General features: G+C 34.8%; 2 protein-coding genes across 2 annotated transcripts; both read right to left on the bottom strand.

The window, feature by feature from the left end:
• Nucleotides 1-18,576: 18,576 nt before the first annotated feature.
• On the bottom strand, nucleotides 18,577-42,145 carry LOC311185421 (NKG2-F type II integral membrane protein-like; the record flags this gene model as incomplete). The annotated part of the gene is made up of 7 exons (XM_084256047.1): nucleotides 18,577-18,681; nucleotides 19,760-19,911; nucleotides 20,406-20,462; nucleotides 20,946-21,044; nucleotides 40,910-40,987; nucleotides 41,480-41,575; nucleotides 41,959-42,145. 7 exons carry the CDS (start codon nucleotides 42,143-42,145, stop codon nucleotides 18,577-18,579), a joined length of 774 nt encoding a protein of 257 aa, XP_084112173.1.
• Nucleotides 42,146-61,529: 19,384 nt separating this feature from the next.
• LOC311185420 (NKG2-A/NKG2-B type II integral membrane protein-like) lies at nucleotides 61,530-65,292 on the bottom strand (the record flags this gene model as incomplete). The annotated part of the gene is made up of 5 exons (XM_084256046.1): nucleotides 61,530-61,553; nucleotides 63,071-63,222; nucleotides 63,945-64,000; nucleotides 64,622-64,721; nucleotides 65,106-65,292. The coding sequence occupies 5 exons, from the start codon at nucleotides 65,290-65,292 to the stop codon at nucleotides 61,530-61,532; spliced, it is 519 nt and encodes a 172-aa protein (XP_084112172.1).
• Between the last annotated feature and the right edge of the window lie 1,979 nt (nucleotides 65,293-67,271).

The following is a 67,271-nucleotide window of genomic DNA, read 5'->3' as shown; positions in this document are numbered from 1 at the left end:
TTATTTGTTAGAAGTAGATGAAGTGTTAGCATTCATTTTATCTGCAATTACTGTGAAGTTCTAAGAAATTATTAAACATTTAAGGAAATATTTTGTACTTTGGAAAACATTGCATAAAGCACTGCCTTTACTCAAACTGCGAATAATTTGAGAACAAGGCACTAAAAGTCTTATTTAATTTAAAGTCTTGTTTAAATTGACAATTGTTTTAATACCTAAGATAGAAAAGCACACAATGATAGGGATAACTTATAGGATAACAGTATTGGTTCAACCTTCCAGAAAGATCCTAAAACTGTCAGACAGTGATGGTCTCCTCTGTGGTGTAAACAATCGTATCAAATCACATAGTTTAATTTAGTAAATATTCTCTCTATCCAGTGGAATCTAGAATTGATCCTGGTTTTGAAATTTACAAAGTGTAAGCTTTAAAAGTTGCTCCATTATCAGCAATTTAAGTTCCTGTTCTACAATGGGAATAAAAATATGTAAGGTTTAAAACCTGCAGAACACCAAATGTTCAATCTGGCTTTTGTAAGCTCTCAATAATATGTCAGTTTTACCACCTTTTTATCATTTGTTTATACTATTTAGAGGATGTGACATAATTTATTAGATAAAAGTCAGTGCATAAAAGTCTCACTGCAATTTTTTTTCAATATATTTGAAATCTTTATGTCTATAATTATTTTTAAATTGGCATTTTATGGAATCTACCTCAGCTTGATTTTTTACAACTATCAAACTGTTTTTATTATATCTAAGATTATGAGGAATATGTTTACCTTGATAATTAGATTAATTATCAAAACTGAACAAAATATAAAATAATGTAGAATTATACTTATATTAAGATTTCCAAAATAAATTGCTCCTTATCAGACTTTAATTCACCCAACACACTTTAAATTCTATTGATTTGTCAACCCAAATATGCATGTGTGCTTTTACTTCTCCACTAGCAGGAATTGAATATTTTAAGAAATCATTTCACATACTTCACATTTATTCTTGTTTCTCACCCTGAATTATTAAAATGAAGTTTCCAACATTGTCTGTTATTTGATTGTATCTTAATTGCACTTCTGTTGTAGAACATCAGACTTTTGCAATCTTCCACTAAATATGATGGGTTAGGGGAGGCACAGGAGAGTAGCCAAACAGAGCTTCTGTTGCCAGAAAGCAGTGCATCCTCCAGTGGGATCCAGGTCACTCTTTTAAGCAAATAATGTCTCTGGTCTTCTCACACTGACCTGTCAAGGTGCAAAGTGAAGCAAGACAGAAAAAAAGAGACTTTCTGTCACAGTGTCACAGTGGAGGATTGGGTGATTTGGTGGTGGGGGTGGTGTGGTCTCATACATCTAAAGAGGTGTCAACCAGTACCCCTATGTCATATGCAGTGTTGAAAACTAAAGTTACTTCAAAAAAATGATATATATATATGTATTTTTTAAGTAAAGTGTGAATGGGAAATATTTACCCTGGGGCTTATTTGAAGGCAACCTATCTCATCAAAAGCCTTCAGAGGAGACTTTGATCTAATAGTGTGTCAATTAGATTGTCTATTTTCAAAAGCCTCAAACAAATTGTTGTTGTTGTTGTTGTTTTGTTTTGTTTTGTTTTTCTAAAAGATACTGTAGGACAAAAGGCTTGATTATCCATGCTGTTAACTAAGTCCTTTTCAATCACAAACACTGAAAATGTAGGTCCAAAAAGTATCTTAGATTTTTTTTAAAATTCTACTTTTAGGCAAGTTTGATAAGTCTTACATGGCACCTTCTTTCCCTTATGTCCTTTTGTCATGATTATGATTCTGAAAATTTTTTGTCATAATCCCATTAACAATAAACATTTAATGATATCTGTCACTATTTTAAAAAAAAGCTGAAATTTCAAGTATATTGTAATCGTCAAAAAGACCACCAATTCCCAAGCTTTTCAATTTTGCTACCCTACATATCCATTTTTCTGCCTTCAGTTTTAAAAAAAAATAATTGCAGTGAACAGTCATAATTTTTACTTGATTTAAAAGGAAAATATAGCAGCACAAACCTAGAGTATGAAATACCAATTGTCATAAGTACAATATTACCCCAAATATAAGGGCACTTAGGTTGTTTCCATAGTTTGACTATTGTGGCTAGTCCAGAAATGGATATGGGAGTGCAAATTTCTCTTCAAGTTAGTGTTTTTGTGTTTGTCAGGTAGGAGTGGAATTGTTGGATCATATGGTAGATACATTTTTAATCATTTTGCAACTTCCATACTGTTCTTTATGGGGGATTGATCCATCTACATTCCCACCAACCATCGACAAATGTCCTTTATCTCCACACCCTCTCCAACACTTGTTATTTCTAGTTTTGTTTTTTTTTTTTTTTTTGTATGGGCCATTCTTACAGGTATGAGGTGATTTCTCATTGTGGTTTTGATTTGCATTTCTTTAATTTTTATATTCCATCAGTAACTAACATAGGTGAATGTAAATAAATGTTTCTTTTGAAATCAATGAAATCCTGGGCTGCTTATAATACAAATTTACTTACAATTTATATATTACATGAAATTATTTACAAATATTCATGTATTTTCCTTTATGTATATAAGTACTATATTTAGAGAATATAAGGAGGTCAATATTCAAAGAGAAAACTGTATATGAATAATTCATTTTGAAAATAATCCAGTATAAGATTTCTCCCTCTTATCATTAGATTATGGTAGAAATATCACTGAATCAGTATCAATTACTAAAGTCTTGCTAACATTTCAATAACTATTTTACACATGCAAATATTTATCATTTTATTTTTTCATTACTTTACATTTTATGTCTTCATCAATGTATTTTTTCAGCAGTAGTAATAAGCACTGACAATGTCAATACAGCATGTAATAAAAGATGATCTCTTCCAAAATATCTGAATTCTGATAGAGGGGAAAAATAGACATGTAAAAAAATTAGTAAAAGACACTGATTATTATCCATGAAAATACCAATTTTTAGCAAATATTAACATAACCCTTGAAAATGTGTCTGTATAACAATTTCTAGATATATATGTATATATATATAGAGAGAGAGAAGAAGAGAGACAGCGAGATTGATAAACAGATAGATGGATAGATAGAAAGATAGACAGACAGACAGATTGATAGATAGATAGATAGATAGATAGATAGATAGATAGATAGATAGATAGATAGATAGATAGATAGATAGATCTCCGTTCTATTCTCCGGGGATGTGGGATAAATCCAAAGGGTAAGTGACTTTGTGATTGTTGCATAGAAACTTTGAATCATTTAGCAATATATTGCTCTCCAAATCCAGACTTCTCTGGTTTGTTTTGCCATAATGGAGCTAGATCCTATGAACTTTCCCCCCCATGTCAGCACACATGATGTTAACTTTCGCTGTGAAAGGCATGGGGAGATGCTGCAGGGAAGGGGCCCTTCTTACTTGTGCCCTGGTGTTTCCTCTCCATGGGCTGACAAGGAGCAGTTGTCAGGGGCCCATGCAGGAATCCCTCGGTGTTCCCCTGCCAGCAAGCTTGTGTCCTCTGTCCCAATCACAGTCTTGCCCTGCAGCCTCTGCCTGCTGACTCTCTCTCAGGGAGTCTCCTTCTCGCTAGTTCCAGGGGAGGTCCAAGCTCAGTAATGTGCACCCGCGACTGCAGAACTGCTCTTTTCAGGATCATCCAGTGAACACTCCATGAAGTCATCTGCAGCCACATCTTCTTCAGGGAAGCCTAAAAGTCTTCCTCAAAGAGAGCTGGGACCCAAGTTGTTCCTCTTTCGGGTACTCTCCCTTAGCTCTAAGGTGCACTTTGTAATTTTCTTTTATCCCCTGTCCGGAAGCTAGTCCCTACTTGTAGCTATATTTTTTATATCAGATTTTCCCTGTTTTCTGTCTTCTCACTCACCAGGACACATCCTTCTCCCTCCCTTGGGTTGTTGGATCCTGATTATTAACAACTTCAAAAGCTGGAACAAATCAATTAACTTGAAAATAAGAGTGGGAACACCATATTGAACACTTACAATAAGTTATTGATCATGCTTTATGATTTACAGATGATTTATTTTAATAAACAGCAGCTGATTTAGAGACATGTAATATATTGTATATGAGAAATTATTTAAAAATAATACTGCAACACCAAGGTTGACATTTCAGGACATCAGTGATTATTGTAAACCCATGCAGATCCATCCTCTGTAACAGATGCACCATTTTTATTAGTGATGTTCTTAATGGGGGAGGATATGCCCCTAGAGGCACAAGGAGATATGGGTTATCTTGAATATTGAAATATGCACAATTCTTTTCTTGCAATGATAATATTGTCAATCTGAAATATAGAATACAATACATAACTAATCTTGGCCACATATAACAATTTTTTGAAGAATTAGCAATATTATTGACTACTCATTACATACTTAAATCTGAATCTCCAGTTATATCTCATGGAAACAAATATTTGTTTGCTTATTGCTTTCTCTTGCTCAGATGAATTCCTTCAAGTCGTAAAATAGAAGAGTTCTTAAGAAAGTTATAGTTTGGAAGAGAAAACTGAGGCATTTGTCCACACCCATTTAGCCCCACTGGTTCTGCAGGAGACTCCAATCCATAGAAAGATATAAAAGATTTTTGAAAAATTCTATGAGAAAGCAAATGTTATAAGAAGTCAAATGAAAGCTTTTATACAAATGAAAGATTTTACATTTTGTAATAACAAATAGCTATTTCATTCACACCTAATAGAGTGTTTATTTTTTAACTTTTATTTTTTTATTAATTTATGCTTTCAATTGTGGTAACATTCCATTACAATATTACACACTGTACATATGAGAAAATATAATTGCTATGACTTAAGTGAGGAGGACACATTGACAAAAATAACAATTTCAGGGCTCTGAAAATTTATCAAAACCCAATAATAATTTGTGAAGTGTTTATCATTGGTAAAGTTGCCAGCTTTAAGAGATGGCGTGAATGTATAATTTTCTTGCCTCTGACAGTGCCCATGCCTTCCCATTCCCAGCTCAATGTACAAGGAGAAGTGTAATTTTCAAAATTTGGAGAAGACTGCAAAAATCAGTGGTGTTATTATCACAGGGACAGACTTGAATAGCAGTGGGAAAGGTTGTGAAATAGTCCACTGCTTTTATGCTCTAAGTGCTGGATTTGCTAGATAACCACTAGGGAAAACTTACACTCTTTTAAATCCATGGTTATGATCTCCTTTGTGTGAAGCACAGGGGTATATGCAAAACCAGAAATAAGGTTAATTGAAGAGATGACATTAACTTTATGAACATTCTTGCCTGAATGAAAATTGTTATTGGTTTGTGGGAGAGACTAATGCATGCAAAAGTTTTGAAGAAAAAAAAAATTCTATGTAAAAGCAAACATTGTGAGAAGTCAAATGAATGTTTTTATGATAATGTGAATTTTTAAATAAAGTTTTTTCATGCTCTTTAAAGAGTAAATATTCATTATAATGTTACCTACTGGACACATGAAGAAAATGTATTGACCACATGGACAGGATACACTGACAGTTTCAATTTCACAGCTCTGAAAATTGATCTAAATGTAGTAATGATTCCTTAAGTATTTATTAATGGAAAAAACTGCTAGATATTCAAGTGAAAAATAGAGCAAATCTTGCTCACAAATCTCCCATGTGTCCCCCACTCCCTACCCAAGCTCAGTGAGCAAGAAGATTTTAGATTTTTACCATTTGAGAAAATGGTGTCATTGTACTTGGTTAGCAGTGTGTGTATGTGGCAGGGTTGTGGCAGGGTACGGATGGGTAACCTGACACTAGTCCAACTCAAACTAATGAATTTGCTATGCAATGGCTAAGGAAAAATACGTGTGTTTTAAAATTTGATGTTGAGATCTCCTTTGTGTCAAGCATAGTGCAGACATATACACACTGGAAAGGTACTAAAATGGGGGTACAATAGAAGAGATGACAAGATCTATCTAAAGATTCTAGTATAAAGGAGAACAGGATGTGGAGGGGCCTAATGCGATCTAGTGCCTTGATGGTTGGTGTGGTGTGGTGACATATATTTGAACCTGTACCTCTGAATCCTATGCATGTAACCCTACAACCTCAATAAAAGAAAATGCTTTAAGTAAAAGTCAAAGGAGACTTGAGAGCTGATTGTAGTTATGAGCCTTTCCCTAGATACAACACATGCATACATCAAATAGAAACCAAGTAACTCAAAGGATTTGAATTGGGTCTTTAAAAAAAAAAAATGTCAGCTGACAGAGAGGTAAAACAAGGGCAATTCCTGGAAAGCAGCTAAAAAGTAAAAACAAGATTTAAAAAAAAATGAGCAAAATATTAGCAAAAAAAAATGAGCAAAAATATCAGCAATACAATTTAGAGGAAAAGATTCCACAGTATAAGTCTACAAAAGACAAAAAATTAAATCAAGAAAAAATGAAACAGAACCCAGGTCAGTAGACTGTATTATAAAAAATGTCTACATAAAAGAATTAGAAAACGTGTCTAAAAATTGGACAATGTCTTCCACTGTTCGGGGAAAATTATTCAATAATCCAATTTTTTAGGACAAATATATTAGATTTACTAGAAAATTGTTTTACAGTAATTGTTATAAATGCATGCATGTTATTGAGAATATTACATTCAGATACTTAAATGAAAATATGATAGTTAAGATAAAACAAGAAAGATATAGCAATAGAAAAGTTGAAAACAAATGAACCAGATGGAAACTCTGCATCGAAAAATATATTAACCTACATGAAAACTTTTCTAAATTGACTAAAGAAAAAATTGAGTTGTAGGAGAAAGAATCAATGGCATTGAGAATGGAGAAATAGAAACTTCATTCTAAATGAATGTGTTATAAAAGAGAGGGAAATTAATAGTGTCTCAGAGATCTTTGACACAATGTGAAAAAAACTAACATAGGTGTAAATATAACCTGAGAAAACATGAAGGTCAGAGAGAGGAGTCATCATTCAATGGGTGTAGAGTTTCAGTTTTGCAAAGTGAAAAAGTGCTAGAGATTTGTTGCTCAATAATGCAAACTTAGTTAACACTACTACACTGTGCACTTAAAAAGGCTTAAGATATATAGCTAAAATATTATAGGAAAGATAGAAGATACTGTGATTCCATCTATATGATGTTCTGGAAAAGGAAAAACTATGAAAACAACAAAAAGTCAGTAGTTGGCTGAGTTTATCAGGGAGGGAAGTATTTATATATAAAGCACAGAGAATTTTGGTTTTTTAAAAATTTTATTTATTTTTTTATATAAGCACTGGGTACAGTCAGAAGCGCTGGAGGGTGAGAGAATTCACCAGAGCCAGAGTGGAGAGCAGAACAGGCAGACTGAGGAAGTACACTGCTGAGGGGAGCAGCGGGTGGCAGGAGAGCTCTGTGTGCCATGTGGGACCCTCACCTGGTGGCCAGGGATGGAACTGGCGCTGCAGACGTTGTGGGCAGCTTTGTAACCCAGTGCTCAACCGCTGCCCCACTGGGGAGGCCCTAAAGCACAGAGAATTTAATTAATTAATTTATTTTATTTATTTATGCATATAAGAACTGGGAGCTAGACAGAGGTGGGCGGGGTAAGAGAATTCTTCAGACATAGAATGGGGAGGAGAATAGGTGCATCTACTGAAGGGAGCATCAGGTAAGACAAGAGAGATCTGCTGAGACATGTGGGTAACTCCCTGGCCTCGCATGGAATTCATGTCACAGTGGCTAGTGACAGCTTGATCATGAAGAAATCTTAACTCCTGTCCACCAAGGAAGCCCAAAATTTTAGTTTCACTATTCTGTAAAATTCTATAATGGCAAATACATGTCATTATACATTTACTCAAATTTATAAAATACACGACTCCAAGAATACATTTTAACTATGGATCTTATGTAAAAGGGGATACCATGGCTAAAAATTCTGCACCCAAGAAGGCTCTTTATCCCTGAGGGCATGAGGTGTCCCTCCCTGTGGGCATCTCTCCACCAGAGATATCTGATAGAATGGCTATTAAAATATTGCATTCACATATTTCAGCAGTGAAAATTAACAAACTATAGGGAAGCATGATTATGAGGATAAATGACAACATGTCACAAGAGAGCAAAAAGAGACAAGAACAAAAATGCATATTTTATGATTCCATAGAAAGATAAAAGTATATAAAGGATAAAATGTATATATTTAAAAGTAAGCAAAAAGAGCTATAATATAAAAGGTCAGGAGATTAGCAAAAAAAAAAAAAAGGCAGCAGTGAGGAGAGAGGACGCCGGAGCAGGGCTGCTGGGGACTGGAAACGTCTGACCATCATGTAACTTGGAGACACAGGTTCTACTGACACATGGTCAGTCTGTATGATGCTTGCATATTTTGTTGCCTGATGCACAGTGATATTAATAGCAAAAAATATTTTAGAAAAAAGTCTTTATAGAAACATGTTTTTCTATGAAAAGCAAGAACTGAAAATTATTGTAGATACTTATGTAAAATATTGTACAAAAATATGAATGGATTCTATAAATATAATATAGATTGACATATGAATTAAGTCTTTAAACATTCAAATTCTTACCATTTCTTCCTGATTGTCGATGTAGAGCAGGTGAGAGCTCTTAGAAGCCAGGCTCGTGTAACAGCAGCTGTTGAAGTAGCTAAGCCACCCCTTTGGACAAGGAGCACAGTGATAGGCTGAAGAAAGATTATGAATTATTGACCAAAAAGTGATTTGAATTTTTGAAAATTATAATTCACTTACTTATATGCATTGGTATAAACATACTTAAGTAGATAACATGCACCTCACAGGCTGGGGCCATGAACATAACACACTCAAATACACACTCACATGGCAGGGCCAACTTCTTATTTCCCATTTGTTAGCCCATATACACAGCAAACACACACAAACATCCACTCTACATGCCCTGAAAGTCGGAGAAGGAGACTCCTTATGTAGAATAATAATGTCATTGGTGATTTCAGCCAATTGAAATACGTATAGTAATTCTAATATTTCTTTACACTGTTGCATAAGAAGTTATAATCTCCTATAATTATTATTTATAGACATGTATGACCTGGTTTCAAAATTTATGTTACCCCCCAAAAAATCTATTATATTTTTCTCTAGCCTAAGACATACATAAGTGTATGTATGTGTGTGTGTATATATATATATATATATATATAAATTATACACACATAAATATATAAATTTATAAAATGTAATAATATCAAAATTTTGAAAATTGTTATGTACCTATCTGGTTTGTTGTTATTGGGGATAAATTATTCCGTTCCAGTATTTCAGCATCTAGAATGAAGAACTAAAGAAAATTTTATGAAAATTATTATTGATCAAAAAAGATCAAATAGATTCCATTTCTTAATTTAAAATTAGGGGTATTGTTTAGTACTAGAATCCAAAATAAATTGATTTTATCAAAAAAATAATTAAGTATTGAAGATTTAAAGAAAAACAATCTCAAAAACCTAAAGGAACAAATAACATAATATCCTAAAATATTTGATTCATCACATTTCAATGATTAATTTGTATTTCTCAGTTAGGAATTTTAATCTTCTATATGATGCCTTTGAAATATGAAAACAAGATATATATATATATGTAAAGTACACTATGATCATTCTGTTAATGTGACTTTTTTTTTTTTAAGATTTATTTCGTTATTTATTTATACAAGCACTGGGTACAGTCAGAAGCGTGGGAGGGTGAGAGAATTCACCAGAGCCAGAGCGGGGAGCAGAGCAGGCAGAAGGACCGAAGTACACTGCTGAGGGGAGCAGCGGGCGGCAGGAGAGGTCTGCGTGCCATGTGGGACCCTCACCCAGTGGCCTGGGATCGAACCGGTGCTGCAGAGGCTGCGGGCAGCTTCGCCACCAGCACTCAATCGCTGCACCACCGGGGAGGCCCTGGAATGTGAACTTTTTATAAAAGTATAAATATACTTGTAATGAAATTGTTACTTTCATATAATAATTTTCATTTGTTATTTGAAAAAAATATAAATATAAATATGCATCTTGTGTATTTAATATTAATGATAATTTTTGAAAATGCAGTCAAATATAGTCTAAAGGCATGTATTAAACGCCATTATTTTACATAATATTAAGACTCTTTAGAGAGCCTCCCCTGGTGGCACAGCGGTTGAGCGCTGGCCTGCGAAGCTGCCCGCAGCCTCTGCAGCACCAGTTTGATCCCCGGCTGCCAGTGAGGGTCCCACATGGCGAACAGACCTCTCCAGCTGCTCCCCTCAGCAGTGTACTTCGGTCCTTCTGCCTGCTCTGCTCTCCCCTCTGGCTCTGGTGAATTTTCTCACCCTCCCGCGCTTCTGACTGTACCCAGTGCTTGTATAAATAAATAAATAAATCTTAAAAAAAAAAAAAAAAAAAAAAAACCTCTTTAGAGGCAATAACAATCTTCATAGCAAAAATTTTCCTTTTAATCTGTCAAAATTTTTCTTACAGTGCGTAAGAAGCAAGAATTTTACTATAATGTACACCAAGATCAGGCCGATGATCCACAGGAACAGAGCAACAATCTGCCATGGAGGTAATAGTCTGCAGGGAGAGAAATGGAAACGGAGAAAAGGTGGAGACAAATGTTGACAGTTTACAGACACGAGAACCCGCCTGAACAAGGAGTCACACATAGAAACCTGGATCCCGACCCACGTCTCGCGTTGAAATCCTGCCCCTGAAAATCCCCTCGTGTTTCTGGTGACATAACGCTGCGTGGGTTTTTGGTCAAAGACTGCAACTTCCAACAATGCGGGAATAAAATTACTCCTCACATCATATTACGATGACAGAGCAATATGGACAAGACAAGGTAAAACTATGTGAGGTTATTCCCTAATTTTTTCCCCAGGCTGCACCCAGACTGTACATCCCAGAGCAGCCACACCGCTGTCTACCGAATGTCTTCCCTTTGCACGGGGAGTGCCTGTCATTCCCTCCAAGAGCCTGACAAGCATTTTGCTTTAATCCTACAGAGGTTACTCGCTATTCTGTTACTGAAAAGTAGGTTTCAGTGGCCTTACCTTTCATTTGCTGTCCTCTTGGGTCCGGGTTCAGCTCTGGGGAGTTCTCTCTCTGGCTGTTCATCTCTGCAGCTGAGGAGCACCATGGACGTGACTCTGATACCTGCAGGTGAGTCATTAATACATGGTGCCTGTGCTGACCAGCTCCACAGGGTAGTCCGTGTGGGTGGAGCGTGAGTTGATTGATGTATTCAAGTGCATTTGAACAATGGAGAGTGATGATAATTTCCTTAGAAGTTAAAAAATGTGTTGCCTGATAGAATAGCTTTAAAATGTTCTCAAAGTTTTCCTTTTTCCTTCTTTATTATTGACACTAGTTTGTTGGGGGGGAAAAGAGTATTTGTTCCATAGAATTTCCTTCCGTTTTATATCGCTGTAGTATTCCATTTCATATGTGTTCCATAGTGACTCAACTAGTCTTTTATTTATTGAAATTTGCATTATTCACATTTGCACTTAAAGTTTAGTGTTTTACTGTTAAAAGAAATAGAAGTAGACACAAAGAAATGGAAAGACATCCTCAAAAAATAATAAAAATAAAAAAATAAAATGATCTTCTGTTTTACACAGTATTACTGGTTAGAGAAATGAAGAAAAAATACTAATGGAGTAAGTTTCATGAATAATATTTTCCTTACTAATTTAAAGTCAACATGCTTGGACATGTTTTGAACTACTAAAATAATTGTGTTAAAGTGCTATATTACATAGAAAAAAAATGATGCACCATTTTTTGTAATAATTTAAAAATCCTCTAATGGTTAAAGATTGAATGTTCTACAGTGGAGCATAGTTATTTTAGCATATCTTTTAATTTTCTGCAGTAAATAACTTTCATTTGGTCTCTTACATTTATTATTAAAGGGAGAATAAATGATTACTAAATGATATTTTCCCCAAATCATTGAATTTTAATGAATGCTTTATATATGAAAATTGATAGATGATACATAAATTTATTAAACTCCTAAGGAATATTGACAACAAAGATTTTAAATGACACTTATTTTTTATAAGAATTGGCAAATATCTAAATGGCTAAGATAAAAAAGCATAAAGTAATCAAATAAATCTCATTTAGGGGACAATACAGTTGATTCAAACATTTAAAAGAACCCTAGGAGTGCCCAAATCAGTAAAAGTTGCTTTAGTGGCAACTTACAATATATTGTAATATATTAAATAATATAATTTAATATCTTAGTCAATCATTCTTCAGTGAGTGAATTCTGGAATTAATTCTGACTTTGAAAGTTATAAAATGTGATCATAAAAAAAAAGTTAGCTAGTTTTAGAAGCTTAGTTTATTTATGTAAATGGGAATATAAATTTGTATTTATATACAGAGTGCATAAAAAACATTCACCAGGCTGTTGTAAGCTCAATATTTCAAATATTTAGCCTACTATTTTACACATTTGCCATTATTATTTCTGTCATATAACAGTTAAGTAATATAACATGATTCATTAAACAGGACTGTGTAGATGTTTTTTGGCAATGTTTAATTCTATTTTGTTTAACTTTTTATGGCTAAGAACTAAGAATTTATGAATACTTCTTAATTCTGATTTCTATAAAAATTAAAATTCTTTTACTGAATCTAAGTGTATAAGGAATTTCATTAGACCTTTCTGATTAGATGAATTCACTTGAGAATCTGTTTAAAAACTGAGCTAAATATTAAATAATATATAGATTTATAGCTAAACTGATCACAAAATCCAATATAAACTGTTCCTGTCATGATGCTTATGGGATTTCAGGTAAACTTTTATTGATTTAAAAAAAAAACAAATTATGCTTGTACTTATGTGCTAAACTAATTCTTCACAGTCTGAATTTAAATTTTTAAGAAACCCTACCACATATTTCATATGAATTATTCAATAGAGATAACAATGTTCTCTATAATTTGATTGCATATGAGTTGTTGCATCATATATGACATTTGTAATCAATGAGATGGACTGGTAGAGAGGAGAATAGGAACATATACCTTCTGTTGGCCAAAGAGTGGAGTATCCTATAGTGGGAGATCTGGTCACTGTTGGGAAAAAACAACCAATATCTGTGGTTTACACAGACTCTCCTGTGAAGCTTTAGAATGAAGAAGAGTGGCAAAAGTAGATTTCTATCACTGTCAAATTTTGAACAGGAAATTCTAGCACTTGTCTAAACTGTGAAGACAGTTTATCTCATCACACCTCCAGAGTAGGGGAGACTTTTGAGTTTGTAATGTGTCTTTAGTTTGTTCATTGAAAAATGCCTTTGATAAATTGTTTTCCCACTTTTTTAATTATTATTTTAACTTAAGTATCATTGAGGTATCCCTATCACACAATACCACCAGAGTGCATTCACCACCATCCAGCCCATAGTCCACCACCACAGAACTTGTGCCTCTCTCTCTCCCGCCCCAATGGCCCTCCTTTGGGGTCTCAGTTTTGTAGTCAGAAATCACAGGTTAGTTTCTCAACTTGTCTTTATCTGACTATGAATTTAGTTACTTCATATTCAACTTATGCCATTTACGACAACATGGATGGAGCTGGAAAAGATAATGTTAATCAAAATGTTTTCCTATTTAAAAAAAAATTCAGGGAACCAGACTGACTGCACTGCTGTTCAATTGCTTCCATCTCAAACACAAAACACTGAAAACTTAGGTCTTGCATCTTATATGTTCTACTTGAAGAGAAGTTTGCTGAAACTTGGGATTATGTAACTTCCTTATGTTCTCATTTTCATTTCTAATTTAATGAAATATTTCTAAAATTATAGAGTGGGGAGCAGAACAGGCAGATCTGCTGAAATACACTGCTGAAGGGAGCAGGAAAGGTCTGCTCACCATCTGGGTTACAAGGGAGAGACAGGAGAGGTCTGCTCACCATGTGGATTAACTCCCTTGCAAGGGGTCGAACTCATGCCACAGTGGCTGGCTATTGCTTGATAGTGCTGAGACTTTTACTCTGTGCCATCAGGAAGGGCCTCCCAAAAAAATCCTTAAAAAACAAATACCCTTTATATATGATGACAAAAAAAATTCATTCTCTGGAAAAAAAAAATTTAATGAAGAGTTCTAATTTCTAGATGACTCTAACTAAAAGATATGTTTAAAGATCTTCTACTAAAGTACCTCCCTGCTGGGTTAGGGTTAACTGTCTAACTTATTGCTGCATATTTTATTTTATTTTATTTTATTTTATTTTATTTTATTTTTTAAAGATTTATTTATTTATACAAACATTGTGGTACAGACAGAGGTGTGGGAGGGCAAAAGAATTCACCAGAGACAGAGCAGGGAGCAGAATAGGCAGAAGGCCTGAAGTACACTGCTGAGGGGAGCAGCGGGGGGGCAGGAGAGGTCTGTGCGCCATGTGGGAATCTCCCTGGCCCTCTGGGAATTGAACCAGCACTGCAGAGGCTGTGGATAGCTTCACAGTATGGCACTCAGCATGTTGTACCACCGGGGAGGCCCTGCATATTTTATTTTAATATAAGTAATTAAAGAGTAGCAAAATTGGCAGACCAAAAACTTACAACACATGGCAACCAAGATCTCAATGGAATAAAATATCATAAAGGAAGAACAAGTTTCCAGAATAAAACTACAGATACAGAATTGAAATATGCTATAATAAAGATATTCCAGCAGGGACCTCCTTGGCAATTAAGTCTCAGCACTATCACCACTACAGCCTGAGTTCAATCCCTGCCAGGAAACTAACTCAAATGAATGGCAGACCTCTCCTGCCTCACCCGCTGCTCCCCTTAGTGTATTTCAGTAAATCCACTGTTTACCACTCTGTCTGGTGAATCTTCTCACCACCCCCCACACCTCTGGCCTACACTCCAGTTTTTCTACACAAAAGGAAGGAAGGAAGGAAGGAAGAAAGGAAGGAAGGAAGGAAGGAAGGAAGGAAGGAAGGAAGGAAGGAAGGAAGGAAGGAAGGAAGGAAGGAAGGAAGGAAGGAAGGAAGGAAGGAAGGAAAGGACTCACAGCGAAAGAAGAATACTTAAGGCTGTCAAATGATAAAAAATAAAATAAAATAAAAGCCCTCAGAAAATCTAATGAAGGAAATGCAAAAAAAAAAAAAAAACCTCATGAAAACAAATGAATGAGTAAAGAAATAAAATTAATGATAAGAATGTAAAATTGTTTTTTTATTTAATTAGAAAGAGATCTTTAATTGTTTACCTTGGCACCTTACCCCTCCACATGCTTATTCAAAAATCAAGTGCTTTTTTTTTTTATTGCTAGCATTTTTCATTTTTGTGTATTTATGTATTTTTTTATTGTAGTAAGTTTATGTGAACTGTTTATGGGGAAACTGTTGCAGGAAATATTGGCTAATATTGACACATATAGATTATTGTATTTTTCTCTAAAGATTTATTTATTTATACAAGAGCTGGGGCACAGGCCAGAGGCATAGGAAGGTGAGAGGATTCACCGAGACAGAGCGGGGAACAGAACAGGCAGACTGATGAAATACACTGCTGAGGGGAGGAGGGGGTGAGATAGGAGAGGTCCGCCATGCCATGTGGGTATCTCCCTGGCCAGCTGGTAATTGAACCTGTGCTGCAGAGGCTGTAGACAGCTTCAAAGCACCGAGTTCAACAAGCAGCGCCAACAGGGAAGCCTGACACATATAGTTTAGAACAAAAGTGAGGAAGAAAAGGAAAACATAAACCTTAGATACTGAGGTCATTAAATTAGTGTATGATAGCCAATTCAGAGTATGTGAGAAACAAAAGTTATTTTTTTCCATGTTGTCTTACAGTCACACACACACACATACACAAACAGAGAGAGTGACACACAACAATGGCAGTCTGTAAGGGAGAGGCCTCATAAAATGAAGGGCAAAATGACATATTAAATGTGAATATCTTACCTTATGCACAAGATTACACTCATGAATTACAAATAAATACAACTTTCAGGTTAGTACTTTTAGAACAGAAGATTGGACATGCACAAATGTGTTCTCTGTGGAGCTGACTGCCTTAGAGTCACACACATTCTTCTACAGTGATTTTAAAAACATATTGACTGATATAGAAATTTTAGAAAGACACCATCTTCCATCCCAAAGAGGTACTGAAATAAATACTGTTAATTCTCAAGTCTGGAATAAGAACACAAAGAAAGCTGCCATTTTGGCCTTTTATCACTGACTTCTCCGTGACTCTTTATATTCTAAAACCCCCATTTTTTGGCATCCTCTTAACATCATTCTTTATAATTATATGGTTGAGTTGAAGAACATGTGATTTGACTGAACCTCGCTGTACAAGACATCACACCATGCCCACCAATAGTACCCACACTCCTCAAGCATAGTTCATTGAGTTCCTCTTGCCCCCCTGAAATTCCCACCACCAATTCGCCTGTGAACCTCACCATAGTCCCTTGTGCTCTTCCCATCCATTTAGATCCTACTCCCTTCTCTGCCCCTGCAGAATGTCTCTGGTTTACAATTGCTTGTTGATTTTGATTTTCACCTTATACAATAACATTTTTTTTTCTCCTGATCCCTCATTTGGATCTTCTACATTCCTTCTATAAGTGAAACCAACCTGAGTTTTTCATTTTCTTTTTGGTTTATTTCACTGAGCATGATCCCTTCTAGCTCCATTCATTCATGCAAATGGCATGAGTTTATTTTTTTGATTGCTGAGTAATAATATCCCATTGTGTATATATACATCTTCTTGATCCAGTCATGTATTTTTCTCCAAATTATTTTAAAGATTAAAAGTTCTCAAATATCATCACAGGAATTTTTCAAAGCAGTTTTATTGTGAAAATTTTTTCAAAGTATAAAATTCAGCCATTTAAAGTGAATAAATTGAAGATATTTAGCATATTCAGATTTTGCAAACATCAGTACTCTTAGCTCTGAAAAAAAGTTCCATCATTTCAAAAAGAAACAGAGAAAAAATCTGTAGCCAGTTCCTCATCCCACCTCCTCTCAGTCCCTGGCAACCCCCATTCAACTTTCTGTATGAAAGTGTATTTGCCATTATGAATAAATAGTCTCACACAACAAATGATCTTCATGAAGGTTGAACACCACACATGAAATGTTGAACAAAAAATGTTGAACAAAAAATGTTGAACAAAAGTAATGTTATTTGTATTTTTCCTGAACATAGCGCATTTCAAATATTATGCTGAGAAAATGACATTAGATAATATATATATATATATATAAGAATTATTTCTTGAAATGGAAAGTTACACAAATAAAACCAAACTTTGTTTGTTTTAATTTATTTATATATATATATATATTTTAAGATTTATTTATTTACTTATACAAGCACTGGGTACAGTTAGAAGCACTGGAGGGTGAGCAAATTCACCAGAGCCAGAGCGGGGAGCAGAACAGGCAGAAGGACTGAAGCACACTGCTGAGAGGAGCAGCAGGAGGCAGGAGAGGTCTGCGCGCCATGTGGGACCCGCCTCTGGTGGCCAGGGAGCAGCAGGGTTTCAAACTGGCGCTGCAGAGGCTGTGGGCAGCTTCGCAACCCAGCGCTCAACCGCTGCGCCACCGGGGAGGCCCCTGTTTGTTTTAATTTAAAGCTTATGCTTGCAATAATACATATATGGATCTTCACAATTATCTGCATAATATTTAGATTGTACCATAACACAGTGATTGTTAGCAGATAATGATTCCCTTATCCTGTAATAAAGAAAAAATGCATAATTCTGTTGTTATATAATGTTGGGGCAAACCAAGAAACCATGGCATTTCTTTTGATTGCAATACAAACATATTGTGAAAATGGATGAAGACGATTTTCATAGAATATTTGTAAGAGTTATCAGTTAGACAAACTGAGATGTCCTTTCTTCAATATTTATCAAGATTCCACTCACATTCAACACCATTCTTCATGTCTATTATTTAAATCAAATGCACTAGATCCAGTCATCTATTTTTGGGCATGATGTGGTACATATATACCATGGAATATTACTCAGCATTCAAAAAAGATAAACACATGCAATTTGCAGCAACATGGATGGCACTGGAAGGGATCATGCTCAGCGAAATAAGCCAAAAAGAAAAAGAAAAATACTGGATGGTCTCACTCATAGCAGGAATCTAGAAAACTTAAATAAGGGACCAGGAAATCGAATAACTATAAGAAAGTGAAAATCAAAATCAACAAAAAACTACGAACCAGAGACACTTTTAGGGGGGCGGAGGTGGTAGAAGAGGGATTGGGGTCAGAATAGGGGGGCTGCAATTGTATGGGGAATATAAAAATAAAATTTATTATTAAAAAAAATCTTGTAAAAAAATAAATAAATCAAATGCACTAATATCATTCTTCTTATATTCCTTTTCATACCTTTCTTCTCAAAGTTCATAAGGGTGGGGAAAAATGACAAACAATGGCATTTTTAAATTGTATTATCATATTATTTAAATAAAACTTACTCTAGGTGTGAAGTTGACCCATTTACAAATGTCCATGGCTGATCGCTGTCATTACGGTAGACTCCAATCCATGACGAAACTGACATGGAGTTCATAAATTTCTATTCAAACATAAAGAATTTTCACTTACAAAGGAATGATGAAAGGCTTCGTTTTAATTAAAAACATAAATAATGTGTTCTTTAACAAGATCCTACTTTTTCAGAATGAAGGGCAGATTCCAATCTCATACCACATACACGTAGTGTGCTGAAAACTATTGTACATAGTGCCACAAACTCTTACGAGAACATCATCATTCTATAACATGTGCTCCTAATGTTTTATACTTAGTAACTTCACTCTTCTTGTCATGTGAACAAGGACAATTCTGACCTATGCCTGAGGACTGTAGCACCAACCTGCAACAGGAGGAGGCTCAGGCCAGCCTTTTCCCATAACTAAGGAGACCCTATCACTAAGGATACTGAACCCAAGAATTTCTTTATCTCTCAGCAGGTGACACGCACACCTCATCCCTGACACAGAAAACAGACTGGGTTTAACATGTTATATCATAAAACTCTGCAGTGAAAATTGGCAAACAGCAGATAAATGCAACATACAGATGAATTACCGACAAATTATAGGGGTGTGATGAGACAGGAACTAAGTATATACCATGTGATTGCATTTCAGTTCATAAACAAGAAAAGAGAACTATGAAATTAAAAGTCAAGTCAGTGGTTAATAATCAGACAGCAGGAGCGAGGAGAAAGAGACATTATGTCTGGGGTGCTCTGGGGGCTGGGACTTCTATTCAGGATCTGCTCTGCAGGCACAATTTTCATTCACTTGGTGATTAATCTTCCCAATCACAATATGCTTGCCTTTCTTGATGTGTATTAAACTGCAATATTTATTTAATATACACACCCACATATCTATAATATATACACACATACACATATATAAAATATATATATTAGAAATATTGTTCTATAAGAAGGTCAAGATCAGGATTTTTCAAGTGTACATTAATGGGTCAAAGATTTTTTGTAAAATCCACAATAGACAATGGAACATTATACAAACTTAAAAATAAACTACAAATTTGGACAAAAATATGCGTGAAATTTATAAATATAAATTTGACAGGAATAAGTCTTCAATAAAGTGGTTGGACACTGAAAGTCTTACCATTTCTTCCTCAGTGTCTATGTAGAGCAGCTGAGACTTGTTACTCTGACAGACCTTCACGCTCTCCTTCCAGGTTTTTTGTTCAGCACTAAAGTAATGGCAGTTGTTGGAGTACGTAAACCACCCCTTTGGACAAGGGCCACGATGACATGCTGAAGAGAGATTATGAATTATTCCCTAAAATTATTTGTGTTTAATAAAATAAGGCATATCATATGCATGTCGAAATGAACAATCATGTGCATAACACAGGCACACACTTCACAGCTGGTGCATACAACACACACTCACAGAGAAAGGGGAAGCTTTTCATGCTATAATTTATGTGCCCATATGAACAAAACTCACACAATAAATATCCATGTAAATGTCCTGACATAGTAAATAAAGTCATTTTTTAATAGTAAAATTGCTTATACATATAATAGCAGCAGGATATGAGCCAATTGGCCACATGGGTGTGGGGGTTCTAAGTAAATTTTCTTCCTGTTGTTGGATATGATGAACCCCTCCTATTATCATCATTCATGAACATTTATTATTTGACTTTATAATGTATGTTCTAACAGAAAATTTGTTACAATTATTACAAGTCTAACATATATATAAACTGTACTAAAATCAGAATTTGGAAATCTTTGTGTACCTTTCTGGCTGTTTATTACTGCGGAGGAATCACTCCTCTCTGGATCTTCAGTAGTAGCTAGAAAAAACAATTAATCCTTATAAAAATGAATAGCGTTCTCAATAAATACTAATCAGTATACTATTTCTAAGTTAGAGATGCTGTATGCTGGTATGGTTATAGAAATACTCTATAATACAGTACTTTCTCTGAAAATTAATAAAAGAATAAATCTTTGGGGGAAAATACTGCAGAAATTTAGAGTCAATTTTCACCATCTCCTACAGTGTTACCAATTATCAAAAATAAATTCATAGTTCTCAATTGGGTCTCTCAGTTTCCTAAAGTGTGTGTCATTGAATCATGATATATGAATCTATAAACTAATCTTCATAATCATTCTGCGTATTTACACTTTGACAAATTCAGAACAACAATTCAACACTTAATTAAAACCATACATTAAAAATGAATGTTCTCCTTAATGTCTGAACATTTTTATAGCACTAGTAACCATCAAGTGTAAACTATGTCACTAATAATCTTTCAAAATTGTCTTACCAGGAATAAGGCATATGGTTTTTACTACAGTGGACACCAAGACCAGGCAGACGATCCCCAGGACCTCAGCAGCAATCTGCCCTGGAGGTAATGGTGTGTCTGCAGGGAGAGAAATGGAAGCACAGGTTAAAAATGGAGACAAATGTTGACAGTTTACAGATGCGAGAACCCGCCTGCACAAGGAGTCAAGTATGGAAGGTTGGATCCCAAGCCCACATCTCCCATTGTAATCGTGTCGCCAGAATATTCTGTGTTTCAGGGCCTCCCCGGTGGCGCACCGGTTGAGCGCTGGGCTGCGAAGCTGCCCGCAGCCTCTGCAGCACGGGGTTCGATCCCGGCCACGGGGCGAGGGCGAGGGTCCCACATGGCGCGCAGACCTCTCCTGCCGCCCGCTGCTCCCCTCAGCAGTGTATTTCGGCACTTCTGCCTGCTTTGCTCCCTGCTCTGGCTCTGGTGAATTATCTCACCCTCCCACGCTTCTGACTGTTCCCAGTGCATGCATGCATGCATGCATAAATAAATAAATCTTAAAAAAAATATTCTGCGTTTCAACAACTGGAATAAATTTGTCCTTACAATTCATATTAGAATGACATAGTCATATTTCAAGCTTAAACTCTCACATGGGAAAACTCTGTGAGCTTATCCCCTACTCTTTCCGCACACCAGCGTCCCAATCACACAGCCCAGAGCAGTTACATGTGTGTCTATTAAATGTTTTATTTTTGCATGCGTAGTACTTGTCATTCCCTTGAAGGTCCTGAATAGTATTTTGAAGATGTCCTTCCACAGAGGTTATTTACTATTCTGTTGATGAAGTGGAGCTTCATGTGCCCTTACCTTTCATTTGCTGTCCTCTTGGGTGCAGATTCACCTCTGGGTAGCTCTCTGTTTGGTCATTCATCCTTGCAGCTGAGTAGTGTCAGCGACTGTGCTCTCCGATAGCTGCAGGCAAGTCTTAACTAAACGCTGTGCATGATGACCAGATCCCTAGTGTAGTCAGGTGGGCGGAGCATGTAGGTAATAAACTCATACTGCAGTTGAATGATGGACAAGTAAGACTAAAATTTCCTTAGACTTAAAAAATGTGTTGCATAATAAGAAATAATTTTAAAAATGCTATTTTATTTTTCACATCATTGTAATGTTTTGGGGAAATAGAAGAACAAATATTAATGGCGTAAAGTTCACAAATAATAACATCCACATTTATTAAAGTCATCATCCATAAAATATTTTGAAACTATCAGAATAATGTCTTAACATGCTGTATGAGAAAATGATGTGCTAATCTGTACTATTTTTAATGTATTGATAATTATATGGACATTCTATAGTGTGCAATAGTTGTGTTAGAATATGTATTAATTCCCTGCTCTAAATTACCTTTATATCGTGAATAAAATTTATTATTAAAAGGAACTAGAGGTTAAAATAAAATATTTTCTCAAAATATTATAGAGTTCTAAGAAATCATTAAAATTTTGAGGAATAGTTACTATATAGAATATGTGACATTAACTTCTTGAAATCCTAAACAATATTGACAAGGCAAAGATTTTGAAATGACATTTATTTTATACAAGAAGTTGATAAATGAGTGATTGGAAAAGAGAAAAAAGAAAAAAATCTTTCAGGGGGCAATGCTGTTGGCTCAAACTTCCAGACGGATTTTAATTGTAATAAAACAGAGAATGCAATTTAGTAATGGAATCAATGAGCTCCACAGAGAGTGAAATCTGAAATTAATTCTGGCTTTGAAACCTACAAAAGTTATGTAGAGTATACTAATTTTGTTTTGCTTACAAATCTAAAACTGGAATAAAAACATATAAGATATACATGTAAATCACTAATTTTTAACCTGCCCTTTCTAAGCTCAGTTATTTTATTTTGTGTTCTGACAAACTGACAAAGTTATTTCTGATTCATATCAGTTAGACCATATAGCATAGTTCCTTAGACAGGAGTCTCTATCAGCGTTGTTGTATTTTGGTAATGTTTAGTTCAATTTAATTAAAAAAAAAGACTTTTGATATTTTATAAGTAAGTTAGAATTTTGTGGACTATTAATTCTCATTTGTATAAACAATTAAATTAGTTTTATTAAGATGAAGAAAGTGTATGAGGAATTACATTTGACCTTCCTGATTAAAGGAATTAATTTTAAGAATCTATGTTTAAAGGCTAGACTAAATAAATGATACATGTTATTTTATCTGTACTGATTGCAAATTCCAGAATAAACAGTTGCCTGTCACAATGCTTATGGGATTTCAGCCAGGACTGTATTGATTGAAAAAACAAATTATCCTTGAATATATGCACTTGAGGAAATCTGTACAGTAAATAACTTGCATATTTAAGATAACCCATAATATTTTTCATATTTATGCTTATTTTCCTACCCTGAATTATACAATAAAGATATCGATGTTCTTTATAATTTGATTGCACAGCAATGTTGTATCATATACAGCATTTGTGATCAATGAGATGAGCTTTTAGAGAGAGAGGAGAGTAGGAACACATACCTTCTCTAGTCCAAAGAGTGGCGTATCCGCTTGTGGGATAACTGGTTACTCATGGAAACAAACAAAATCTGTGGTTTACACTGTGTGATGGTGCAGAGTGAAACAATACTGGAAAAAAGTACATTTCTTGTCAAAGTGTTTCTTAAAACTTGAACAGGAAATCGTAGCTATTGTGAGGGCAGTTTCTCATCACACACCTCCAGAGCAGAGGAGAATGAACTTGTAATGTGTCATTTAGTTTGTCCATTGAAGGCCTCTAAGAAATTGTCTTCCTATTCTAAAAGATATAAGGGAGCAAAAGGTCTTAACCATACTTGGCTGTTAAATTGCTTCCATCTCAACCATGAACACATGAAAACTTTAGTTAACTGTCTAGGAGATATTTCACTGCTAGACAAGGTTGCTGAGTCTTGCCATTACATTTAATTTTCTTATACTCTCATGTGTCAGTTCTATTTTAATGGAAACATTGTAAAACCATAATCCCCTAAGTAATATGTATTTGCAAAATAGTAAGTAATATGTATTTACAAAAAGTCTGTACTTTCAAGGAATATGTGTTGTAAATATGACAAAAGTCTGACTCCAACTGTTCAGGGGAAAAAGACTCGATTTTTTTATAAAATATCACTTAACCATATATTGGAGGACAGAAAAAGTAAGTTTTTTTTTAAAGATTTATTTATTCATGCATACAAGAACTGGGGGGGGGGTAAGTCAGAGGTGTAGTAGATGCGGGAGGATGAGAAGATTCACACCAGAGATAGAGTAGGAGCACAACAGGTAAACTGACTGAAATATGCTGTTGAGGGGTGCAGAGGGAGAGACAGGAGAGGTCTGCACCACATGGGTAGCTCCCGGAAGGCCGGGGATCAAAACGTGCTCCAGAAACTAAGGATAGCGTCACAATTCTGTGCTTAACCCCTTGTGCCACCAAGGATCCTCAGAAAAAGTAGGTTTTTAAATCACAAATTCACGCTAGCCATTATTAAAAGAAATGTAAAATATTCTAGTTTCAAAGAAAATTCTGAGTCAAATAAAATAGTAACCATAAAAATGAAATTCCTACATGATTTTGAATACAGCGATATGTCTATTTTATGAGTCAAAGAGATGATAATAATGTATGTTCACAACATATTAATCAGAAGGAAAATATGAAAGTAATATTCTATCTTTTGAACTCAAATGCCTTAAGTGCATATATCGCTCAAAATTGAAAGGGCATAAATCTGAGCATGCATCCAAGAAACTGAAAATGGCAAAGCAAAAAATAAGTAAAATTTGTCTAAAACACAATAGAAGAAAAATAAATAGCCCAAACACATGACAAAAACAAAATTGTTAAGGAGTATGAACAAAGCAAACGTATTCTCATTGTAAAAACTTAATAACAGCAATTACACTATTGAAGAAAATAATTGAGAAACTAAGTCTCTAGTACTTAGATTATGTATGAGAAAACCATTATGGTTTTTGTTTTGCTTAAAATATTGGCTAGAGGTGTGGGACGTGAGAGGATTCACCGGAGACTGCGTTGGGAGCAGAACCGGCAGATCTACTGAAATACACACCTACGGGTGGAGCAGGTGAGTCAGGAGAGGTCTGCTGTGCAAAGTGGGTTAGCTCCCTGGCCTGCAATTGAACTCCTGGTGTAGCTCCTGCCCATTGCTTGACAGCACTGAGACTAACCCCTTTGACACCAGGGAGGCCCCCCCCCCATTACGATTTTTAATAGGTACACCAGACAAAAAGCCAGTATTACAAATAGATTTTAATGTCTATATGAAATAGAAAATTTGTAGAAAATGTAATCACCAAAAAACTGTACAGCAAATAGTTCTACCTGAAGAAACTTCTCATGAGATAGAGCTACTGAATTTTTACATAAAACTCCCCTAAAACAGGTTTACATGCTCAGATGAAATCATCAGTGAAATGACACTTACATACCACAGTGCTTTTACACAAAGGCCTCGAGCTAGTAGAAAAACAGGAATCCTTTTTACAGTAGCCTTGGTACATACATGTCAAACATGTCGCTGTAAATTGAAATGTAGTATAATTTTGTTTTGTGAATAAGAAAGAAAAATGATGATCTAAATAAAATATATACATGGATGAAAAAACACACAGAATGATTGCTATAGTTTTATTTCAAAAATGCAAGATGATCTTATATTTCAAAGAAATAAAGATAATATAATTCATAAACATTTCATAAACATATCACATTCCCATTCATGCAAAATGAATAGAAACATAACATCAAACTTAAAAAAACTTTACAAAAAATAATATGATGGAATTACATTAATTTGAGAGTGATGATGACAAAGCTACAATAAACTTCATCTCTAAGAATAAATATTGAAATGTATCTCCCTAAAATGGGAATACACAGAGATCAATCATGGTAACTTCTATTCAGTATTGGATGTAAAATTCTGATCTGTAAAAAGCCAGTTAAAAAAAAGGAATTGTACTTGGAAAGAAGAAACAAAGTGTGATTATTTACAATAAGTACTTATTTACATCAAAATTAATGATTTTTATATTCATATACTAGATTCCTATTTTAGATTTATAGATAAATACATAAAGAGAACAAACACATTGCATATAAATCAATGAGCCAACTTCAGTTGTATTGCTTTTTACAGCACTAAAGATTGCTAACAGACATTCTAGACATTTTAAAATAAGATGCCATTACAAAAGCATAACATCATTTCCCTATGACATCTGTAAAAAATGCAAAGCATAATAGAGAAAAAAATGAAATTTAAGGAAGGATTAAGGTTGATGTAGATTGAAAGAATAAATATGGTAAAGATGACTAAGCTCCAAATTACTTTAAAGATTAAATGTTTTCAAACATCACAGAATTCTAAAAAAAACTTTATTGAGATATAATTTATAAAGCATAAATTTCAACCATTCAAAATGCATAAATCAAAGATATTTAGCATATTCAGAGTTTGCAAATGCCACTACTCAGCACTGAAAAATGCTCATTACTTCATAAAGAAACAGGGAACCAATATGTGGTCAGTTCCTCATCCCATCTACCCTCAGTCCCTGGAAACCCCCAGTCCAGTTTCTGTATCTAAGAGTTTGCCATAAAATATAAATGGACTCACACAAAATATGGTCTTTTGAAGGTAGGATGCCACAAATGAAATGCTGAACAAAAAATGTAATGCTATCTGTACTTTTTTTGTGCACTGTATATTTGAACAATTATTTTTAAAAAAATGTCATGAAAACAAAACCAATTTTAATATTCATTTCTTGAAATAGAATGTTATCCAGGAAAGGCACATATTAGATAACACTAGCTGCAATAAATATTGGCAAGGATGTGGTGAAACATGAAGTCACCTATGTGCTGGTGGGAGTGCAAATTGGTTAACAGCCAGAGTCCAGCTCCAGTGAACAGGGATGAGAGAGGAATCTGATTGAATGGAGGAAATAATAAAGAAATGACAGGCACAAATAGAGTTTAAGAGAAGCAGGACCCAGGGACCCAAGGCCTCTCATTTGTGCTTAAGTGTCCTGAGTGCCTGGTGCAATTCGTTTTTATTGATACAAGCAGCCCCCCTCTATCCTCAGGTGAGGTACTAGACAATGAAGGATTCTCTTATCATTTGGCCTTGTCTGGGCACACATTCACCACCCAGGTTCTGCACCATCAGGTGATTCTCTTTCTTTTTCTAATCTAGTTTGTCCCCCAGAGATAGCTTCGCAGACAAGAAAAACTTCCTGATCTGTACATGGGCCAGTCTTCCGACCAAGTTGATCAGTTTTTTGACCATGAACAGTTTTCTTGCCATGACCTTGATGTTTTCCTTGTCTCAGCACTGCATGCCTTAGGGATCTCCAACAGTTAACAGCTATGGAAAGCTGTATGGAGTTTCCTCAGTCTACTAAAAATGGAGCTGCCATATAACCCAGCAATTCTACTCCTAGGGATCTACCCAAAAGACACAAAAACATTAATTCAAAAGAATACCTCCACCCCTATGTTTATCGCAGCACTATTTATAATAGGTAAGAAATGGAAACAAACCCAAATGCCCAAAAATGCCCAGATGACTGGATCAAGAAGATGTGACCCAATGGAATATTATTCAACAATCAAAAAAAGATAAACTAATGCCACTCACAGCAACATGGATAGAGCTAGAAGGGATTATGCTCAGTGAAGTAAGTCAGAAGGAAAAAGAAAAATATCGGATGGTTTCACTATATAGAAATATAGGAGAACTAAATAAGACATCAGGGGAAAGAAATCACAAAAATAAAAAAAAAACACAGCACAACAAAACAAAAATAAACTGACAACTATACATCAGAGACATTCTGCAGGGAAGGGATAGAGAGAGGAATAAAAAAGAAGGTGGGAAGAACAGAAGGAACTATGGTGATGGTGCAAGTGTGAATTGGTGGCGGAAATTCTATGGGGACTACACGTGAGAAAAGAAAGCAAACATTATAAAAAAGAACAATGATGTAAAATTTATATAAATAAATAAATTATTTTTTAAAAATTTACCCAAATAAATACAAACTTAGTTTTTTTTTTTAATATAAACTTATGCTTGCAATAATACATATTTGGAACTTCACAGTCCTCTGCATAATGTTCATTTTGTAGCATCACACGGTGAGAATTACCAGATGATGAGTCTCTTATTCTGAAATAAAGACAAATGTATAATTCTGTTGTTATATAACATTGGGATAAATCAAGAACAATAGCTTATTCTCTTGATTGCAATAGAAGTATAATTTGAAAATAGATAAAGACAATTTTCATAGAATTTTTGTAAGAGTTGGGAGTTAGACACACTGAGCTGTCCTTTCTTCAATATTTTTCAAGATTCCATTAACATTCAACAACATTCTTCATGTCTATAATTGAAATCAAATGCACTAATATGATTCTTCTTATGTCCTTTTCATACCTTTCTTTTCTTAGGTAACATTATTTAAATAAACTTACTGTAGTTGAGAAGTTGACCCATTTAATAGCATCCATGACTGATGACTGCCATTACGGTAGACTCCAATCCATGACAAAACTGATATGGAGTTCATAAATAGCTATTCAAACATAAAGAATTTTCACTGACATAGGAATGATGAAAGGATTCCTTTAAAAAAAAAACTAAAAAAAACAAAAAACAAAAACACAAGCAATATGTGATTTCCCAATACCCTACACTTTCAGAATGAAGTGCAGATTCCAACCTCACACCACATATACACAGTGTGCTGAAAACTATCGTGCATGATGCCACAAACTCTCACCAGTACATCATCATTACATAACAGGAGCTCCTAAACATTTATACTTAGGAACTTCACTCTTCTTGTATGTAAACAAGGAAAATCTGAGCCAGGCCGGTAGCCTGTCAGCACCAACCTGCACCAGGAGGAGGCTCAGGGCAGCCATTCCCCACTGATGTGAGGGGTCCTGTCCAGCAACCGTAGGGCAACCTGACAAGGGCGATGCCTCAGGACAGTGACAACAGTCAGCAGCCAGGACTCACTTCACCTCCCACCACCAGGGACTCATGAGCAGGGCTGGTAGGGTGGCACTGGGAAAACTAAGGGGACCCTCTGACTGAAAATAAAGAACCCAGAAAGTTTCTTTATCTCTGAGAACTGACATACCCCACACTTGACACATCAAAAAGAATGGATTGTAAAATGGTATATCATAAAAGCTGCAGTGAAAATTAGCAAACAACACATAAATGCAATATGCCAATGAATTAATGAGGAATTATAGGGGAGTGACAGGACAAGAACAAAATTATATACTGTATGATTGCCTTTCAGTTCATAAGCAAGAAAAAGATCTCTGAAATTAAAAGTCAAGTCAGTGGCTAAATAACCAGACATCAGGAGTGAAGAAAGAGAGACAGGGTGTCTCAGGTGTGCTAGGAGCTGGGACTTCTACTCTGAAGATACAATTTTATTGCCTTGGTGATTAATCTGCGGGATCACAACATGCTCGCCTTTCTTGATGTGAATTAAATAGTAATCTTTATTTTACACACACACACACACATATATATATATATATATACACACACACATATAGAAAATATGGTGCTCTGTGAAAGCCAAGAACAGGGTTTTTCAAGTGTGCATTAATGGGTCAAAGAGTTTAATAAAATACCTCAAAGACAGACAAAGAAATGTTATACAAAATTTAAATAAACTACAAATTTTGAACAAAAATATGTATGGATTCTATAAATATAAATTTAACCAGAATAAGTCTTCATCAAAGTGGTTGGGACACTGAAATTCTTACCATTTCTTCTTCAGTGTCTATGTAGAGCAGCTGAGAGTTCATACACTGACAGGCTGTCACGCTCTCCTTCCAGGTTTTTTTTTCAACACTAAAGTAATAGCAGTTGTTGGAGTACATAATCCACTCCTTTGGACAAGGCCAGCAATGGTATTCTGAAGGGAAATCATGAATTATTACCTAAAATTACTTGGATTAATAATATGACATATCATATACACGCTGAGATTTGAACACACATGTCCATAACACATGCACACACCTAACAGCTGGTGCATACAACACACACTCAAGAGAAAAGGTAGCATCTCATGCTATAAATTATGTGCCCATATGTTCCAAACTCACACTAATAATAGCCACTGTATATGTCCTGACAAAGAGCAAATAAAGTCATTTTTAATAATAACATTATTTATACATATAATAGCAGCAGGAGATGAGCCAATTGGCCACATGGGTGTTTAAGTTCGAAGTGAATTTTCTTCCTTTTGTTGGATATGATGAGCCCCTCATATTATCATTATTCAAGAACATTTATTATTTGATTGTGTAATGTATGCTTTACCAAAATATTTGTTACCATTTTGACCTTGGAATAACAAATATACATAATATAAACTGTGTTAACATCAGAATTTTGGAAATCATTGTATACCTTTTTGGCTATTAGAGACTTTTGGGCAATCATTCTGCTCTGAGGAGAAATCATTCTGCTCTGGCTTTTGAGTAGTAGCTAGAAAAATAAGAGAATCCTTATAAAAATTAAAGTTCTCAGTAGTTAATAATCAATTTAATATTCCAAAATTAAAATGAATGTTGGTAATGTTATAATCATAATAATAGAGTTATAATGATAAAGTTGAGTTTCTGAAAAAAATAATAAAAGAATAAAGCTTTGGGGAAAATATCACAAAAATTTAGAGTCAAATTTCACCATCTCCTACAGTGTGTGGTTACTAATTATCAAAAATAAATTCATAATTCTCAATTGTATCCTAAAGCATGTCATTGAATCATGATATGTGAATCTATAAAATAATCTTCATAATCATTATCCATATTTACACTTTGACAAATCCGAACAACAATTCAACACTTAATTAAAATCATACATTAAAAATGAATGTTCTGGGCCTCCCCTGGTGGCGCAGTGGTTGAGCGCTGGGTTGCGAAACTGCCCGCAGCTTCTTCAGCACTGGTTCAATCCCCGGCCACCCACGAGTGTCCCACATGGCACGCAGACCTCTCCTGCCGCCCGCTGCTCCCCTCAGCTGTGTACTTCGTCAGTCTGATTGTTCTGTTCCCCGCTCTGTCTCTGGTGAATTCTCTCACCCTCCTGCTCTTCTGACTGTACCCAGTGCTTGTATAAATAAATAAATAAATCTTTAAAAAAAAAAAAAAGAATGTTCTCCTTAACGTCTGAATATTTTTTAGCACTGGTAACCATCAAGTATAAACCATGTCATTAATAATCTTTCAAAATTGTCTTACTAGGAATAAGGAATATGGTCTTCACTATAGTGGACACCAAGACCAAGCAGACAATCCCCAGGACCTCAGCAGCAATCTGCCCTGGAGGTAATGGTGGGTCTGCAGGGAGAGAAATGGAAACACAGAGAAAAAATGGAGACAAATGATGACAGTTTACAGACATGAAACCCGCCTGCACAAGGAGTCACATCTACAAGGTTGGATCCCAAGTCCACATCTCCCATTGTAATCTTGCCGCCAGAACATGCTGCGTTTCAGTAAACTTAATGCTCTATGAGATGTTGTCAAAGACTCCAGCTCCAACAATGCAGGAGCTAAATTAGTCCTCACATTTCAGATTAAAATGACATAGTCATCTTTCAAGCTCAATCTCTCGCACTTGAAAACTCTGTGAGCTTATCCCCTACTCATTCTGCACACCAGCACCCCAACCATACAGCCTAGAGCAGTTACATGTGTGTTTATTAAATGTTTTATCTTTGCACGCAAAGTACTTGTCATTCCCTTGAAGGTCCTGAGAAATATTTTGAAGATGTCATTGCACAGAGGTTATTTGCTATTCTGTTGATGAAGTGGAGCTTTCAGTGGCCTTACCTTTCCTTTGCTGTCCTCTTGGGTCCGGATTCACTTCTGGGTAGTTCTGTGTTTGCTCATACATCCTTGCAGCTGAGTAGTGTCAGGGACGGAGCTCTCAAATAGCTACAGGCAAGTCTTACTAAACGCTGTGCATGATGACCAGATCCCTAGTGTAGTCACGTGGGCGGAGCATGTAGAGTAATAAACTCATACTGCAGCTGAATAATGGACAAGTTAAGACTAAAATTTCCTTAGAGCTTAAAAAAATGTGTTGCATAATAAGAAATAATTTTTAAAATGTGATTTTATTTTTCACACAATTCTAATGTTTGGGGGAATAGAAGAACAAATATTAATGGCATAAAGTTCACAAATTATAACATCCACACATATTAAAGTCATAATCCATAAAACATTTTGAAACTATCAGAATAATGCTGTATTAGAAAATAGTGTGCTAACCTGTACAATTTTTAGTGTATTGATAATTATATGGAAATTCTACAGTGTGCAATAGTTAGAATATGTAGAATTAATATAATAGAATATGTATTAATTTCCTGCTCTAAATTATCTTTATATTGTGAATAAAATTTATTATTAAAAGGATTTAAAGGTTAAAATAAAATATTTTCTCAAAATATTGTAGAGTTCTAAGAAACCATTAAAATTTTGAGGAATAGATACTATATAGAATATGTGACACTAACTTCTTGAAATTCTAAACAATATTGACAAGGCAAAGATTTTGAAATGACATTTATTTTATACAATAAGTTGGTAAATGAGTGAATGGAAAAGATAAAAAGAAAAAAAATCTTTCAGGGGGCAATGTTGTTGGCTCAAACTTCCAGAAGGATTTTAATTGTAATAAAACAGAGAATGCAATTTAGTAATGGAATCAAAGAGCTCCACAGAGAGTGGAATCTGAAATGAATTCTGGCTTTGAAACTTACAAAAGTTATGTAGAGTATACTAATTTTGCTTACAAATCTAAAACTGGAATAAAATCATATAAGATATACATGTAATTCACAATTTTTAACCTGCCCTTTCTAAGCTCAGTTATTTTATTTAATGTTCTGACAAACTGACAAAGTTATTTCTGATTCATATCAGTTAGACCATATAGCATAGTTCCTTAGACAGGAGTCTCTTTATCAGTGTTGTGTATATTTTGGCTATGTTTAGTTCACTTTAATTAAAAAAAATGATTTTTTTATAAGCAAGTTAGAATTTTATGGACTACTTCATTCTCATTTGTATAAACAATTTTAAATTGGTTTTATTAAGATGAAGAAAGTGTATGAGGCATTACATTTGACCTTCCTGATTAAATGGATTTATTTTAAGAATCTATGTTTAAAGGCTGGACTAAACAATAAATGATATATGTTATTTTGTCTGTACTCATTGCAAATTCTAAAATAAACAGTTGCCTGTCATGATGCTTATGGGATTTCAGACAGAACTGTATTGATTTAAAAGCCAAATTATCCTTGAATATATGCACTTGAGGAAATCTCTACAGTAAATAACTTGCATATTTAAGATAACCTATAATATGCTTCATATTTATGCTTATTTTCCCACCCTGAATTATACAATAAGATATCAATGTTCTCTATAATTTGATTGTACAACAATGTTGTATCATATACAGCATTTGTGATCAATGAGATGAGTTTAGAGAGACAGGAGAGTAGGAACACATACCTTCTCTTGTCCAAAGAGTGGAGTATCCGCTTGTGGGAGACCTGGTTACTCATGGAAGCAAACAAACAAAATTTGTGGCTTACACAGACTCTCTGTGATGGTGCAGAGTGAAACAACACTGGAAAAAAAGTAGATTTCTTGTCAAAGTATTTCTTAAAGCTTGAACAGGAAATCCTAGCTATTGTGAAGGCAGTTTCTCATCACACACCTTCAGAGTAGAGGAGACTGAACTTGTAATGTGTCATTTAGTTTGTCCATTGAAGACCTCTAAGAAATTGTCTTCCTATTCTAAAAGATATCAGGGAGCAAAGGGCTTAAGCATACTTGGCTGTTAAATTGCTTCCATCTCAACCACAATCACACAAAATCTTTAGTTAAGTGTCTAGTAGATGTTTCACTGTTAGACAAGGTTGCTGAGTCTTGCCATTACATATCCTTTTCTTATACTCTCATATGACATTTCTATTTTAATGGAAACATTCTAAAACCGTAATCCCCTAAGTAATATGTATTAAATAAATTGTCACTAATTTTCTGAAGAATTACATTTTCAACTTTATTACAATAGTCCGTTGATCACCAGTTCCCAAGTTTTTCTTCTCTATTTCTCTGTAGTTTTTTAATTTGTAAACAGTTGTTTAGATTTCCACCGATAAAATTTATCTCTTGGTATGGCAAAGGTTTAAAAACAATTAAATTATATCAGCATTTCATGACTGAAATATTTAATATTTGTCAATATGTTTTTCCTTTGTTCATCCTCAAATCATAACATAATCAAAGACAGTGATTATTTACAGAAAGTCTGTACTTTCAAGGAATATGTGTTGTAAATATGACAAAAGTCCAACCCTAACTGTTCAGGGGGAAAAGAGTTGATTTTTTTATAAAATATCACTTAACTAAATATTGGAGGACAGAAAAAGTAAGTTTTTTTTTTTTAAGATTTATTTATTCATGCATACAAGAACTGGGAGGTAAGCCAGAGGTGTAGTACATGCGGGAGGATGAGAAGATTCACACCAGAGATAGAGTGGGGAGCACAACAGGTAGACTGACTGAAATATGCTGTTGAGGGGTTCAGAGGGAGAGACAGAAGAAGTCTGCTGCACCATGTGGGTAGCTCCCTGGAAGGCCAGGGATCAAAACGTGCTCTAGAGGCTAAGGATAGCTTCACAATTCTGTGCTTAACCCCTTGCACCACCAAGGATCCCCTAAAAAAAGTATTTTTTTTAAATCACAAAGTCACACTACTCATTATTAAGAGAAATGTAAAATATTCTAATTTCAAAGAAAATTCTCTAACAGATTCAAATAAAATAGTAACTATAAAAATGAAACCCCACATGACTTTGAATACAGTGATATGTCTGTTTTATGAGTCAAAGAGATGATAATAATGTGTGTTCACAACATATTAATCAGAAGGAAAATATGAAAGTAATATTCTATCTTTTGAATTCAAATGCCTTAAATGCATATATCGCTCAAAATTGAAAGCGCATAAATCTGAGCATGCATCCAAGAAACTGAAAATGGCAAAGCAAAAAATAAGTAAAATTTGTCTAAAACAATAGAAAAAAAAAAATAGCCCAAACACATGACAAAAACAAAATTGTTAAAAAGTATGAACAAAGCAAACATATTCTCATTGTAAAAACTTAATAACAGCAATTACACTATTGAAGAAAACAATTGAGAAACTGTCTTTAGTACCTAGATTATGTATGAGAAAACCATTATGGTTTTTGTTTTGCTTAAAAAAATTATTTTATTTATTTATGCATACAAATAAAGACTAGTGGCTAGAGGTACGGGATGTGTGAGGATTCACCAGAGACAGAGTGTAGAGCAGAACTGGCAGATCTACTGAAATACACACCTAGGGGTGGAGTAGGTGAATCAGGGGAGATCTGCTGTGCAAAGTGGGTTAGCTCCCTGGCCTGGAATTGAACTCCTGGTGTAGCTCCGGCCCATTGTTTGACAGCACCAAGACTAGCTCCTTCGACACCAGGGAGCTCCCCCCCTCCATTACAATTTTTAATAGGTACATCAGACAAAAAGCCAGTATTACAAATCCATTTTAATATTTATATGAAATAGAAAATTTGTAGAAAATGTAATCACCAAAAAACTGTACAGCAAATAGTTCCACCAGAAGAAACTTCACATGAGATAGAGCTACTGAATTTTTACATAAAACTCCCCTAAAACAGGTTTTCATGCTCAGATGAAATCAGCAGTGAAAGAACACTTACACACCACAGTGCTTTTACACAAAGGCCTCGAGCTAGCAGAAAAACAGGAATCCTATTTACAGTAGCCTTGATACATACATATCAAACATGTAGCTGTGAATTAAATGCAGTCTAATTTTGTTTTGTGAATAAGAAAGAAAAATGCTGATCTAAATAAAATATATACATGGTGGAAAAAAACACACAGAATTATTGCTATAGTTTTATTTCAAAAATGCAAGATGATCTTATATTTCAAAGAAATAAAGGTAATATACTTCATAAACATTTTTTGAAAACATATCACATTCCATTGATGCTAAATGAATAGAAACATAACATCAAACTTAAAAAAAAAACTTTACAACAAAGAATGTGATGGAATTACATTATTTTGAGAGTGATTATGACAAAGCTACAATAAACTTCATCTCTAAGAATAAATATTGAAATGTATCTCCCTAAAATGGGAATACACAGAGATCAATCATGGTAACTTCTATTCAGTATTTGATGTAAAATTCTGATCTGTAAAAAGCCAGTTAAAAAAAAGGAATTGTACTTGGAAAGAAGAAACAAAGTGTGATTATTTACAACAAAGTACTTATTTACATCAAAATTAATGATTTTTATATTCATATACTAGATTCCTATTTTAGATTTATAGAAAAATACATAAAGAGAGCAAAAACATTGCATATGAATTAATGAGCCAACTTCAGTTGTATTGCTTTTTACAGCAATAAAGATTGCTAACAGACATTCTAGACATTTTAAAATAAGATGCCATTACAAAAGCATAACATCATTTCCCTATGCCATTTGTAAAAAATACAAAGCATAATAGAGAAAAAAAAATGAAATTGAAGGAAGGATTAAGGTTGATGTACACTAAAAGAATAAATATCGCAAAGATGACTAAGCTCCAAATTACTTTAAAGATTAAATGTTTTCAAACATCACAGAATTCTAAAAAAAAACTTTATTGAGATATAATTTATAAAGCATAAATTTCAACCATTCAAAATGCATAAATCAAAGATATTTAGCATATTCAGAATTTGCAAATGCCACTACTCAGCACTGAAAAATGCTCATTACTTCATAAAGAAACAGGGAACCAATATGTGGTCAGTTCCTCATCCCATCTACCCTCAGTCCTGGCAACCCCCAGTCCAGTTTCTGTATCTAAGAGTTTGCCGTAAAATATAAATGGACTCACTCAAAATATAATCTTTTGAAGGTACGAAGCCACAAATGAAATGCTGAACAAAAAATGTAACGCTATCTGTACTTTTTTCTGTGCACTGTATATTTGAACAATTATTTTTAAAAAAAAGTCATAAAAACAAAATCAATTTTAAGATTCATTTCTTGAAATAGAATGTTATCCAGGAAAGGCACATATTAGATAACACTAGCTGCAATAAATATTGGCAAGGATGTGGTGAAACATGAAGTCACCTATGTGCTGGTGGGAGTGCAAATTGGTTAACTGCCAGAGTCCAGCTCCAGTGAACAGGGATGAGAGAGGAATCTGATTGAATGGAGGAAATGATAAAAAAATGACAGGCACAAATAGAGTTTAAGAGAAGCAGGACCCAGGGACCCAAGGCCTCTCATTTGTGCTCAAGTGTCCTGAGTGCCTAGTGCAATTCGTTTTTATTGATACAAGCAGCCCCCCTCCCCCTTCAGGTGTCTAGTAATCCTTACTAGACAATGAAGGATTCTCTTATCATTTGGCCTTGTCTGGACACACATTCACCACCCAGGTTCTGCACCATCAGGTGATTCTCTTTCTTTTTCTAATCTAGTTTGTCCCCAGACATAGCTTCGCAGACAAGAAAAAACTTCCTGATCTGTACATGGGCCAGTCTTCCGACCACGCTGATCAGTTTTTTGGCCATGACCGGTTTTCTAGCCATGACCTTGATGTTTTCCTTTTCTCAGCACTGCATGCCTTAGGGGTCTCCAACAGTTAACAGCTATGGAAAGCCGTATAGAGTTTCCTCAGTCTACTAAAAATGGAGCTGCCATATAACCCAGCAATTCTACACCTAGGGATCTACCCAAAAGACAAAAAAACATTAATTCAAAAGAATACCTCCACCCCTATGTTTATCGCAGCACTATTTATAATAGGTAAGAAATGGAAACAAACCCAAATGCCCAAAAACAGATGACTGGATCAAGAGGATGTGGCATATAGACACAATGGAATATTATTCAACAATCAAAAAAGATAAACTAATGCCACTCACAGCAACATGGATAGAGCTAGAAGGCATTATGCTCAGTGAAGTAAGTCAGAAGGAAAAAGAAAAATATTGGATGGTTTCACTATATAGAAATATAGGAGAACTAAATAAGACATCAGGGGAAAGAAATCACAACAATAAAAAAAAAAACACAGCACAACAAAACAAAAATAAACTGACAACTATACATCAGAGACATTCTGCAGGGGAGAGAGAGAGAGAGGAAAAAAAAAGAAGGTGGGAAGAACAGAAGGAACTATGGTGATGGTGCAAGTGTGAATTGGTGGTGGAAATTCTATGGGAACTACACCTGAGAAAAGAAAGCAAACATTATAAAAAAGAACAATGATGTAAAATTCCTATAAATAAATAAATCATTTTTTAAAAAAGAAATTTACCCAAATAAATCCAAACTTAGTTTTTTTTTTAATATAAACTTATGCTTGCAATAATACATATTTGGAACTTCACAGTCCTCTGCATAATGTTCATTTTGTAGCATCACACAGTGAGAATTACCAGATGATGAGTCTCTTATTCTGAAATAAAGACAAATGTATAATTCTGTTGTTATATAACATTGGGATAAATCAAGAACAGTAGCTTATTCTTTTGATTGCAATACAAGTATAATTTGAAAATAGATAAAGACAAGTTTCATAGAATTTTTGTAAGAGTTGGGAGTTAGACAAACTGAGCTGTCCTTTCTTCAATATTTTTCAAGATTCCATTAACATTCAACAACATTCTTCATGTCTACAATTGAAATCAAATGCACTAATATGATTCTTCTTATGTTCCTTTTCATACCTTTCTTCTCTTAGGTAACATTATTTAAATAAACTTACTGTAGTTGGGAAGTGGACCCATTTAATAGCATCCATGACTGATGACTGCCATTACGGTAGACTCCAATCCATGACAAAACTGATATGGAGTTCATGAATTTCTATTCAAACATAAAGAATTTTCACTTACATAGGAATGATGAAAGGATTCCTTTTTAAAAATAAAAAACAAAAACACAAGCAATATGTGATTTCCCAATATCCTAGACTTTCAGAATGAAGTGACAGATTCCAACCTCACACCACATACGCACAGTGTGCTGAAAATTATTGTGCATGATGCCACAAACTCTCACCAGTACATCATCGTTACATAACAGGAGCTCCTAAACATTTATACTTAGGAACTTCACTCTTCTTGTATGTAAACAAGGAAAATCTGAGCCAGGCCGGTAGCCTATCAGCACCAACCTGCACCAGGAGGAGGCTCAGGGCAGCCATTCCCCACTGATGTGTGGGGTCCTGTCCAGCAACCGTAGGGCAACCTGACAAGGGCGATGCCTCAGGACAGTGACAACAGTCAGCAGCCAGGACTCACTTCACCTCCCACCACCAGGGACTCATGAGCAGGGCTGGTAGGGTAGCACTGGGAAAACTAAGGGGACCCTCTGACTGAAAATAAAGAACCCAGAAAGTTTCTTTATCTCTGAGAACTGACATACCCCACACTTGACACATCAAAAAGAATGGATTGTAAAATGGTATATCATAAAAATCTGCAGTGAAAATTAGCAAACAACACATAAATGCAATATGCCAATGAATTAATGAGGAATTATAGGGGAGTGACAGGACAGGAACAAAATTTTATACTGTATGATTACCTTTCAGTTCATAAGCAAGAAAAAGATCTCTGAAATTAAAAGTCAAGTCAGTGGCTAAATAACCAGACAGCAGGAGTGAAGAGAGAGAGACAGGGTGTCTCAGGTGTGCTAGGGGCTGGGACTTCTACTCTGAAGATACAATTTTATTGCCTTGGTGATTAATCTGCGGGATCACAACATGCTCGCCTTTCTTGATGTGAATTAAATAGTAATCTTTATTTTACACACACACACACACACACACACACATATATATATATATATACACACACACATAGAAAATATGTTTCTCTGTGAAAGCCAAGAGCAGGGTTTTTCAAGTGTGCATTAATGGGTCAAAGAGTTTAATAAAATACCTCAAAGACATACAAAGAAATGTTATACAAACTTTAAATAAACTACAAATTTTGAACAAAAATATGTATGGATTCTATAAATATAAATTTAACCAGAATAAGTCTTCATCAAAGTGGTTGGGACACTGAAATTCTTACCATTTCTTCTTCAGTGTCTATGTAGAGCAGCTGAGAGTTCATACACTGACAGGCTGTCACGCTCTCCTTCCAGGTTTTTTTTTCAACACTAAAGTAATAGCAGTTGTTGGAGTACATAATCCACTCCTTTGGACAAGGCCAGCAATGGTATTCTGAAGGGAAATTATGAATTGTTACCTAAAATTACTTGGATTAATAATATGACATATCATATACATGCTGAGATTTGAACATACATGTCCATAACACATGCACACACCTCATAGCTGGTGCATACAACACACACTCAAGAGAAAAGGTAGCATCTCATGCTATAAATTATGTGCCCATATGTTCCAAACTCACACTAATAATAGCCACTGTATATGTCCTGACAAAGAGCAAATAAAGTCATTTTTAATAATAACATTATTTATACATATAATAGCAGCAGGAGATGAGCCAATTGGCCACATGGGTATTTAAGTGCTAAGTGAATTTTCTTCCTTTTGTTGGATATGATGAACCCTTCATATTATCATTATTCATGAACATTTATTATTTGATTGTGTAATGTATGCTTTACCAAAATATTTGTTACCATTTTGACCATAGTGTAACAAGTATACATAATATAAACTGTGTTAACATCAGAATTTTGGAAATCATTGTATACCTTTCTGGCTATTAGTGACGTTTGGGCAATCATTCTGCTCTGAGGAGAAATCATTCTGCTCTGGCTTTTTAGTAGTATCTAGAAAAATAAGAGAATCTTTATAAAAATTAAAGTTCTCAGTAATTAAGAATCAATTTAATATTCCAAAATTAGAAATGAATGTTGGTAGTGTTATAATCATAATATTAGAGTTATAATGATAAAGTTGACTTTCTGAAAAAAAAACAACAGAAGAATAAAGCTTTGGGGAAAATATCACAAAAATTTGGAGTCAAATTTTAGCATCTCCTACATGTAGTCACCAAATTTAAAAAAAAAAATTCATAGTTTTCAATAGATTCTTTCAGTCTCTGAAAGCATGACTTTGAATTGTGATACCTGAATCTACATAAAATAATCTCCACAGATAATTCCGCATCTTTGTACTTTTGAGAAGGAGAGATTAACCATTCAACATTCAATTAAACTGATATTAACATATGTTATATTTCTTAATATTATGAAATATTTAAAAGAACTGACAATCATTAAGTGAAACGTTCCGTTATAAAATTTCATAAATGTACCTACAGGAAATAACTCTCATGGGCACAATAATGCATATCAAGACAAGGCAGGTGAGTCCCAAGATCCCAGCAATGCGCTTCTCCAGAGGTGCTGATAGGCCTGCAGGGAGAAAAATGGAAACACTGAGAAAGGACACAAAGAGGCAGGTGTTCCGTTTGCAAGAAAATCTACATGCACAGGGAGACTCATATATAAATTTGGGCCTGAGACCTCTATCTCCCACTGGAATCTTTCCCCCAGAATATACCATTGTTGTGTTTAGTAAACAATACACACATGAGCTATTGCTTTTCAACAATTATAAATTATAAAAATACCTGGCACAAATAGCCATCAGATTTCCTACTAGACTATCATATTCCAATGCCAAATTCTCAGCCTCACAAATGAAAAACATGTCAGTTTATCCCCCATTCTTTGTGCACCTCCACCCCTCTGCATCTCCAAGAATAGTTGTGCTGTGTGTCTACTAAATGTTTTACCTCTGAGGTGACAGGACTTGCCATTCTCCTGAGGATCCCGAGCAGCATTGTGAAGACTTAATTCTGCATAGGTTACTCCCTGCTCCGTTCCAGTAGTGGAGCTTTTGCTCTCTTTAGGTTTCACTTGCGGCCTTTTTGAGACCTTTGCCAGCTTCAGCTCTGCATAGGTGACTCTTTGCTCATTCATCTCTGCTGCTCTGTAAAGTCAGGAACTGTGCTCTGTGATAAATGCTTCTCAGTCTTAAATAAATGGTGTATAGGAGCAGATCACTGTGGGCGGAGTTGAGCAGAGTAATAGACTCGTATTGCAGTTGAACAACACACATATCTGGTCTGAAGTCCTAGAGCACTAAGGTAGTATCACCAGAGGTGGATCCCATCACTCCAACATACAGACAATTATGTAAACAAATATTACCTCAATGAGAAAATTTTAAAAATATGAACTCCTAGGAACTTTACAACTATTTTTCATGAGAGAATAAATATTTTTTCAAAGGATATTCCATGCTGACACAATAGTATTGGTTGGAAAAATGAAAAAAAATTAACCAAAAATGAGAAGTTCATGACCAATATTATCTTTATTAATTTAAAGTCATAGTCCATAGCAGCATCTTAAGGTCACTTGTGTAACTGTATTGAAATCAGAATGATGGCTTAGAAAAAAATGATGTTCCCATTTTTATGTCAATTTTTAAAACTAATAGTTAAAGATTGAAAAGTTCTAATTTGGAGAAATAGCAGTGTTAGCATTTCCTACACTTATTATTTTTATTTAGAAATTTATTGTTATTTATTAAAAGGCGATGAGGTGTTATTAAATTCTCTTATTATTTTCTTTCAAAATATGTCTTTCATTATTGTGATATTCTGAGAAAGTTTTAAAATTTTAAAGAAATTTTTTTATGGCATGCTAAGCTTGTGCAAAACCTAAACAATAATAAAAACAAAACAACAAAAAGTAATATATTAAAATACATAAGTTTAAGTAATACAAGAAATTAGTAATTGATTTAATAGCTAAATAAAAAACCCAATATGATGCATACATTATTGGTTCATTAATTGTTGGACAACATTATTGGTTAAAACTGCCAGAAAGATCCTGTAACTATCCAAGTTAATGAATGCCTTAGTTGTGCAAGCCATTGCAATAAATAAAAAGAAATAACTTTAGTAATTCAGTCAATAGACTGTAATGATGCAGAATTAATTCTGACTTTGATACTAAGTATCACATTTTAATTTTAACTCAATAAAAAAGAAAAAGACAAAATAATATAAAAAGTTATATAGTCTTTCAAATTAGTTTTAGTTTACTAATCTAATATGGAACTAGGAATATCTAAGACATAATACATGCAAAACATCATACTCAACCTGACCTTTGTAAGCTGTCAATAATACATTCCTTATTTTCATTATTATTTTTATAGAACCACCATGTTTATCCTGATTCATAAATTTATACCATGTAACCTAATTCATTAGACAGCAGTTTGTTTTATTAGCATGGCATTTCTTATACACACTTTGCTTATTTTTAAGCATTTTGTATACTTTTAAATTCAAAATAGCATTTTATGGAAACTATCTCATCTTGATTTCTATTAAAATTAAAATATTTTATATTGGCTCTAAGTATGTAGATGAGGAATTACCTTTGACCTTCATGATGGAATGAATTCATTTTTAAGAGTCGAATTTTAAACATTGAGATAAATACAAAAATATATGGCATTATATCTGTATTGATTATGAATTCCAAAGTAAACTCTTCTTTGTCGTGATCTGGTGAAATTTCAAGTTAAATTGCATTGATTTACAACTCTAATTATACAAGGATATTATAAACGTGACAATTTCTCCACTGGAAAGAATTCAAATATTTTGAGAAATCCTCAAAATATTTTGATTTCATCTTATCTTTTACCTGAGTTACTCAAATAAAGACACCAAAGTTCTCTTTGATTTGACTGCATATGAATTGCATATCAGTTGATACACATCTACCCATCATAAACCTCCACTAAAAGACATGGATCAGCAGAGGGAGAGGAGAGGAGCAACACATACCTTCTGTTGGCAAGGAAGTTGTGCATCCTTGAGTGAAGGAGGAGACACCTCCATACTGATCTTCACAGGGACTGGACCACAGAGCATCCTACCAGCAGTGCAAGAGGGTTCCCTCTTCACATCCTCACCAGCACTTGTTGTTTCTGATCACAGATCTGTGATCTTAAGAACTGCCCTGTGAAGTTTCAGAGTGAAGCAAGAGTGGAAAAAGTAGATTTCTCATGAATGTGTCACTAGCAGTTTGAACAGGAAATTGTTGCACTTGGGCTATTTTGAAGACAGTTCACCTCTTCACACACCTGAGGACTATAGGAGATCATGGGTTTACAGTGTGTTATTTATTTTTCCATTTTCAAATGCCTCTGAAATATATCAGGGACAAAAGTGTTGAACACCCATGCTTGTAACTTGTTTCCACAGCAATCAGAAATGTTGAAAACTTAGGCCTTCTTAAGATTATCTTAGATGCTAAATTCTATTATAAAGCAAGACTCATAAATCTTGACATTATATGCTTTTCCCTTATGCTCCTATTATATCGTTTATAATACAATGGAAATATAATATCATTATTCTATTACCAGTAGGTATTTAATGATGTTTGCCAATAAATATTCCAAAAAATCACTACATTTTCAAATTTTCTATAACTATAACAAAGATCAATACCTACATTTATTTTCTGAACCTCTCTTCTCTACTCTTAAATTTCCTGCATTCAATTTTATTCTTTATAAATAAGCTATTTAGATTTCCCCTGATTCAAAAACAATATTAAACCATATTTCCTTCCAGTGATTGAGATATTACCACCATTCATTCATTCATTCTCCAATTATAATTGTGTTTCTCCCCCTTCTGGGATACAGTTTTTATTATTTTTTTATTATTATTTTTAAATTTTTACATCACTGTTCATTTTAAAATGATATTTGCTTCCCTCCACCCCCTCAGGTATAGTCCCCATAGAGTTTCCTTCCCCAGTGCACCTGTGGACCATCACCTCAGTCCCCTGTGCTCCTACTTCCTTCCCTCTGATACCTCACCCTTTTCCTCCCCTGCAGTATTTTTCTCATTTATAATTGTTTTGCCTTTGTTTTTTTTTTTAAGATTTATTTATTTATGGATACAAGAGCTGGGGTACAACCAGAGATGCGGGGCATGAGAGGATTCACCAGAGACATAGTAGGGAAGAGAACAGGCTGATTGACTGAAATACACTGCTGAGGGGAACAGCAAGCGAGTAAGGAGAGATTTGCTACACCATGGGGGTCACTCCCTGTTGGGGGATTGAACTCCTGCTGCAGAGGCTATGGATTGCTTCATAGTGTGGTGCTTAACCCCTTGTACCACCAGGGAGGCCCATGCTTTGTTGTGTTTTTTACTGTTATTATTTTTTTACACTGATATCTTATTTGGTTCCCCAATATTCCTGCTATAAATGAAACCATCCAAAATTTTTCTTTTTCCTTCTGGCTTATTTCACTGAGCATAATTCCTTCTAGCTCCATCCATATTGCTGCAACTGTCATGATTTTATCTATTTTGATTGTTGAATAATATCCCATTGTGTATATATACCACATCTTCTTAATCCAGTCCTCTATTATTGGTCATTTAGGTTGTTTCCAGGTTTTACCTATTGTAAATAGCACTGAAATAAACATAGGGGTACAGGTGGTCTTTTGAATCAATGTTTTTGCATCCTTTGGGTAGCTCCTTAGGAGTGGAATTGCTAGGTCATACAGTAGCTCCATTTTCAGTAGACTGAGGAAACTCCAGACAGCTTTCCATAATGGTTGGACCAGTTTGCACTCCCATCAGCAATGTAGGAGATTTCCTTTTTCACCACATCCTGGCCAACATTTGCTTTTGCTTGTTTTCTTGATATGTGCCATTTTCACTGGTATAAGGGCTGATTTTTGACAAAGGAGCAAAGAACACACAATGGAACAGCAGCAGTTTGTTCAATAAATGGTGCTGGGAAAACGAGACCACCGCATGCACAAAAAATGAAACTAGACCACTACCTCTCACTGTGCACAAAAATCAACTCAAAATGGATAAGAGAACTGGACATAAGACTTGAAACCATAAAATATATAGAAGAAAATAAGGACAAAACACTACAAGAAATACATCACAATAACATCTTTAAAGACTCATCACCCAATGTAATTGTGTTTTAATAGGAGTATTTGTTGTAAATGATAACCAAAGTGTACTTATGTAAAGGAATTACAAGGGTAACTTTCAAAAATCCCACTGAACCAAAAATTGGGCAGAGCAGAAAAAATAGATTTTTAAAACACAGGTTGAAGGAGTATGACAAAATGATCATTATCACAGAAATGCAAATCAAGACCATAATGAGATACTACCTCATAACTGTGAGAGCGCTCTACATCAAAAAAGATCAGAAACAGGGCCTCCCTGGTGGCGCAGCGGTTGACCGCTGGGTTGGGAAGCTGCCCGCAGCCTCTGCAGCGCCGGTTCAATCCCTGGCCACCAGTGAGGGTCCCACATGAAGTGTAGACCTCTCCTGCCTCCCGCTGCTTCCCTCAGCAGTGTACTTCGGTCCTTCTGCCTGTTCTACTCCCTGCTCTGGCTCTGGTGAATTCTCTCACCCTCCCATGCTTCTGACTGTACCTAGTGCTTGTATAAATAAATATTTTTTTAAATATTTATTTATTTATTCATACAAGCACGGGGTACAGTCAGAAGCGCGGGAGGGTGAGAGAATTCACCAGAACCAGAGCAGGGAACAGAACAGGCAGACGGACGAAATACACTGCTGAGGGGAGCAGCGGGCGGCAGGAGAGGTCTGCGCCATGTGGGACCCTCGCCGGTGGCCGGGGATCGAACCGGCGCTGCAGAGGCTGCGGACAGCTTCACAACCCAGCGCTCAACCGCTGCGCCACCAGGGGAGGCCCTAAATAAATAAATCTTAAAAAAAAAAAAAAAAAAAGATCAGAAATAAGTGCTGGTGAGGATGAAGAGGATGAAATATATCTTAAACATATAAAGTCTCAAAAATTTCTCGAACCAATAAAATTAACTATAATTTACTCTTTATGATATACATAGAAATAGTCATACAGAGCTGTGTGTGTATACATATATATATACAAACATATGTATGCAAATATAATTTCTGACTTTCTAATTGTGAGAATATCCAGTGACCTAAGAAAGGTGGATGAATTGGAACTCAATAACAAGCAAAGAATACTCATTTCAGGTTAAGTCTGACCATTATCACACTATCACAGCTTTGGTCTGAGTTTCATTCCCAGCCCAGGAGCTCATCCACATGACACAGCAGACCTCTTCTGTCTTCCTGCTGCTCCCCTCAGCAGTGTCTTTCAGTAGATGTGCCTGTTCTGCTCCCTGCCCTGTCTCTGATGAATCCTGAGGGGTTAGGGTCAAAATAAGGGGTTGTGGGAATTGCATGGGGACTCTAAACAAGATGAAAATGCATACATTGTGCAAAAATGAAAAATGATGTAAAAATACATAAAATATAATTTAAAAAAGATAAATAAAATAAAACATGTTAAAAATATAAAAATCTTCTAATGATGAAACACTATTCCACCTGATAACTTGTATATGCAAAAAGGATAGAGATAATAGAATTATGTAATTAATCTGAATGAACTGAGTAGATATAATTATGATAAGCTTTCAAATTATAAATATAATTTTGTATTAGAATTCAAGAATTAAATATGAAACAAATAAAAGTATATGGTACGTAGGTCTTTTTAATGCTGGAAGGGTACAAACACTAATCTGTTAGATTTTAATAAATGGAGAACATATGCTATAAAAGTTAGTATGTTGGGCCTCCCCGGTGGCGCAGCGGTTGAGCGCTGGGTTGTGAAGCTGCCCCAGCTGCTCCCTGGCCACCGGAGGAGGGTTCCACATGGCGCAAATCAAGACCATAATGAGATACTACCTCATAACTGTGAGAGCGCTCTACATCAAAAAAGATCAGAAACAGGGCCTCCCTGGTGGCGCAGCCGTTGACCGCTGGGTTGGGAAGCTGCCCGCTGGGTTGGGAAGCTGCCCGCAGCCTCTGCAGGGCAGGTTCAATCCCCGGCCACCGGTGAGGGTCCCACATGAAGTGTAGACCTCTCCTGCCGCCCGCTGCTCCCCTCAGCAGTGTACTTCGGTCCTTCTGCCTGCTTTGCTCCCCGCTCTGGCTCTGGTGAATTCTCTCACCCTCCTGCGCTTCTGACTGTACCCAGTGCTTGTATAAATCAATCAATCAATCAATCTTGTATAAATAAATAAATAAACAAATCTTTAAAAAAGTTAGTATGTTAATAAAAGTTTGTTTGAATCATATTGATTAATATATCCTTATAGAGAGTAAATACACTTCTTGTGTGGGCCTCCCTTGTGGCGCAAAGTGTTAAACACAGCACAGTGAAGCTAGCCAGAGCCTCTGCAGCACAAATTCGAATCCCTGCTGGCCAGGGAGCTACCCACACAGCACAGCAGACCTTTCTTGACTCACCCACTGTTTCCTTCAGCAGTGTATTTCAGTCAATCTGCCTGTTCTACTCCCCAATCTTGCTCTGGTGAGTCCTCTCATAGCCGCACTTCTAGCCTGTATCACAGTCTTGTATGCAAAAGTAAATAAATCTTTTTAAAAAATACACTTATTGTGAATGAAGAAGAAATGAAGATAAAGTTCAATGAAATTGTAGTAGTATCCATCCAAAATTAAATGAAAACTGTATTATTACATTTAACATTCATTATACCTCTATCTTGACATATAATATTTTTATGACATCATATGTAAATTTTGTTTACCCATGTTACAAAACTAGCACAGCAAGGCATGTTATAACCAAGTTTCCATATACTTTGACATTCATTTCTCTGCATATTGTGATTAAATCAATGTTCTTTTCTATTAAGGTTGTTACCTGAAAACAACTAAAATTGTTACCTGAAAACAATTTGATTTTTAAAAAATGAAAATTAACTTACACACCTATATAGAAATTAACTTGTAAAGGCAAAACAAATGTAACACCTCACAGACTGGTACAGAAAAAAGCAAAACTCATTCATATGAACACTCATGGGAAATTCATAGGAAATGTTCAGTGTCCCAACCCCTGATTTATTAGTCCATAAAAAACAAACACAGTATATCCATTGTACAGACATTGAAAGTTGATGAATGAAACTTTCTCTTCAGAATATTAATGCTTTTTTATCTCTCATCATAGCATAATGTTAAGAAATTTGAGTAAATATGCAGTAATGATTATGGTGAGTTTAAATAAAGATTTCTTTAAGTGTAAGCATCTTTTTTTTTTTTTAATTTCATTTATTTTTGCATAGAAGAACTGGGGTTTAAGCCAGAGGTACAGAGGTTGAGTGGTTTCACCAGAGACAGAGTGGGGAGCAGAACAGGAAGTTCAAGTGAAATACACTGCCAAGAGGAGCATAGGGTGAGACAGGAGAGGTCTGCTGTGCCATGTAACTCCTTGCCTTGGGCTAAACTCAGGCCATACAGGTGATACTGCTGAGATTTAATACCTAGGCCAGCAGGGAGGCCCAGCTATCTTTACATTATTGGGTAAGAAGATACATTCAAGTATAATCATTATTTATGAACATTTATTGTTTGATTTCATAATTTACATTCCCTCCAAAATACCACGTCATCATTTCTTCACAGACTAAAATTTAGATGAAATGTAAACTGCAATGAAATCAAAATTTTAAAAATCATTCTATACTTTTCTTAATTTTTAATATCAGAGGTGAATTATTCTAATTTAATATTATAATAACTAGAAAAAGGTAAATTATTACTTATAAAATTAATATTAACCTAAATACTATAATATTTATGGTTTTATAATTTGGAAATTGGTATATTAAGAGTTGTATAATGTGGAATAAAATTGATTTTATCAAGAAATATTAAAGTCATGAATATTTGGGTGAGGATACTTAAAAACAAAAAAAGGGCCTCCCTGGTGGCACAGGCTGTTGAGCGCCACACTGTGAAGCTGTCCACAGCCTCTGCAGTGCGGGTTTGATCCCACTGGCTGGTGAGAACCCCACATGGCACGGAAGAACTCTCCTGTCTCACCTGCTGCTCCCTTTGTGTATTTCAGTAAACCTGCTGTTCCCCACTCTGTCTAGTGAATCTTCTTACCCCTAACACCCACGTTTCTGTCCTATACCCCAGTTCTTAAACACAAAAAGAAAGATGGAAGGAAGGGATGGAGAGAGGGAGGGAGAGAGGGAGGAAGAAAGAAACTCAATGAGAAAGAAGAAAATTAAAGGCTGTTAAAGTGATTAAAAAAAAAAAAAAGCCTGCAGAGAAGCTAATGAAGGAGATGCAACAAAACTCATAATAACAAATGAATGAGTTAAGAAAAAAAGTTAATGGTAAGAATGTAAAAATGTTTTTTTTTTTTTATTAGAAAGAGATTGTTAATTGTTTACCTTGGAACCTCATGGCCTCCATATGTTTATTCAAACATCAAGTGCTTTTTCATCACTAGATTTTTATATTTGTATGTATTTCGGTATTTGTTATTGTAGTAGGTTTATGTGAACTATTTATAAGGAAACTGTTGCAGGGAATCTTGGATAGCATTGACGCATATAGTTTACAACAAAAAGTAGAGAAGAAAAGGAAAATATAAACCTCCGATATTGATCATGAAATCAGTGTGTGATAGCCAATTCAGAGTATGTGGGGAGCAACATATAATTTTTTCCATGTTGTCTTAGAAGTCACACATACACACACACAATGGTGGTCTATAAGGGAGAGGTCTCATAAAATGAAGGACCAAATGGCATTAATTACTAATAAATACAACGTTCAGAACAGAAGCTTGGACATGCACGAATGTGTCCATCCTGTGTTCTCTTTGGAGCTGACTGCCTTAGAGTCACACACATTCTTCTACAGTGATTTTGAAAACACATTTAGTGATATAGAAATTTTAGAAAGACACCATCTTCACTAAAAGAAGTACTGAAATAAATACTGTTAATTCTCAAGTCCAGAATAAGAACCCACAATGTTCCACACCCTAGGAATAGGAGTAGAAAGTTAAACACAAATAAAGCTGCCATTTTGGCCTTTTATCACTGACTTCTCTGTGACTCTTTGTATTCTAACCCCCGCCCCCATTTTTGGCAGCCTCCTAACATCATTCTTCATAATTATATAGTTGAGTTGAGGAACATGTGCTCTGACTCAACCTCCTTGTACAAGACATCACACCATGTCCACCAAGAGTACCCACACTCCTCAACCATAATTCATTGAGTTCCTCTTGCCCCCCTGAAATTCCCACCATCAATTCACCCATGGACCATAACTATAGTCCCTTGTGCACTTCCCACCCATTTTGATCCTACTCCCTTATCTGCCCCTACAGAATGTCTCTGGTTTATAGTTGTTTGTTGATTTTGATTTTCACTTTATACAATAACTTTTATTTTTATCCCTCATTTGGAAATTCTACATCCCTCTTATAAGTGAAAACAGCTGGTATTTTTCTTTTTCATTCTGGCTAATTTTACTGAGCATGATCCCTCCAGCTGCGTCCATTACACCATGAATGTCATGAGTGTATCTTTTTTGATTGCTGAGTAATATTCCATTGCGTATATATAACACATCTTTTTGATCCAGTCATGTATTATTCTCTCGAATTTATTTTAAATATTAAATGTTCTCAAACATCATCACAAGATTTTTTAAAAACAGCTTTATTGAAATATATTTTATAAAGCATAAAATTCAGCCATTTAAAGTGAATAAATCAAAGATACAGCATATTCAGAGTTTGCAAACTTCACTACACTTAGCACTGAAAAAAATTTCCTTCATTTCAAAAAGAAACAGACAACAAATCAGTGGCCAGTTCCTCATTCCACCTCCTCTCAGTCCCTGACAACCCCCAATCTACTTTTTGTATGAAAGTGAATTTGCCATTACTTATAACTGGACTCCTGAACTCACACAACAAATGATCTTTTTCAAGGTTGAATTCATTCACAAATGAATTGTTAAACCAAAAATGTCAGGTATAAAAGTGATGTTATGTGTATTTTTGTTGTTGTTGTTGTTGTTGTTGAACATAGTGTATTTCAATAATTATTTTGGAAAAATGTCATTAGAGCAAAAAAATGAATAATAAGAATTATTTCTTGAATTGGAAAATTACACAAAATCAAACTCAGATTTTTTATTTAATTTAAATCTTATGCTTGCAATAACACATCTTTGGAATTTCACAATTATCTGCATAATATTTAGATTGTAGCATAACACAGTGGTAGTTAGAAGATGCTGGTTTTCTTATCCTATAATAAAGAAAAGGGCATAATTCTGTTGTTATGTAATGTTGGGGCAAACCAAGAAACAATAGCATTGCTCTTCATTGCAATACAAGCATATTTTGAAAGTGGATGAAGACAATTTTCATAGAATATTTGTAAGAGTTATCTGTTAGACAAACTGAGCTTTCCTTTCTTCAATATTTATCAAGATTCCACTCACATTCAACACCATTCTTCATGTCTATAATTTAAGTCAAAAGCACTAATATCATTATTCTTATAATACTGCTTATAATACCTTTCTTCTCTTAAGTTCTATAATGTTGGGGCAAATCAAGAAACAATTGCATTTTTTAATGCTACTATAACATTATTTAAATAAAACTTACTCTAAATGGGAAGTTGACCCATTTACAAATACCCATGGCTCATTGCTGCTGTTATGGTAGACTCCACTCCATGAAAACGCTGATATGGAGTACATCACTTTCTATTCAAACATAAAGAATTTTCACTTACATAGGAATGATGAAATGCTTCATTAAAAAAAAAACACACAAGTAATGTGAATTTTCAAATTATTCTACATTTTCAGAAGGAAGAGACAGAGTCCAATCTCACACCAATACACACAGTATGCTGACAGCTGTGGACTTGAAGCCAAAACTCTCACCAGTACATGAGCTCCTAAACATTTATACTTAGGAACTTCATTCTTCTTGTCATGTGAATAAAGAAAATCTTACATATGCCTGAGGCCTGTCAGCACCAACCTGCAAAAGGAGGAGGCTTCGGGCAGCCATTCCTCCCCTGAGGTGAGGGGTCCTGTGCAGCAACAGCAGGGCAGCCTGACAAGGGCAATGCCTCAGGGCAGTGACAACAGTCAGCAGTCTGCACATGCTTCATCTCCCATTACCTAGGGACACAAGATCAGGGCTGGGAAGGTGAAGATGGGACAACTAAGGGGACCCTATGACTGAAAATACTGAACCCTGGAAGTTCCTTTATCTCTGAGAAGATGACACTCACTTTGGTCACCTGACACATTAAACAGAATGGATTTTAAAATGGTGTATCATAAAATTCTGCAGTGAAAGTTAGCAAACAGAAGATAAATACAATATGCAGATGAATTAGTGAGGAATTATAGAAGAGTGACATGCTGGGAACAAAGTATATACCATATGTTTGCATTTCAGTTCATAAACAAGAAAAAAAATCTATGAAATTAAAAGTCAAGTCACTGGCTAAATAAACAGAGCAAGAGTGAAGAGAGAGCAGAAAGCATGTCCGAGGTGTGCTGGGGGCTGGGACATCTACTCAGGATCTGCTTTGAAGATACAATTTTTATTCACTTGATGATTAATCTGCCTGATCACAATATGCTCGCCTTTCTTGATATGTATTAAACAGCAGTCTTTATTTAATATATATGCACACATATTATATAAATTCATAGCTGTCATATATATGTGTGTGTGTGTACATATATATGATAAATGTTTCTCTAAGAAAGTCAAGAACTGGGTTTTTAAATGTGCATTAACCGGTCAAAGATGTTATAAAATCCTCCATATCAGACAATGGAGTGTTATACAAACTTTAAAATAAACTACAATTTTTTACAAAAATCTATGAGTTCTACACATATAAAATTGAGTAAAATAAGTCTTCAATAATGTGTTTGGGGCACTGAAATTCTTACCATTTCTTCCTCAGTGTCTATGTAGAGCAGCTGAGACTTACTACTCTGACAGGCCGTCACACTCTCCCTCCAGGTTTTCTGCTCAGCACTAAAGTAATAGCAGTTGTTGGAGTACTTAAACCACCCCTTTGACAAGGGCCACAAGGATATGATGAAGAGAGATTATGAATTATTACCTAAAACTATCTGTGTTAATAAAATAAGACATATCATATACATGCTGAGATATGAACAATCATGTACATAACACATGCACACACCTCAGAGCTGGTGCATACAACACACACTCACAGAGAAAGGGCAACTTCTCATGCTATAATTGATGTGTCCATATGATCCAATCGCACATAAAAATATCCACTGTCCTCACAAAGAGAAATAAAGTCATTTTTTAATAGTAAAATTGTTTATACATATAATAGTAGCAGGACATGAGCCAATTGGCCACATGGGCGTGGGGGTTTTAAGTGACTTTTCTTCCTGTTGTTGGATATGATGAACCCCTCCTATTATCATTATTCATGAACATCTATTATTTGATTTTATAAAGTATTTTACCAGAAATTTTGTTCCATTATTACATAGTCTAATATATATACATAATATAAACTGTGCTAACATCAGAATTATGGAAATCATTGTGTACCTTTCATGCTATTTGTTACTGCGGAGAAATCATTCTTCTCTGAATCTTCAGTAGTAGCTAAAAAAATAAAATTATCCTTATAATTTTAATAGAGTTCTAAGTGAATACTAATCAGTATAATATTTATGTTAGAAATGTTGTATGCTGGTAGGATTATAGTAATAATCTATAATAAAGTTGAGTTTCTGAAAAAAATAATAAAAGATTAAAGCTTTAGGGGAAAATATCCAAAAAAGTTAGAGACCTATTTCTCCTTCTCCTACAGTATGTAGCTACTGATTTTTAAAAATAAATTCACAGTTGTCAATTTGCTCTTTCAGTTTCCGAAAGCATGTCATTGAATCATACTATACGAATCTATAAAATACGCCCCATAATCATTCTGTATATTTACACTTTGACAAATTCAGAACAACCATTCAACACTTAATTAAAATCATACATTAAAAAAGAATGTTCTCCTTAATGTCCTAACTTTTTATAGCACTGGTAACCATCAAGTGTAAACTCTGTGATTTATCATCATTAAACATTTTCTTACCATGAATAAGAACTATCGTTTTTTCTACAGTGGACACCAAGACCAGGCAGACAATCCCTAGGATCTCAGCAGCAATCTGCCCTGAGGTAATGGCGAGTCTGCAGGGAGAGAAATGGAAACACTGAGAAAAAATGGAGACAAATGTTGACAGTTCACAGACATGAAAACCCCTTTGCACAAGGAGTCACGTCTAAAATGTTGGATCCCAAGTCCACATCTCCCATTGTAATCTTGCCCCAGAATATATGTTGTGTTTTCAGAAAACATAATGCTCAATGAGATGTTGTCAAACATTCCAGCTTCCAACAGTGCAGGATCAAAATTCATCCTCACATTTCAGATTAGAATGACCTAGTCATATTTCAAGTTCCAACTATCACAGGGAAAAATTAAGGGAAAAACTATGTGAGCTTATCCCCCACTCTTGCCACTCTTGCCGCACACCACCACCCCAATCATATAGCCCAGAACAGCTACATGCGTGTCTATTAAATGTTTTATCTTTGCACACATAGTACTTGTCACTCCCTTGAAGATTCTGAAAAGTATTTTGAAGATTTCATTCCACAGAGTTCGTTTGCTATTCTGTTGATGAAGTGGAGCTTTATGTGTCCTTACGTTTCATTTGCTGTCCTCTTGGGTCCAGATTCAGTTCTGGGTAGTTCTCTATTTGGTCATTCATCCTTGCAGCTGAGTAGCGTCAGGGATGGTGCTCTCCGATAGCAGCAGGCAAGTCTTTACTAAGCACTGCGCATGATGACCAGATCCCTAGTACAGTCACATGGGTGGAGCATGTAGAGTAATAAACTCCTATTGCAGTTGAATAATGGACGATCAGATTAAAATTTCCTTAGAGCTAAAAAATGTGTCACATAATATGAAATAATTTTCAAAAATGCTATTTTATTTTTCACACAATTCTAATGGTTGGGGGACCTGAAGACCAAATATCAATGACATAAAGTCCACAAATAATAACATCCATACTAATTTTAAAACATCATTGTACAAAACATTTTGAAACTATCAGAATAACTGTGTTAAAGTGCTGTATTAGAAAACAATATGCTAACTTTGCAATTGTTATATCTATTGATAATTAAACTGATATTCTATGATAACGGTTGTGTTAAATATGTATTAATTTCCAACTCTAAATTATCTTTATATTGTGAAAAACATTTATTATTAAAAGGGACAGAGGTTAACATATGATATTTTTCTCAAAATATTATAGGGTTCTAAGAAATCATTAAAATATTCAGGAATATTTATCATATAGAATATATGACATTAACTTCTTGAAATCCTAAACAATATTGACAATTCAACTATTTTGCAATGTCATTTATTTCATACAAGGAGTTGATAAATGAGTGAATGGAAAATATACAAAAGTTAAAAAAAATGATAAAAATATTTCAAGGGGCAACTGTTGGCTCAAACTTCCAGAAGGACTTTAATTGTAATAAATCAGAAAATGCAATTTAATGCTTGAATAATTGAGCTCCACACAGAATGAAATCTGAAATTAATTCTGGCTTTGAAACCTACAAAAGTTACATAGAGTGTACTAATTTTGCCTACAAATCTAAACTGGAATAAAAACATATAAGATACAATGCAAAACCCCTAACATTTAACCTGCCTTTTGTAAGCTCTCAAAATAAGTTATTTTAATTATTGTTCTGACAAACTGACATAGTTATTTCTGATTCATATCAGTTAGACCATATAACATAGTTCCTTAGACAGGAATCTCTATACTGTTTTGTATATTTTTGGCTATGTTTAGATCAAATTCCAAAGAAAACTGTTCTGTGTCACAATGCTTATGGGATTTCAGATAACACTGTATTGATTTAAAACCTAATTATCCCTATATATGCACTTGAGTAATTCTCCACAGTAAAATACTTGAGTATTTAAGATAATCTACAATATGTTTCATTTTTATTTTATTTTCCCACCCTGAATTATTCAATAAAGATACCAAAGTTCTCTGTAATTTGATTTCATAGCAATTGTTGCATCATATACTTCATGTGTGATCTATGAAGTGAGCTGGTAGAGAGACAGAAGAGGAGGAACACATACCTTCTCTTGGCCAAAGAGTGGAGTATCCTTTAGTGGGAGACCTGGTTACTCATGGAAACAAACAAACAACATCTGTGGTTTACACAGACTCTCCTGTGAAGGTGCAGAGTGAAGCCACACTGGAAAAAAGTAGATTTCTTGTCAAAGTGTCACTTAAAACTTGAACAGGAAATCCTAGCTATTGTGAAGGTAGTTTCTCATCACACACCTCCAGAGCAGAGGAGACTAAACTTGTAGTGTGTCATTTATTTTGTCCATTGACAAAGGCCTCCAAGAAATTGTGTTCCCATTCTAAAAGATATGAGGGGACAAAAGACTTAAAAATATTTGCTGTCAAATTGCTTCCATCTAAACCACAAACACAAAAACTTTGTCTATTGAATGTTTCACTGCTAGACAAGGTTGCTGAGTCTTGGCATTACATATTGTTTTCTTATACGCTCACATGTCAATTCTATTTTATGGAAATGTTCTAAAACCATAACCCCCTAACTAATATATATTAATTAAGATGTCACTAATTTTCTGAAGAATTGCATTTTCAACTTTATTACAATATCTCCTTTATCACCAGCTCCCAAGCTTTTCTTCTCTATTTCTCAGCAGCCAGTTTTTCATTTTGTAACAGTTGTTTAGATATCCACTGATAAAAACTGTCTCTTGACCTGATAAATTTTTCAAAACTATTGAATTATATCATCATTCCATGATTGAAATATTAAATAGTTTCTCATTATAATTTTTAATAATCCATGCCCTAATCATAACATAATCAACAAGAGTGATAATTTACATAATGTCTATACTTTCATAGGAGTATTTGTTGTAAATATGACAATAGTCCAACCCTAACTGTTAAGGGGAAAAAGTTGATTTTTAAAAAAATATTATTATTATTTTTAAATATTTATTTGTTTGTTTATTTATTTATTTATTTATTTATGCAAGCACTGGGTACAGTCAGAAGCGCAGGAGGGTGAGAGAATCCACCAGAGCCAGAGCGGGGAGCAGAGCAGGCAGAAGGACCGAAGTACACTGCTGAGGGGAGCAGCGGGCGGCAGGAGAGGTCTGCGCGCCATGTGGGACCCTCGCCAGTGGCCGGGGAGCAGCCGGGGACCGAACCCTGCTGCAAAGGCTGCGGGCAATTTCGCAACCCAGCGCTCAACCGCTGTGCCACCGGGGAGGCCCTTTTTTAAAATATTATTTAAGCAAAATTTGGGGACAGAAAAAGTAGGTTTTTAAAGGACAAAGTCACACTAGCCATTATTAAAAGAAATGTAAAACATTCTAGCTTCAAAGAAAATTCTATAAGAGAGTTCACCTAAAATAGAAGTAACCATAAAATATGAAATCCCTGCATGACTTTGAATACAGTGATATGTCTACTTATTTTATGAGTCAAAGAGATGATCAAAATATATGTCACAACATCACATGAATTCAAAGGAAAATATGAAAGTAATGTTCTATCTGTGGATTCAAATTGCCTGAAATGCGTATATATCACTCAAATTGAAAGGGCAGAAATCTGATCAGACATCCAAGAAACTGAAAATGGCAAAGCAAAAAATAAGTAAAATTTGTCTGAAACAATAGAAGAAAAAATAAATAACACTAACAAATGACAAAGAACAAATCTCTTTAAGGAGCATGAACAAAGCATATGTATTCTCATTGTAAAAAATAACAATCACACTATTGAAGAAAACAATTGAGAACCTAAGTCTTTTATACCTAGATTATGCATGAGAAACTATTATGATTTTTGGTTTTCTTAAAAGATTTATTTTATTTATTTATGCATACAAATAAAGGGCTGTTGGCTAGAGGTGACCCAGGTAAGAGGATTCCCAGAGACAGAGCAGGGAGCAGAGAAGTCAGACTACTGAATACACTGCTGAGGTGAAGGAACAGCCAAGAGAGGAGAAGTCTGCTGCTCCAAGTGGGTTTCCCCCTGGCCTGGGATCTAACTCATCTGTAGTGGCTGGGAATTGTTTGACAGCACTGAGACTAACCCCCCCCTCCCCCGCAACATGAGGGGACTCCCCCATTATGGTTTTTAGTAGGTATACCAGACAATAAGCCAATATTATGAATACATTTTATGCCTATATGAAATAGAAAATTTGTAGAAAATGTAATCACCAAAAATTTGTATAGCAAATACTTCTACCTGAAGAAACTGCATGTTTTAGAGCTACTGCGTTTTAACATAAAACTCCTCTAGAACAGGTTTACATGGTCAGATGATGTCGGCAGTGAAGTAACACTTAAATACTAATGTATTCCAGGTAGTAGAAAAACAGGAATCCTTCCTAATGTAGACTTGATTCAAAAACTGTCTAACGTATACCTGTGAATTAAAACTTAGTCTAAACTTTTTGTGAATAAGAAAGAAAAATGTGCTGATCTAAATCAAATATATACATGGATAAAGAACACACAGGGCCTCCCCTGGTGGCGCAGCGGTTGAGCACTGGGCTGCGAGGCTGCTCGCAGCCTCTGCAGAGCCGGTTCATTCCCCGGCTGCTGGCGAGGGCCCCACAAAAAAAAAAAAAAAAAAAAAAAAAAAGAAAGAAAGAAAAAAGAACACACAGAATGATTGCTATAGTTTTATTGCAAAAATGCAAGATGATTTAGATACTTGAAAGAAATAAAGATAATTTACTTCATAAACATTTTACAAAGAAACATTTCTCATTTCAATTGATGTAAAACAAATAAAAAACATAATATCAAAAATGAGAATGTGATGGCATGACATTAATTGGATAGTGATGATGAAAAAAGTAACAATAAACTTCATATATAAGAATGAATATTGAAATCTTTTTCCCTAAAATGGGAATACATAGAGATCAATCATGGTAACTACTATTCAATAATGGAAATAAAACTCTGGTCTGTAAAAAGCCAACTAAAAAAGTAATTACACTTGGAAAGAAGGAAAAAAGTGTGATTATTTATAAGAAATAACTATTTACATCAAAATTCATACTTCATATATTCTTATACTAGAGTCATATTGATTAATAGAATCAATATATAAAGTCAGCAAAAACATTACATATAAATTCAATACCAACTTCAGTTGTACAACACCAAAAATTGCTAAAAGATATTCCAGACCTTTGTAAATAAAGTGTGTTTACTAAAGCATAATAACATTGTTTCTCTATGTCTTTTGTAAAAACAAGGCATAATAAGAAAAAAATCAAATTTAAGGAAGGATTAAGGTTGATGTAGATTGAAAAAATAAATATGGTAAAGATGACTAAACTCCAAATTACTTTAAATATTAAATGCTCTCAAATGTCATCACAGATTTTTCTAAAAACAACTTTATTGAGATATAATTTATAAAGCATAAAATTGAGCCATGTAAAGTGAATAAATCAAAGACATTTAACATGTTCAGAGTTTGCAAACATCACTATTCTTAGCACTAAAAAAGGTCCATCACTTCAAAAAGAAACAGAGGACTAATCAGTGGTCAGTTCCTCATTCCACCTCCCCTCAGACCCCGGGAACCCCCAATCCACATGCTGTATGAAAGTGAATTTGCCATCACTTATAACTGGACTCACACAACAAATGATTTTTTTAAAGACTTATTTATTTATGCATAAAAGAACTGGGGTGTAGGCCAGAGTTGCAGGAGGTGAGGTGACAGAGACGGAGTGGGGAGCAGAACAGGCAGATCTAGTGAAATGCACTGCTAAGGGGAGCAACGAGCATGACAGGAGAGGTCTGCTGTGCCATGTGGATTTTTCCCTGATCCGTGGGGATCCAACTCATGCTGCAGTGGCTGGTGATAGCTTGATAGCATTGTTTTTAACCCCTGTGCCACCAGGGAGGCCCACAAATGATCTTTTTGAAGTTTGAACAAAAAGTTCAGGCACTAAAAAGTTCAGGCACTAAAGTAATGCTATCTGTACTCTGGCTGAACATAGTGTATTTCAATAATTATTTTGAAAAAATGCCATTAGAACAAAAATATATTATGAATGATAAGAATTATTTCTTGAATGGAAAATTATGCAAACAAATCCACACTTAGATTTTTTATTTTAATTTAAATCTTATGCTTGCAATAATACATCTTTAGAACTTCACAATTATCTGCATAATATTTAGATTGTAGCATAACACAGTGGTAGTTAGAAGATGCTGGCTTTCTTATCCTGTAATGAAGAAAAGGGCATAATTCTGTTGTTATGTATTGTTGGGGCAAACCAAGAAATAATAGTATTGCTCTTCATTGCAATACAAGCATATTTTGAAAGTGAATGAAGACAATTTCTATAGAATATTTGTAAGAGTTATCAGTTAGATAAACTGAGCTGTCCTTTCTTCAATAGTTATCAAGATTCCCAAGATTCCACTTGCATTCAACACCATTCTTTATGTCTATAATTTAAATCAAAAGCACTAATATCATTATTCTTTTAATCCTTTTCATATCTTTCTTCTCTTAAGTTCTTTAATGTTGGGGCAAATCAAGAAACAATTGCATTTTTTAATGCTACTATAACATTATTTAAATAAAACTTACTCTAAATGGGAAGTTGACCCATTTACAAATATCCATGGCTCATTGCTGCTGTTACGGTAGACTCCAATCCATGAAAACACTGATATGGAGTTCATCAATTTCTATTCAAACATAAAGATTTTTTACTTACATAGGAATGATGAAAGACTTCATTAAAAAAAAAAAAAACAAGTGATGTGATCTTTCAAATTATTCTACATTTTCAGAAGGAAGAGACAGATTCCAATCTTACACCAATACACATAGTACGCTGACAGCTGTGGACATGAAGCCAAAACTCTCACCAGTACATGAGATCCTAAACATTTATACTTAGGAACTTCATTCTTCTTGTCATGTTAATAAGGAAAATCTTACTTAGGCCTGAGGCCTGTCAGCACCAACCTACAACAGGAGGAGGCTCAGGGCAACCATTCCTCCCCTGAGGTGAGGGGTCATGTGCAGCAATAGCAAGGCAGCCTGACAAGAGTGATGCCTCATGACAGTGACAACAGTCAGCAGCCTGGACACGCTAAAACTCCCACCACAGAGGAACACAAAAGCAGGGTTGGGAAGGTGGAGATGGGACAACTAAGGGGTTCTTATGACTGAAAATACTGAACCCTGAAAGTTTCTTTATTCTGAGAAGATGACACTCACTTTGGACACCTGATACATTAAGCAGAATGGATTTTAAAATGTAATATGATAAAATTCTGCAGTGAAAAATAGCAAACAGTAGATAAATGCAATATGCAGTGGAAATATTGAGGAATTATAGGGGAGTGTTTGCATTTCAGTTCATAAACAAGAAAAAAGATCTATGAAATTGAAAGTCAAGTTAGTGGCTAAATAGACAGCAGGAGTGAAGAGAGAGCAGATAGGGAGTCTGGGGTGCCCGGGGGCTGGGACTTCTACACAGGATCTGCTCTGCATACACAATTTTCATTCACTTAGTGATTAATCTGCCTGATCACAATATGTTTGTCTTTCTTGATGTGTATTAAACAGCAAACTTTATTTAACACACACATACATGCACACACACACATATATATACATATATAGGAAAAATGGTTCTCTAAGAAAGCCAGCCAAGAAGTAGGTTTTTAAATGTGCATTTACCAAAGATTTTATAAAATCCTCTTGGAACAATGAATTTCTTACCATTTCTTCCTCATTGTCTATGTAGAGCAGCTGAGAGTTGTTACTCTGACAGGCCGTCACGCTCTCCTTCCAGGTTTTTTGTTCAGCACTAAAGTAATAGCAGTTGTTGGAGTACTTAAACCACCCCTTTGGACAAGGGCCACAATGACATGCTGAAGGGAAATTATGAGTAATTACCTAAAAATAATTGGTTTAATAGAATAAGACATATCATATACATGCTGAAATATGAATTATCATGCACATAACACATGCACACGCCTCATGGCTGGCACATACAACACACAATCACAGAGAAAGGTCATCTTCTCATGCTATAATTTATGTGTCCATATGAACCAAAGTCACACAAAAATATCCACCTAAATGTCCTGACAAAGAGTAAACAATGTCATTTTTTAATATTAACATTATTTATACATATATAGCAGCAGGACGTGAGCCAACTGGCCACATGGGTTTGAAAGTTCTAAGTTAATTTTCTTGAACCCACCTAGACTGTATGAAACTGGGAAGGGGCTGTCCCCCAGCCAGAGCTGAGCTGAAATGCCCTGGCAACCCAGGCCCCATCTGACTGCCAGTTGGAGCCCAGAAAGGGATCCAGGCACCACAGGGGCAGATCGCGGGCACAAGGATATGCCCTCCTGACTCACAATTTTAGAACAGGGATCTCTGTGTCCAGAACCCACTAAGTTAATTTTCTTCCTGTTGTTGGATAGGATGAACCCCTCCTATTATCCTTATTCATGAATATGTATTATTTGATTTTATAATGTATGTTCTAAGAGAAAATTTATTACCATTGTTACCTAGTCTAACATATATACATAATATAAACTGTGCTAACATTAGAATTTTGGAAATCATTGTGTACCTTTCTGGATGTTTGTTACTGCGGAGGAATCATTCTTCTGTTGTTCTTCAGTAGATCTAGAAAAAATAAAATAATCCTTATAAAAATTAAGAGTGTTAATCAATATAATATTTCTAAGTTAGAAATGTATTTTGAAGACTTTCTGTAATAAAAGAGGATTGACTTTCCCTGAAAATTAATAAAAGAATTAAGATTGGGAAAAACATCACAAAAATTTAGAGTCAAATTTCACTATCTCTTACAGTATATATTTACCAAACTTCAAAAATTATTTCATAGTTTTCAGTCTTCTAAAGTGTGAATTTGAATCATGAAATCTGAATCTACATAAAGTAATCTGAACAATTAATAAAAAAATAAAGCTTGGTGAAAATGTCACAAAAATTTAGAGTCAAATTTCACCATCTCTTACAGTATATATTTACCAAACTTCAAAAATTATTTTATAGTTTTCAGTCTCCTAAAGTGTGACTTTGAATCATGATATCTGAATCTACATAATGTAATCTGAACAATCATTCTGTATATTTGTACTTTTGAGAAGGTGAGATGAACCTTACAACATTTAATTAAACAAATACATTAACAAAATAGTTCTACTCCTTAATATTATGAAATAATTAAATCACTGGAAATCATTAAGTGAAAAGTTCCATTAAAATCTTTCATAAATTTACCTACGGGTGTCAACCCACACGGGCACAATAATGCATATCAAGACAAGGCAGGTGAGTCCCAAGATCCCAGCAATGCACTTCTCTGGAGGTGCTGCTAAGCCTGCAGGGAGAGAAATGGAAACGCTAAGAAAGGACAGATAAAGACAGTTATTCAGTTTACACACAACAAAATCAACATGCACAGGGAGTCACATTTGTAAATTTGGACCCCAGACCTCTTTCTCCCCCTGGAAACTTTCCCCCAGAGTATACCATTCCTATTTTAGTCAACAAAACAACCATGAATTGTTGCTTGTCAATATAACAAATTATAACACTATCTGGAAAAAATAGCCATCAGACTCCCTCTAGAATACCATATCCCAATGCCAAATTTTCAGACTCACAAATGAAAAACATGTCGGTTTATTCCCTATTCTTTGTGCACCTCCACCCCTCTGCATCTCCCAGAACAGTTGTGCTGTGTGTCTACTAAATGTTTTACCTTTGAGGTGACAGGACTTGCCATTCTCCTGAGGATCCCGAGCAACATTGTGAAGACTTAATTCTGCGTAGGTTACTCCCTGCTCTGTTCCAGTAGTGGAGATTTTACTCTTTTTAGGTTTCACTTGCGGTCTTTTTGAGACCCCTGCCAGCTTCAGCTCTGCATAGGTGACTCTTTGCTCGTTCATCTCTGCTGCTCTGTAAAGTCAGGATCTGTGCTCTGTGATAAATGCTTCTCAGTCTTAATAAATGGTCCATAGGACCAGAACACTGTGGGTGGAGAGTGAGTTGATTGACAGACTCATATTGCAGTTGAACAACACACTGTCTGGTCTGAAGTCCAAGAGCACTAAGGATATCACCGGAGGCGGATCCCATCACTGTAGCATACAGACAATGATGTAAACAAATATTATCTCAGTGAGAAAATTTAAAAATAGAAACTCCTAGGAAACTTAAACATATGTTTCATGATATAATAAATAGTTTTAAAAAGATATTCCATGCTGACACAATAGTATTGGTTGGAAAAATGAAAAGCAAAAAAAAAAAATAATCAAAAATAAGAAGTTTATGACCAATATTATCTTTATTAATTTAAAGTCATATTCCACAGCAGCCTCTTAGCATCACTTGTATAACTGTATTGTAATCAGAATGCTGGCTTAGAAAAAAATGATGCAATGATTTTTATGTCAATTTTTAAAACTAATGGTTAAAGATGGAATTTCTAATTTGGAAAATAGCAGTGTTAGCATTTCCTACATTAATTTTTATTTAGTAATTTATTGCTATTTATTAAAAGGGAATGAGTTGTTATTAAATTATCTCAAGCTATTTTTCTTTCAAATATGTTCTTTCATTATTGTGATATTCTGAGAAAGTTTTAAATTTTAAAAAAAATTTGTTAATGGTATGCTAAGCTTGTCCAAAACATAAATCAATAATGAAAACAGAACTACAAAAATATTTTAAAAATACATAATTTTAAGTAATACAAGAAATTGGTAATTGATTTACTAGCTAGATAAAAAAACATAAAATGATATGTACATTATTGGTTCATTAATTATTGATTCAAGCTTCCAGAAAGATCCGATAACTATCCAAGTGAATGAATGGTGTCCTAATTGTGCAAGCAATTCAATAAATTAAAAATCATAATTTTAGTGATTCACTCAATAGACTCTGTAATAAGTAGGATTGAGAATTAATTCTGACTTTCATACTATCACATTTTAATTTTCACTCAGTAAAAAAGAAAAAGGAAAAAGAAAAATTTATAGTCTTTCAACTTAGTTTTAGTTTACTAATCTAAAATGAAAACAGGAATATCTAAGATATAATACATGTAAAATATGATACTCAACTTCACTTTTCTCAACTGTCAATAATACATGCCTTATTTTAATTATTATTTTGATACACCCACCATGTTTTTCCCATTTCATAACATTTATACTATGTAACCTAATTCATTAGACTGGAGTTTGTTTTATTAGTATGGGTTTCTTGTACAATGCTTTTTTTAAAGGATTTTGTATACTTTTAAATTCAAAATAGCATTTTATGGAATATTCATCTTTGCTTTTCCTGAATTATTCAAACAAAGATACCAATGTTCTCTTTGATTTGATTGCACATGAACTGTATATCACTTACCTCACATCTACCCTTCAAAAACTTTCACTAAAAGACATGGACCAGCAGAGAGAGAGGAGAGGAGCAACACATACCTTCTTTGGCTAGGAAGTTGTGCATCCTTGAGTGAAGGAGGAGACACCTCCATACTGATTTTCACAGACACTGGACCACAGAGCATTCCTACCAGCAGTGTAAGAGGATTCCATCTTCTCCACATCCTCACCAGCACTTGTTTCTGATCACACTTGTTGTTCTGATCTCTGATCTGTGATCTTTAGAACTGCCCTGTGAAGTTTCAGAGTGAAGCAAGAGTGGAAAAAGTAGATTTCTCATTAATGTGTCACTAGCAGTTTGAACAGGAAATTGTTACACTTGGGCTATTTTGAAGACAGTTCACCTCATCATACACCTGCAGACTATAGGAGATGATGGGTTTATAGTTGTCATTTATTTTTCCATTTTCAAATGCCTCTGAAATATATAAGGGAACAAAGACTTGAACACCCATGCTTGTAACTTGTTT

The sequence above is a fragment of the Talpa europaea genome (genome assembly GCF_964194135.1).
Source record: "Talpa europaea genome assembly, chromosome: 15".
Taxonomy (NCBI): Eukaryota; Metazoa; Chordata; class Mammalia; order Eulipotyphla; family Talpidae; genus Talpa; species Talpa europaea.
The sequence above is the reverse complement of the archived record's forward strand: the minus strand, read 5'-3'. Positions and strand labels throughout refer to the sequence as shown.